General features: G+C 57.2%; 5 protein-coding genes and 1 long non-coding RNA gene across 9 annotated transcripts in view; 4 read left to right on the forward strand and 2 right to left on the reverse strand.

Annotated features, from left to right (window-relative positions):
- Positions 1 to 3,714: 3,714 nt before the first annotated feature.
- On the forward strand, positions 3,715 to 16,974 carry CEP85 (centrosomal protein 85). 2 transcript variants are annotated; one of them, XM_074925928.1, is made up of 14 exons: positions 3,715 to 3,779; positions 5,304 to 5,375; positions 5,966 to 6,118; positions 8,288 to 9,009; positions 9,653 to 9,786; positions 10,614 to 10,731; positions 11,100 to 11,285; positions 11,639 to 11,791; positions 12,041 to 12,195; positions 12,663 to 12,783; positions 13,232 to 13,282; positions 13,367 to 13,474; positions 14,110 to 14,338; positions 14,647 to 16,974. In XM_074925928.1, exons 2-14 carry the CDS (start codon positions 5,321 to 5,323, stop codon positions 14,808 to 14,810), a joined length of 2,349 nt encoding a protein of 782 aa, XP_074782029.1. In that variant the 5' UTR covers positions 3,715 to 3,779; positions 5,304 to 5,320; the 3' UTR covers positions 14,811 to 16,974. The 2 variants fall into 2 exon arrangements, with proteins under 2 accessions (XP_074782029.1, XP_074782030.1); XM_074925929.1 differs by lacking the exons at positions 3,715 to 3,779; positions 5,304 to 5,375; positions 5,966 to 6,118 and adding an exon at positions 7,641 to 7,921.
- A 50-nt stretch (positions 16,975 to 17,024) lies between these two features.
- Positions 17,025 to 18,955, forward strand: SH3BGRL3 (SH3 domain binding glutamate rich protein like 3). The gene is given in 4 exon segments (XM_074925930.1): positions 17,025 to 17,125; positions 17,128 to 17,204; positions 17,505 to 17,672; positions 18,034 to 18,955. Coding segments are annotated over 4 exon segments (405 nt in total). The 5' UTR covers positions 17,025 to 17,031; the 3' UTR covers positions 18,100 to 18,955.
- Positions 18,956 to 19,013: 58 nt separating this feature from the next.
- LOC141970039 (uncharacterized) lies at positions 19,014 to 35,690 on the forward strand. 3 transcript variants are annotated; one of them, XR_012635136.1, is made up of 12 exons: positions 19,014 to 19,170; positions 20,513 to 20,702; positions 23,851 to 23,991; positions 25,233 to 25,489; positions 27,026 to 27,143; positions 28,058 to 28,475; positions 29,277 to 29,402; positions 30,101 to 30,258; positions 30,478 to 30,625; positions 31,206 to 31,339; positions 31,444 to 31,539; positions 35,347 to 35,690. It is a non-coding gene; the product is annotated as an uncharacterized LOC141970039 (long non-coding RNA). The 3 variants fall into 3 exon arrangements; XR_012635138.1 differs by having other exon boundaries at positions 28,058 to 28,143; XR_012635137.1 differs by lacking the exon at positions 31,206 to 31,339.
- Positions 19,600 to 30,505, reverse strand: UBXN11 (UBX domain protein 11). The gene is made up of 12 exons (XM_074926343.1): positions 30,463 to 30,505; positions 30,053 to 30,153; positions 29,261 to 29,315; positions 28,182 to 28,258; positions 27,562 to 27,676; positions 25,974 to 26,191; positions 25,583 to 25,660; positions 24,055 to 24,175; positions 22,791 to 22,894; positions 22,482 to 22,549; positions 21,557 to 21,703; positions 19,600 to 20,738 (listed from the first exon to the last, which is right to left on the reverse strand). Exons 1-12 carry the CDS (start codon positions 30,467 to 30,469, stop codon positions 20,573 to 20,575), a joined length of 1,257 nt encoding a protein of 418 aa, XP_074782444.1. The 5' UTR covers positions 30,470 to 30,505; the 3' UTR covers positions 19,600 to 20,572.
- A 1,884-nt stretch (positions 35,691 to 37,574) lies between the features above and the next one.
- On the reverse strand, positions 37,575 to 46,028 carry CRYBG2 (crystallin beta-gamma domain containing 2). The gene is made up of 19 exons (XM_074926261.1): positions 44,022 to 46,028; positions 43,308 to 43,355; positions 43,100 to 43,218; positions 42,670 to 42,826; positions 42,425 to 42,564; positions 42,211 to 42,337; positions 41,475 to 41,510; positions 41,268 to 41,395; positions 40,918 to 41,044; positions 40,466 to 40,608; positions 40,257 to 40,383; positions 40,106 to 40,138; positions 39,878 to 39,990; positions 39,549 to 39,681; positions 39,246 to 39,385; positions 39,039 to 39,162; positions 38,337 to 38,495; positions 37,810 to 37,969; positions 37,575 to 37,663 (listed from the first exon to the last, which is right to left on the reverse strand). Exons 1-19 carry the CDS (start codon positions 46,026 to 46,028, stop codon positions 37,575 to 37,577), a joined length of 4,110 nt encoding a protein of 1,369 aa, XP_074782362.1.
- A 16,325-nt stretch (positions 46,029 to 62,353) lies between these two features.
- LIN28A (lin-28 homolog A) overlaps positions 62,354 to 66,808 on the forward strand; it is a 12,375-nt gene continuing 7,920 nt past the window's right edge. The window contains exons 1-2 of the mRNA XM_074926233.1: positions 62,354 to 62,384; positions 63,245 to 63,423. Coding sequence (XP_074782334.1) covers positions 62,354 to 62,384; positions 63,245 to 63,423 — 210 coding nt within the window. The remainder of the gene's footprint in view (positions 62,385 to 63,244; positions 63,424 to 66,808) is intronic.

A 66,808-nucleotide genomic window follows, 5' to 3' on the forward strand; every position in this document is an offset into this window, starting at 1 on the left:
AAATTTTAAAAGGGAAAATAGAAATCAGGGTTGTGGAAAAACAGTTGATTGAAATTTTGAGCTTAGCCCTCATAAATACTCCAGTTAAAACAGAGATCCCTGAGGAGGTTCGGGACCAAGTATATCCAATGGTATAAGCCTCAAAAGCACCGGGAAAAGCGAAGACCACCTCCCCTATAATAATCAGACCTAGACAGGGGACAAAGCCTATAAGAACTAAACAATATCCCCTTAAAATAAAGGACAGCTGAGGGAAATAGAAAAATTGGTCCTAGGGACCAGAGCCTGGGGTCTGGATGGGCCTGTACACGACATTAAACCTGGTGATTATGTATATATCAGATCTTTTTCAGATTCACCTCTGGAACCAAAGTGGGAGGGTCTGTTTCAGGTGTTACTAACGTCCCATATGGCAATCAAGGAACAGACATCGTGGATACACACCATACCAGGGTGAAGAAGGCCCCTAAACCACAGTGGGAATTGCCACCCATGGGACCTTTGAAGCCTCACATCCAAAAATGATGTGGGTTCTTATGACTCTGCTGAACTATAACTTAATAAGTGCTTAGGAACAGCATAATATAGCAAAGGAATTTTCAAAGGTGAAAGAAAAGGGCGAAACTGAGTCAAGAAATGTAGAGTTTGTTCTTCTCCTTAGTAACTTTATTTAGTGTAGCTTGGCAGACAGAGGATTAGTTTAGTATGATTAAAAAGTACCAGTTAGCCTTGAGGCATGAAGTAAAGCGATAACAAGAACAACCTGGAGCAACCATCTGGCAGAGACCAGTGTGAGTTGGGGCCCCACCAACTGGGCATTCCCAGTGAAAGGTGGAAAGTACCAAGTGAGGGAGACTGCAGGCCTTCCTCCAGAAGACCCCCGAAGACAACCGCCAGGAGGGAATACGCAGGCTCAAAGACACATAAACATTTCAGAACTGCTGACACAGACTTTTGAACTAAACCCCGCCTTAGTTATGCATATGTATGTATTGTGTAACCCTATGAATATGTATATCTACACTGTATAAATTTCTGGTAAAATGTGCTGTGGGTGTGCAAGCTTTGCAGAGAAATCCCCTTGCACCCCAGTGCTGGAATAAACATACCTACCTTATAACTCTTCAGGAGTTGTAGCGTTTGTCTCCACGCAGCAGCTGTATCCCATCCTCTGTGTCTGAGGTGTGTGGTTCCCAGGAGTGACAAGACTGGCCAAACAGCTCCTCCAGAATCTCCACAGGACAGCACTTGAATGTGCCACTGCTCACAGCTCCTTCTAAAAAAAGGGTCTTCATAACTGTAATAGATTAAAATCCCATGAAAGTGTAAGAACTGTCATCAGTCACCAGCTCTGCAGAAGTTTAAAGTAACAGCGATATAGTTTTGATGGAAGATTGTGCATTGTGTGTTTACTTTGGGGCTTGTTTGTTTATTTGTTTTAAATCATTCTTATCAGCTCTTTCGTTCTTCAAATTATTTCCTGGGGAGAACAGTAAGAGAATTGCACACCCAGCAAGTTCTTGCACATGCAGAAGACACCAGAACAGCTCATTGTCTGAGCTAGGCCGGAGTGAGAAGTGTCTGACAAAAGTCAATTATCTTGGGCCCTATCAAGAGGACCCCAGGTGAGACCCTTTGAGCTCTCCTAGACTGCAGTGGGCCTGTGACCAGCATCTCCCCTTCTGCTGCTGTGTTTACTGGCAACATTCTTACATGCCCATGCTTTGCTCTGGGCTTCTGTCCAGCTACAAATCCAGACTACTATGACAGAAGCTCCAAGTTAGTTTCTCAAATTTGGAAAACATCCCTTCTGTAATTGTCAGTGATGCTTGAAACTACTCCCATTGCCTTATAAACCAAACCCTTTCTCGTGGTTACTGAAGAAGGCTGTGGGTTCTGATGCTTTTACACTTGAGTTTCATGGCTATCTAAATAATTTAGATATGGGGTAAGCAGCAGCAATCAGAGAATTCACTCTGAGAACAAACCATTTCCTCTGAACCAAGAAACTAATGGGACCACAGGTTACAGCATCTTCTGCAGCCAGAAGCAGCCCCTGTGGCTGCAGCATGGAGCAGCTGGAGGGTACTGGGGCGGGGGGGGGGAGCAGTACCCAAGACACCCCCCCCCATCCCCACAGGCCCCCCCATGTCCCCCCTCTCCTCTTCTGGGAGCTCTGGGGTACACACGAGACCACCCGTTACCACGGGGACCCCTGGGGGGGGGGATATCTAGTGTATTGTCCTCCCATCACCAAAAAAGAACTTACTGACAGCAATGTGATGTAGATAAGCAGACACTCCTGTATTAACAGCCGGGTGCGTAGGGGAGTCGTCTCACCAACAGCACACACCTCTTGTGTAGCACGCTGATTATATAGGATACAGTCAGACATAGTAATTGAGTTCTCTTACATAAACATAATTCCCATAACTCATTTTCTTATTCTCACCTCTTTCCTGTCATACACACTTCGAGTCCTGAAACAAGCCAGGGGTCTGCTTTTGCCACCACCACGGACTACTGACCTGAAAGAAAGACCCTTTAATGCCCTTGGCACAAGGATTTTGGGTCACATTACGATTTTAACATGCTTCAAGGCCCTTTCACTATGTAACTTTTAGAACACCTGGTCTACAGGGCAATAAATCGTCCTTATGGAACAATCTAATGATGATACCTTGTTATGAGTCTTATTCTTTGAATAGAAATCTGGTTAATGATTATTAGTAGTCTACGGTGGCCTTAGCCTGGGACTTTAAAAATGACTTTGTAGCAGCAGAAGTGGTTGCATGGTTACTCTAAATCATTCCTTATTTAAATCCAAATCACCAAAAATCATTAAAATCAGCTCAAAGAACTTACCAATAACACCCTCAGCACCTGTCTGCGCTCCTGCCTGAGCCATGAGGGGGGGATTGGAGACCTGGGGGACGGGGGGGTGTTATTGGGGTTCTGTGGGAGTTGTGAGGGTTATTGGGCTCCCAGGAGTGTTATTTGGGTCCCAGAGGGGGTGTAATGGAGTCGTGGAGGGGTTTGGGAAGGTTATTGGGGTCCACAGGGGTGTCTTGAGGGAGATGTTTGTCTCCGGGGGGGGTGTGTGTGTGTTAGGATTGGGAACATCCTGGGGATATTGGGGTCTTGGGCGGGGGTAATGGGGCTGCTGGTAGGGTTCTGGGGAGGCTATTGGAATCTTGGGGGAAATTGGAGAACTGGGGGGGCCAACAGGATCTGGGGGGTCGGCACTAACGAGGTTCAGGCCCCCTCGGGCAGCGCTGATCTTTCCAGCCGAGCGGGCAGAGGGTGTGAGGGGGCCGAGCTGGGGGGGCCGCCCGGCCTTGCCCCTCTGCCTGGGCTGGCTGGGGGACCCTGAGGGGCTGCGGGACCCTGGGTATGGGCGGGGGGCGCAACAGTGAGTCTAAGCCCGGCTGAGGAGCGGCCTCCGCCCCCTCCCGGTCCGCCCCGCCGCCGCGACACTGCGCATGCGCGGGGAGAAGGCCTGTGCCGCTCTGCCAGGCCCCGCCCTACGGGTGGCGGCTGTGGACAGTTCTCCTCCGCCGGACGTCGCCTCTCCCACCGCGAAGCTACGGGGCGGAGACCAGCGTTCCGGAGAGCCAATGAGCGAGAGGCGGGGGCGGGGACGACTCGTTCGATAGGCTGCGGGGCAGGGAAGGGGCGGGCAGGACCCGGCCCCTTTTCCTCTGCGGGCTGCCCCCCCTCTACCCGCGGCTGTAACGGTCGTGGCGCGCGGGGCAGCGCGAGCGCCGCGGCGGAGCCAGGTGAGGGGGTGGGGCCCGCCCCGGAGCCGTCCCGCCGCCGGGCCTCACCGGGCCTCACCGGGCGGGCCTCACCGGGCGGGCCCCGGCGCGGGGCAGCACCCGTCCTGCGCTCCTCCTCGGTGCAACCATCCCCCCTTCTCCGTCCCGGGCAGCTCAGCGGCCCCTCGCCCCCTCGGGGGACCGGCCTCTCGGGGTCAGGCTGCGCCCTCCAGGCAGTTGGTCCTTCCCGCCTTCCCCTCTCTCTTTCCTTCACCTAAATCACTCTTCTCCTCCATCCCCTTCCGGGGAGTGAAGGGCTCCACATCACTCCACGTACCCGCCAAACTCTCCCCTTCCATGGGGTGAAGTGCTGCTCGCCCTCTTCGTGACCCACCGCTCTCCTTCCTCTTTCTCCTTCGTTTTTCCTTATTTTGCACATGTCCCTTCCCACCCCCTTTGCTGCCCTGTGCCCGCTGGTGGAAGGGTGCAGGCTTCTAGGATGGTGTGGGTGCTCTCGGGGGGGGGGGGGTGTTTTTGTGAGAGGTTGGTGCTGGGTGAGGTGGAAATGCTTTGGTTGCTTTGTCTCTTTTATTTCAAGAGCCTATGCTTGAATTTCCCTGTTAAAACTGCCTGACTGTAGTGCTGGAGACTGGGATTTAAACCCAGGAATTTCTGAAATGTACCTAAATTAAACATAATCAGCACTATCTTTAGCTATAAGTGTTTTATCTCTTTGCTGAGTGAAATGCTGCTTCTGGTTCATTATCCTATTGTACTCCTATGTTGTAAAATCTGCATATGTGTGTTTTCTAGGAATTAATGGTTTCTATAAGCTCTCTGAGTCAGTTAAGTACATTTTTGTGAGAGCTGGCAATTGAGGATTTACTATTTGACTGGTGGAGTGGAGTGGGGCCTTGAATTTCCACAGTGAAGCTCGAGAACTGTAAATTATACTTGCATCATCAGAGGCAGGAAAGGAAATTCACTGTCTGAAGTACTTAGATAAGCAGATAAATTAAACCAAAGCTCTGGATAGATAATGATTGCCATTTATGGAACAGCAGCGCAAAGTTCTGAATGACTACATTTCTGCATGTAGTTGCTCAGTGACCTCTACAGAGGGCAGAAATGAACTGGTTTAAAGTTGAGATTTTTAAAGGGAAATTTTTAGTCTCTACAGCCATAAAGCCAGTGTGTAGGTACCATGGTGACTGATGCTCTATAAATAACACCGATGGGGATAACACATGCCCCAGCTGAAAGGCACTGATGAACTGCTGCATACCTGCAGAATGTTCCAAACAGGAACTCTCCGCATTTCTCAGGCATGAAGAAAACCTACAATAACTGCAAAGGGTTTTTTTAAGCATTGCCTCTGTTGCTGCAGGGACGAAACAGATATTCTTGGGAGGAGATGCTAATTATGAAATACTGTGTTACTCTGAATGAAGAGTAACTGGTGTGTATGTACCCTTCGCTCGGTTAGTGGGAATGGGGTTTGGTTTATGCTGATTTAAAAGAGGATTTTTATTTATTGCCTTATAGTTCACTACACAGATAAGATGGCTGCTCTTGAGAAACATCCAGACCTGAGGCTCCAGCAGAACAGTCCATCAGGTAAGGACAGTCCTTTCTTTAAAGCCCTGCTGCTGTCGGATCTTGTTTCAGTTTCTCTGAGGAGCCAGGTGGCCCTGAGAAGAGTTCTTTACTAAAAGCTTTTTATTAAAAAACCAATATCTTATCCCTGCAAAATAAAACAATTCCATGGATATGCAAAGATAGAGAGCCATTTGATAACAAACCTATCTCTGGATAACTGGTAAATCTGGAAGAGTTCTTAACAGTTAATGCAAAAATGTATCTTTAACTTAAGCAGTTTGCTGCGTACTAATGCTGTAAAAGTCTGAGTACCAGAGCATCATCTGGGTGTAATATCACCAGACTTATCAGTGGGAATATCACTTACTGCTTTTGCATCCTGACTTCCATAACAAGATTGATTTTCAGTCTCCTGTTGATAGCATTTGGCTTCCTGGTGCTTGCTGCCATTTTCTTTTGCAAAAGAGATTTCTTTAGCAACAATATGGGGAGTCAAGCAAGTTTGGGTTTGGGTAGCGGGGGTAATTAGATATGGCTTAACTGTGTGTACTAAAAGGCTTTTCAGTCTGTTGGTTAAAACATAAATATCCTTGGCTTTCTCTCTCTAGATCCCAGCACCAGTCAGAAAAGCAATTTCTCGGAGACTGACTGGAAAACACCGATGTTGTCTGTGAAGTTCCAGAGCCGTGTCAGTCGCTGTTCCAGTGTGGCCGACAGCAGAGATGGGGGCATTGGGACCTCCTGCTCAGGCAGCACAGAAGGTGATGTTCAGCACAGAATCACACAGTGACAGCCAAAGAGTTTAAGTTTTCTTATAAGACCAACAAGCATTAAATAACCTGGGGAGAGCAGAATGCGTAATGATGTTTGGAGACTATTTCAAAACTAGTGTGTCAGTACACAGATACGCTGCCTGAAATATAAACAAGGGATTGAGGGACTTGCTGTTTCTCTAAGCTAGTTTGATTATCTTCTAATAAGCATTTTTAACTGACTAAAAGAGCCACCTTGCTGATTTGCTGGTTCATATTGACCAACATGTGATTTATGAGCAAGTCTGTTGTGTGATTTTATTTTTTTTTTAAGAAATAATTTATGGGTGCCTCTAGAGACTTCAGATCAGTGTGTCTTTGTGTTGTAAGTCTCTTCGGTATTAGAGCTGTGTGCTTCTCGCTGCAGAATCCTGCAGCCTTGCCCTCGGCTGAGGCGTGTTCTGGGAAATTGCCTGTCCCAGTATTTTCATCTTCATCCATGAAAGTAACATAAACCACTAGTGATTCACCAATTCTTTCAGCAGCAAGGAAGTTTGTGTTGTTTTTTAGAACAAAGCACTTCACGTGTTCTCACAAGCTACCCTGAGCCTTTTGAATGAGCTATAGATCTTATTTAATAACATGTGACTTGAAATGAAGGCTTCTGAAAAAATGTGGCTTGTGAAAATATTGCTCAAAGTATTACTAGAGCGTGTGTTTAGGTGTCCCATCTAGGATAATAAAATCCTCAGCTGCATGCTGAGGGCAGGGGAGATAACGATGGCTCTTTGGGAAATTGCCTTTCTGAATGTTTGTAATGTTGTAGACTTGTTTGTAAGAGCTGACAGCTGGCTGAAGCACGCTGACTTTCAGGTCAGTACATTAGTCAGAAATGTTGTGATGACCCTTAGCACACTCAAGGAACTGATTGCAGCATCGGCACGTGGCGTGCTGGTCAGAGAACTCGAGTTCCTGTTAGTGATCCTGGGGTGTAAATTTAGGGGCTGTAAAAGGAAACTGTACTGTCTCTTCTGTTTGCCAGGGTGAATGTGCTTGTGACTGCTTGGTAGCACAGTGTTCTCTGGAGTTCCTAGGCACAGCCAAGTAATGTCTAAGAGATTTTCTCCCCCTCCTGCTTGTTTTTGAGAAGAGGGTCTTGTGCTTTTATTATGAAAATTTTCCTACGTTTTGATGATTATTTTTTTTTTTTCAGAATCTGGTTTCGGTCATATTCAAATTGTAACCTTTTATTCCTTTTTGTAGCAGTGCTTTGAGGTTACAAAGGGGTGGAAGGGTGACCTTGCAGTCCTGATGTTGGATTAAAGAAACACCATGTGGGGATGGGCCTTTAGCCAAAGCCATGAAGAAAACAAGTTTGTGTATCTGGGAGAAACGTGGAATTGCAGCGACACACAACGTATCGGGACAAGGAGTGGGAACAGGCACTTTGCTGTTTGCCTTTCCCAGCTCTTGCTGTTGCTGTATTGAAATCTGAGAGTTGCTAAGAATAACCCTGTATTTCCATGTAGCCAGGTTTGGTGCAGGACGGGCTCACGCTGGGGTGCATGTGCTGAACTCTGTCTCATTTCCTGTGGTGATAAGGCGAGAGCCATTACTCTAGCCTCTAGAAAAAGCTCTTTTGCTGCAGTGTCCTGGAGGAGTTCGAAGGTCAACTGCTTGGTGATCTAGTGTTCAGCTATGTTTGAAGCTCATCATGGGCTTAGTGAAGGCTCCACTTAGCTTTGGTTACGGTTCAGAGTCGCTGAGCTGTGGGACGGGCAGAACAGAATCAAGGTCTCAGTGTTCAGCTGAGTAAGTTTCAGCCTTTTTATTCAATTTAAAGATCTTGATTTTTAAACCAATAGTAAGATAACCTTATTGATTTCAGATTATACTAGAATAGCTTGAAAACAGGGGATTAAAAGCGTGTACTGAATTAAACCTGGATTCTCCCTGTGGTTTACAGTGGTAGGAAAATGTCAGCAGGCTCCTGAAACTTGTAGTGAGGGGGAACATAGGTGTGTGCCTTAGTTTTGGTGCTGCTGATAGGAGGACATGTTTGGGGAGAAAGGAATCGGGTTTTTAAATTCTTCTGTGTAGTTCAGCAGAGGAGTGGCTTGTTCATGTCAGGATATTTTCAGGATTGTAATTAGAGCATCACTCTTCTTCTTTCCCTAGACTTTTGCAATTCCAGTAACGGTTCCTCATTCCAGCCCATCAAAACCCAAGTGACCATCCCAACAGCCCATGTTATGCCTTCTACACTGGGTGCCTCACCCTCCAAGCTGTGCTGTGCAGGAGACCAGAGCTGTTTGCAGAGTACTGCAAAAACTGCTGTGCCAGGATCTGCTTCTGAACAGGCAGGGCTCATGAGAAACGGGGATTTTAACGCCGGGAAGTCTACTCAGGTGCCATCCAGAGATCTCTTGCGTCTCTACGGGACTTCAGGGGAAAATTGTTTTGAGCAATCCTGGCATCCTGTTTCTGATCACATGAAAACAGAAGACACTTGGAAGTTTGATACCCCTGCCATTGAACGCACCCTTAACCAGTCTCTCTTTGTGGATAGTTCGTGCACTGACCCTCTCCACAGGTTCCAGAAGTTCAATCCAAACTCAGCTGCTGAGACAGGAAAGGACCATTATAAGGTGCTGCCAGAGAGTAAGCAAGCGGCGGGGGCTAACGGAGCCTGTGAGCCCCAGGAGGGAACGTGGCCGAGCGGGAGCAGACTGATGCCAACAGGACTCCAGGCCAACAATTTTTTTTCAAAGCCTCTAACTCCTCCATCTAGAGGCTGGATGCAAGAAACCTGCACCCTCCATCCGCACGAGAGGATCTGCGAGCTCAGTGCTTGGAAACAACAGCTGGAGAAAGTGCAATTGCAAATAGAGCAAATGCAGGTAGGGAGCTGCTCGTGTATGAGTCTGAAACCCTTCCTGTCTCCTTAGTCATGACTCGTTATCCCAGACTTTTGAAGAAAGGGGGAAAATGGCTCATGCTTCTCCCCGTCTTATGCCAAAAGTCTCTTAATGATCTGTTTTTACAACATGTGGTGTCACAGGTATCATTTGATGTGCTGCTTATGCAGAGCAGCCCTGGATTATGTTACAGCGCTGCACAGCGGGTCAGATCAAGAGGTGAAATATCCTGTCTGCTAGAAACTGCAATGAAAAAGCACTTCAAGGACTTAAGTTTTTAGAATAATTGTATTCTGTATCCAGAGTTAGGAAACAAGACTTTTTCTGCAAAGTTGCGTGAAACTAACTGCGCTTTATTAGGTGGAAACAGTTTGTTTATCACCTCCCACCAGCTGTACCTTAATGGAGACAAATTGTTTCCAGTGAGCTAGCACAGTGATCTAAAATTATTTGTTAATCTCCAGTTGTGCTTGGGCAAAGTTACTTGTTCTTGGACATTGATGGAGACTGAAATAGCTGTGTCCTGGCATGCAGATGAGCACACAGTGTGCAAAATAGCTGTAGCAGTGTTGCAATTAACCTCTGTGGAGCACAAACCTCTCCCTCCTCATTTTGTCTCTTTCAGTTACAAAATGGAGGCGCCTGCCACCATCCCTCCATGTATTCTCCTTCGCTGCCTACACCTGATCCAGCTCAGTGGATCAATATCCTGAACTCCAATGAAAACCAACTCAAGGAGAAAGAGCTCCTCATTGACAGGTGAGAGTTTGAGACTGACGTGTGGTTTAAGGACTCCAGTGCATTTCCTTTTGGAAAGGGAGGGTTTTGAAAGTAGCAAGAAAAGCTTGTATCTTGGAGTCCTTTTTACCAGATTGAGCTTTTTTTGTTGCAAAGAACACCGTAATGACCTCTGAGAATAGCCTATTTTTTAAGAACTCCTCCCCTTTTGGAATTCAGATGATAATTCTGAAAGGTTCAAATAAAACGGTTTTGGTTACAGTTCTCTGTTTTATAAGGGATAAGGATTTCTGTTCACATCACAATTATCTGGAATGTCAAAACTGCTGCTTTTTTGCTTGAGGACTTTCTGGGGGCCTTTTGAGACTATTATTTTAAATATGTTCTTTGTGAGTTTACGCTGGCAAATGACACTTCTCATACCTAACACCAGGGATTCATAAGCTTTTTGAAAAAGTAAATCCTAATGAAAACTACCTTCAGCATTTGGCCTGTAAATACTCTTTCTGCTTGCTCATTTTGAGTCCTCTATGTGTTCATTTTACTCATAATCTCTGCAGACAAGCTGGATCCTCAGGAGCACGCAAGGCTTGTGTTTTATCTGTAATCATTGCTGGGGGGGGAGACTTCGAAGGGAGAGGAGGGAAGAAAGGTTGATATCAATTGTAAAGAAATTGAATTCTTTCACATTATTTCTCTGTAGGTCAGTTCTGAGTTGGAGAGTTGTCTTTCTGTTCTGCTTGTCACTGTATGGAGCATTAGAGTTGTGGTGGCACTGTTGTATTGCTCTTTACTGTGTTTAATGTATGTTTGAGAACAGTGTGTACCTGTTGGTATTTTTTTTACAGACAAAGACAACACATATCGCAGTTGGAGCAGAAGGTCCGGGAAAGTGAACTGCAGGTTCACAGTGCCCTGCTTGGCTGCCCAGCACCCTATGGAGATGTCTACATGTTGAGATTGCAGGTAATTGGGTGCAACAGGGTGTCAGTAAGAAATATGTTGAATCCAACAGACCTACCACTTCTCATAAGTCAGTTCCTGAGTAGGAGGGTTATGCAGAGTAAAATTTTTCTTTGTTTGGGGTCCCAGTTACCTGTCATCTCTGAGATATTTTGTGACTCTTGAGAATTCAAGCCCAGAAGTACTATGGTTTGTTTAGAAGCTGTGCTAGTGATGCAAACACTGACAGCACTAACAAGGGCTATTTCAGATACTGCAGTATATGAGAGGGGCTGAATGACGTTTGGGAATTAGGAGGGCGGAGAATACAGCTCTGAGAGCGCCGCTGCTTGGCGTAACTAGGCGAATTCATAGGCTGTCTCTGTTTGCAGGAGCTGCAGAGGGAGAACACGTTTCTTCGAGCACAGTTCACAGAGAAGACTGAATCCCTCAGTAAGGAAAAGATTGAACTGGAGAGAAAACTGGCTGCTACAGAGGTGGATGCAAAGCTGATTCGGGAGTCGCTGAAGGAAACTATGCAGAAACATGCAGAGGAGTTAAAGAAACAGGAAGAAAGGGTATGATCCCGTTGCTCTAGAGCTGGGGAAGTGTTTTTTCTTTGAGAAGCTAAGTCAGTGTAGTGCCTAGGTGAAAGTTTTCTGTGGCAATGTGTTATTGTAGGTATTTTCTGATCTTGTAGAATTCTTTGGCTTATAAGCAAAAGCCTTTCCTCCTGCAGTTAAAAATATTTCAGTATCTCTTCTTTCAACCACAGGAGAAGCCAGTCTTTAAGTGAGCAGAAACATTGCTGAGTTAAGGTGATCTTGTATTTTGACGTTGAGTGCTGTACAAAAAGATGAATGAGTGGACTTAGAAAAGACTGAAGAATGGACAAGAAATTATATAAACTAAACTTTTATATAAACCACAGGTAAAGGGAAGAGACAAGCACATTAATAATCTTAAAAAGAAATGCCAGAAGGAAACTGAACAAAACAGGGAGAGACAACAGAGAATCGAGACCCTGGAACGATACCTGGCTGACTTACCAACTCTCGAGGACCACCAGAAACAGAGTCAGAAGGTAAATTTGAGTTGTGAAGATAGCTCTTCAGATCCTTGCTCAGGTGGCTTTTCTACAGCTGCAGACAATCCCCTGTGCAGCTGCTCAAGTAAAGTTGTGGTCTGGCCATTTTGGAGGAGGGATGTTCAGAGCTGTAGCTGAGAACTGCCACATAGGTAGTAAAAAATCAGCATTGCAAATGTTGCAATATGGTGTGTGTGGTGAAACTCCTGGGAAGTCTGTAGGGTGTTATGGTGGTCTTTGTTGCAGCTGAAGGAATCTGAACTGAAGAGTACAGCTATGCAGGAAACAGTGCTGGCACTGGAAACAGAGCTTGGAGATGTCCGGGCTGCTTTCAGGGAGCAAGAAATGCAGCTAGAAACCCAAAAACACAAGGAGCTGGAGCTTCTTTCCACTGTACGCAGGTAAAAATAGGGAGGATTAGAATAAGCTTCATCTTAGTGCCTGAGAACAGCCACGGTCCCACCTGTCAAGCAGGTTACCATAGATTTGTGATGATTATGTCAGTCCTCACCCAAACACCGTGTTCAGGTTCTGCGTGCCAGCAGTGGAGGGTGGGAGCAGAACCACGTGGCTGAAAGGAGAGGGGGGAAGCCCTGTTTTGTCACCTGGGTTTGTGTCCTTGGGTTACTGCTCCCAACTGTAACTCCTGGCAGAGTGGACCCATGTAATTTGCAATCATTTTACCTCTGCACATGTGCCAATATCATGGGCACAGCTGTGTCCAGGGGGAAGGGGGACTCCTTGCAAGCTGGGATGCAAATGTCAACACCGACACCTGGTAGGAAAATCATTTGCCTTGTCAGATTCTTTAGTGAGGGGAACACCCTAAACAAAGCTGGTTTTTCCCGTGGTGTTATGCTAATTTCAGCTTGCAGGACAAGGTGCAGCAGTGTGTAAAGAATGCTGAGAGAGGACCCCCTGCCCAGGATGGGGAGAGACACAAAATAGAAAATGACTCTCTGAAGAAAGAATGCGACTGCCTCAGGAAGGTAACAGCCTGTCCCAACTGGGGATCACACATTTTTCCTTCCATCGAGTCACACCAGGCACTGAAATGAAATCAGGGACTTTTGCAGTCACAATTGCACTGAAGCAGCAGTTGCTGGAATTCCAAACTGAGGGGTTTTCAAAGCTGTTCTTGGTGTGATAACCATGCGGTTGTACAGTAACACTGCAGAGAAGTTGCAGAATGCAGAAGAGGGGAGAGGAAAACCACAAGAATGCAACTTCTCCAGTCTGTTTTTAGCTGATAGCACTAATGGTGCCTTTTATCAGGTGGTTTTCATGAGGGAATCTAAGTCTACTACTACCAGAGACAGTGATTAAAGCTGTAAGTGGAGAAGAAAGGAGAGAGGATGCTCCCCTACTGAAGGGGAAATCCTGGTGGTATTATTGAGTCTGTGTGGTCAGTTCTGATGCCTCTGCTTTTGATTCCAGATTGTGGACAAGCAGCAGAAGAAGATGGAGCAATTGTCCTTGCAAGTAAAGGTAAGAGGTAACTGCAGAGGGACCTAGAATTGAGAATCTGCTGTGAGATGAGGTAGACTTATATTTTCCCATGGTCTCTTCCAGAACCTGGAAGAGCAGGTGGGCCAGGAAGAGGGGACAAGCCAAGCTCTGAAAGAGGAGGCGATGAGAAGAGAAAACGCACTGCAGCAGCTCCGGACTGCTGTGAAAGAGGTCAGAGCAGGAGTGTTTAGAGTGCCCGAGCACAGCAATTGAATGAACAACGGATTGTCTTTCAGCAAGGCCCTTAATTTGCAGTCACAGCACAACCTCTCCTGCTTCCTGGTAGTCAGTTGCCCTGACAGTGCTCTGAAAGGAGTGCTTTGGTCAGAGCAGGAGGAGAAAGGCAATTTCTGCCTCGAACTTCAGCTGGGGCTGTGGACTGTGGTGGAGGATGCTGAGCTTGCCAGCTGAGGGCAGCAAGCCTGAGTCCAAACTCGACTGCAGCCCTGGCTGAAGGGCAGGGCTGAACCCCACTCCAGCCTAAAGGAAACCAAGCACGCTGGCAGCCCTGGAGGGAAGGGTTGCCCACTGTTGGGGTGGGTGGCTGGTGCACAACTTCCTGAAAGCTTATTTGCTGCATCGTGCCTCAGCAGGGGCAGTGCAGTGTCATGAGGTGCTTCTTTCTGAGCCAGGAAAGCTGGATGCTCACACCCTGAAGGACTGAGTGAGTCTGGTGAGGAGGGTTTGATGTAAACCAGCTCCTCCTGCCTTTGGTACTCCCATCACTCTCTAGCAGTTGCATTGTCGCTTTAAGTGTGCTAGTTCTGTACCAAGTGACCACTAACCTGCTGTGCCCCTTGGTTCAGCTTTCAGTGCAGAACCAGGATCTCATCGAGAAGAACCTGACCCTTCAGGAACGACTCCGGCAGGCAGAGCTAACGACCCAGCCACTGCCTGCTGAGACAGCCCGCCTCGCCCAGGAACTGCACAGCGAGCTGGCCAGTTGTCTGCAGGATTTGCAATCTGTCTACAGCATCGTCACTCAGAGGGCTCAGGGCAAGGATCCCAACCTCTCTCTGCTCCTGGGCATTTGCTGTAAGTATGTGGAGCAATGGCAGAGCAAACCCTTCAGTTCCTGTGCTGTGGTAGAATTAAACAACCCGCATATATTACATAATATATATTATATATTATACATATATAATATATATATTATCTTGTCTTTCTGGGATTCTCAGCCTTCTTTCTGTGGTTAGCTAGCTCTAAAGGTGTACGTTGTAATAACTAAATGTTAAGTAGTACCTCTTCTGCAAATGTGCGTTGGTTTTTCTGGCTCACTTGCAAACATGTGTGATCCTCAGTCAGAATTCCATGTGAGGTCACTCCCTTCTCTGCCTCCACAGCTGTGCAGTATTCTGCTAAGGAGAAGGACGACTTGCTGAGCCCTGATGCACTTGCCAAGAAACTGGTGGAGGTGAAACAGCTTCACAAAGAGGTAGAGGACTTAAGGACGGCAATATCTGACAGATATGCTCAGGACATGGGAGACAACTGCATCACCCAGTAAAGAGCATACCCCAAAGTAAGACAGGAAATGAAGACTTGAAACCCTCAGGAGTCTAAAGCTCCTACAACCCAAAACCTATTCAGCACTTTACCATCCCTTTGCTCGGGTACAAGAGGTGTGACTTATCCAATCTGTGAGAAATCAGGGGGTTTGTTGCCAGAAGTGTTTAGCTGCTGGCTGGCTAACTGGAATCGTTCAGGGCTTCGGTGTCGGACTTTGCAGTAGTTTTGATCTTGTGGAATGCATTTGTGCTGTGTTTGCTGGAGCTGGTGTGGTCTCTGACGCTGGGAGATGAATTCTAAATTGCCTTACGGGCATGTCGAATGCTGAACATGCAAATGTGACAGTTAAAATCATCACTAAAAAGAAATGTATGCCCTGGTCTTTCTGATAAATTCTCGGCGCAGATCCTGCGTGACCAGTAAGACCAGAGGATTATCAGGGTGCTCAAGGGCTCTTTGTGGACTTCACGGGCAAGCAGGTGTGCCAGTTACACCACTGCTAATTACACCAGGGTGCTACAGGCTCCTCGGATCCTCTGCACACAGGTCTGGCTTGGTGCTTAGTGGCTGTCCATGGAGCAGGACCCGCTTTCCTCGGGTAAATGTGACCGGAGTCTTTCAGTAACCAGCAGCAGTTGAGGAATAACTCAATGCTAAAAGACTCTGAAAGCGCTCCCCCTGGGCACTGTTACCCCAGAAGCCTTAAGCCTTTTATCCCCCCAAAATAGCACTGTGCGCATGAGTGTGACTCAGGCTGCAGAGGAAGTGAATTGATGCTGAAGTGCCTTAATGTGCTGGAGAAACCTTCTGTCCCCACGCTGCTTCGTGCCTAATGCATCTGCTGGCAGCGTGAGGAGCTGCTGTTTCTTGTAGCAGCCTTTAGAGCCATCGCAAACAATCCTGGGGAGCTTGGGACATCTGTAGCCTCTGTGCCTGGGACCCCGCCATGGGCCAGCAGGGAGACTCGCCTTGGCTTGCTGCTTGGGCGGGAGGAAGGAAGCTGCTCTGGCTCTAACATGGCAGCGTGGTGGAGCTGGATTGGAGAGCTCTTCTGATTCCAGCAAGGCAGTGTCTGCTTGGGCTTTGGTGTAGCCCTGCCCCTCGTTCTCTGGGAGCTCCCTGCTCCTCTGTTAAATAACAAGATTTCTAAATAAATCAGAATGGGATGCGGTTCACTTTCACAATTCTCCTTAACCTTAGGGGGCAACTTTACAATACAGATTGCTTGTGATAACGCTGTGGTGCTGAGGGTGGAATTTTTCTGGTTTTCAGCATGATATACTAAGTTACATAACGAGAGGAAATACTGCTGAAACTTGCGCTGTTTGGTTGCTCTTGGTTCATGTTGGGGCTGTGGCCCTAGGTTTGGAAGAAATGCTTTTGTTATTGCTTTGTGTTACAATTTAAGACCAAATCTGTTGTTTTTAGTGCTTGGCCACCACAGGTGATAACTGGTTAGTTTGCTGTCCCAAGCTCCCCCCTGCACAGCACTGGGAGAACGTGGCAGTGTCTGCAGGGTGGCCAGCTTCTGCCCTGTTCTCTCTGTCACATCTGGTCCGTTCCCAGGTTGTTGAGGCTGTGTATTGAGTTTAAATGTGGGCCAAGACTGTTTCTTGGAGTCATTTGTCCTGGGTGCTGGGAGCTTTTCAAATGCTGGGATGCAGAGCGGCACCACCTCTGGAAGTCGCTCCCTCCTGTGGGTTTGCAGGGTGCTGGTTGGCACCCTTCCCTTTCCCCGCATCTCTTTGGGGTGTAAAATCTAGTTCCCAGGTGCTGTGTGGGGACACGATTGCCCCAGAGCTGTCTGCGAAGTGAGATCACAGTGGGAACCACCTCAGCTGGTGCCTGGAGCCTCACGCCTGGCTCAGCAGCTGGGCTGCCCAGGTCGCATCTTCCTCTTGGCGGGGGGGAAGATGTCCCCACATCCTCCTGCAAAACTGGACCTGTTGGGCTACGATGGTGACCCCATCTGCCCTGCGTGACTGCTGCTCCCCACGCAGGAGAAATCTTGGGACTTTTCTTTACAGAACAACCCAGATCTGGGCGGCCGGACCCCCTTCCCGTCCCCTCCCCGTCGCGTCGGGCGCAGTGTATTTAGACCGGCCTTTGTCTCACCCACTTGTTTGTACTGAGTATTTTTAAAATAAAGCTGCTCTGCTCCACCCGTGCAACGTTCTCCCTGGCCCGGGGAGGGGGGGGCCGAGCCCCGCCGAGGCCGCATGCCCGGGCCCGCCGGCCCCATTGGTCCCCGCAGTCACATGCCGGGCGGCGGCGGGGCCGCCCGTTCCCTCCCTCCGAGCCTCCCTCCGCCGGTCCGAGCGCAGGGAGCGGCCGCGATCGCAGCATGAGCACCCTCAAGGTCTACAGCACCTCGGTGACCGGCTCCCGGGAGGTGAGCGGCGGCAGGGTGGGGGCTCCGGTGGGGCAGGGCTGGGTGCCCTGGGGCCCCTCTCCCCTGGGGCGGGCGTCTCTTCCTTGGCGAGCTCTGAAGCCCCCCGTCACCCCATCCCAAGTGTCCCATCCCCTTCTTTTCCCCATCTCCACGAAGTGCTGGGTGTCCCCTGCTCCCCACGCAGGGCCGAGCTCTGTGGCCGGGTGGAATCTGGCCCGTGGGTGCTGTGCTGAGCGTGGCTGACAAGCTTCAGGCTCCTCTCCAGCTCCCCGTAACCTGCCTTTCCCGCCCGGGTTCCAGATCAAATCCCAACAGAGTGAAGTAACCAGAATCCTCGATGGGAAAAACATCAAATACGAGCTGGTGGATATCTCCCAGGACAATGCTCTCCGGGAGGAGATGAGGGCGAAGGCAGGCAACCCCAAAGCCATCCCGCCCCAGATCGTCAACGGAGACCACTACTGTGGGGTGAGGCTCGTGCTCTGCGCGGGGGGAGAAGCACCGGGGAGGTGGTTGGGTGGTGGGCAGTAACCCCCGTCCCCTTGTTTTTGCTACAAATAGCGTCAAGATGTTTTTCCAGAGGCATTTCTCGTGGACAAAGCGCTGCCGGGCTTAATGGGTGCTTGGAGCACATTGGCTTGTGAAAAATGGGACCTAGGCAGAGGGATTCTGGGTGACCCCGGGGCAGGGGCTGTCCCCGCTTTGCCCTGTCACTCTCCACGTGACTGTCACCCATGTTGTGAACCGGTTTGTGCCCAGGGGACCCCGAGCGTCAGGAGCGTACCTCTCCCTCTTGCCTTGTGAGCGACTGTGTGGCTTTTCCCTGCAGGATTATGAGCTCTTTGTGGAAGCAGTGGAGCAGAACACCCTGCAGGAGTTCCTGAAGCTGGCCTGAGCCACGGCTCCCCTCCCGTCCTGGACTCTACCTGCAATTCCTGAGCACCCTCATCTCCGACCACCTTCACTTCCAGGTTGTCAGCGCTGTCCTGGCACCGCGACCTGTATCCCAGCACAGGGAAAACCCATGACCAAAACTACTCATTGCAGCTGCCTACGATTCCCTCCTGCCTACCCCTGATATCATCTCAGAGGGATCCAAAGAAAGTCTGACGCTCGCTGCGCATGGCCTTTGAACAAAGCTGGGCCTGGCTCACCCGCAGCTTCCAGTGCCTCTGTAAACAGTAAAGCCTCTGGGGCTGTGCGAAGTGCAGCCGCCCGTCAGCCCTCTCCGCTGCAGGGAGAGCAGGAGGGAAGGGCTTAGGGTTGCTTTTTACTTCCCACTTCTCCCAGTTGCTGTTAAAATTGTAAATCCTGCTGTCTCACTTCCTTTTTCTCTTCTTTTTTCATCTCAACTGCAGAGATTATGGCAACTAAGTCATATTTTTGTTTGTTTGTTTTTAATTTAATGCAAAAAATACTGCACAGGGCTGGGGTCTGACCACCCACCATGCAGAAGGCTGGGGGCAAAGCCCACTGTGGCTCGGGGGGGATGGATGGGCCTGGGAGCAGGACCCAGGCTGCTCCATCTGCCCTCGGCCGTGATGCGCTGCCAGGGCTCCCTCGTGAGTCTTAACAGCTCAGGGCTGCTCCAGAACAGCTGATGCTCTAGCTGTCTTATCTTTCCTCTTTGAGTTGGCTTTATTTTATTTTTTTGCAACCTGGACCAAGTGCATTTTGTTTTCCTGCCAAAAAAGCAAGTTTATAACCAGTGTTGTCTTCCGAGATGCTATTAAATGTTACTGTACCTTTCACATTGGTACTCGTGGGTTTCCTTTAAATTTGATTTTATTTTGACTACAGGTTAAACATCACCCTAACGATTCTGAGTCATTTCCAGCTCAGAGAAGCTGAGTCAGTTGTACTCGCTGCTGCAGCCTGACACAAAGATCTTAACACCTTAGATTGCTGCTGCTAATCAAAGGCTCACAGGACTTGTCTGAATATCCTACAGCCACGGTAGTGACAGGTACCTCTCTCCAGCATTCCTCTACTCTGCCTGGTAACAACGGCTGCCTGGGGGAGGGACAGCTTCAGCCAGACACATGAGGGGAAAACAAACCCTGTGCACAAAGATTACCTGGTCAGTTACAGACCAGGATATAGAGGGGCAGTGGAAAAGGGTGCCCTGTACACTCCTGAATCTGCTATAGGTGGAAAAAGGCGGAAATTAACTTAAAGATGTGGAGGTTGAGTGGCTGGTGATGGGGAGCCTGTAGAAGTGGCTGGTTTGCACAAGTGGTGCTTCTGATATTTGGGCTGTGCAGGGTCCAGCTCTGGTTGGAGGGGTTAGGTGCAGGGTCTCTGGTTAGAGAGCCCTAGGGGGCTAGGGAGAGCTCTGGGCATCCTGCTGACTTCCATAGCAGCTGTGCTGTTGAAATCTTAATGGGAGTGGAAACTGCAACTTAAATAAGTGGGTTTATTGGGAGCCTTTAATGAGGGCTGGGTGGCAGCGTGTGCGGGGCCTCTGCTCAAGGGGAACCTGCCAGAAGGCACTGCCTCGCGCGAGTGGGAGTGTTGTCAGCTGGGAGTCAAGTGGGAGCTTGTCACAGCTGAAACAGGAAGAATGTGCTGGGAAAGGGGCCTGCGAAGCACAGCCCCAGCGCGTGGGAGAGGGAGGAAGATGCTTTTACTCAGGGTTCAGCTGAGAAGCGGCGAAGGGATTATGCTCTTCTCCAATGACACGGTGTCCTGTTGCAGCATCTAGGTCCTGGCTGCAGCAGGCTGGGGAGGGAGGAGGAGGAGGAGGGAGGGAGGGAGGCAGCTCTGCGTGGCTGCAAGCCTGGGCCCCGCTGGAGCTGGGGGCTGTCCAAGGGAAGGAGTTGTTCACGTACAGGAAACCCGGTAGCAGGATCTCCTGGCTGAGATGGGTCTGGCTCAGTTCCAGCTTTGCAATGGCTCAGGGCCTTTTGGTTTAGCTTCACCAGGGACCATATAGCTGAGCCTGTTTCTCTCATGGTGTAAGTCCAGCTGAAATCTCCAGGGAGCAGCTGTGTGTGGAAAGCAGAGCAACTCTGTCTCCTGCTGCTGTAGAGAATCCCTGATCCCAGCTGACCAACTGCCCCGGTACTAGTGTAAAGCTGGCAGCCTTCCCTGGGCAGGGATCAGCCTGTGTAACCTCCTGCAGAGATGAGAAACCTGGCCTCAGTTTGAGCCGACAGAAACGCCCCTGTGTTAGAGCCCAGCTATCTCGGGGAAAAGCATCCACCCGCGAGGCAGGAGAGGCTGAACTGCTGCCTCCGAGCTCTTTGTCCCAGGTAATGGCGCAGTGAAACTACATCTGGAAGGACAGCTCTCTCCTCTCTTCCCAGCCAGGTTACAGCGCAGCTGACGGTGCGGAGCTTGGGGCAAGCAGCTCTTGTGTGGAGCTGTTAAGCTGTTTGCAGCCCCTGTCCCTGTCGTTGGGAGGGGTCTCTTCTCCGCAGCAGCAAGGAGGCATTGGGGATCAGGCCGCATTCCTGCAGGCTCCTGGAGTTGTCTGCGTACACCCTCTGGGGAAAGGTACTGATGATCTCATACCAGTCGGAGTCTCCACCCCTAGGAAAGAACAGCACAATCTTTCCTACGCGCAGGATCCCCCAAGGTTTTGCTGAGATGCTCTGGCTGATCCAGCTGCGGTTATGTAAGAGCAGAGGGATAGACTGTTTCACAAGCACAGGCCCAGCAGAGCAAAGGGCTTCCTGCCCAAACTGCACCCAGCCAGGCACAGAGTGGCTGTTCCAGGCCACACAGCTGCAGTGGGGAAGGAGGCTCCTGCATCCTAAGAGCAGTGAGCTGAGCATGGGATCCGGCCAACACTAGAGCTACAGCCCACAACAGGAGCAGGGAGAGCAAAAGGGTCCCCTCAGCCATCTGGAGCTGTCCCCAGAGGGATGTGTCAGCCCTTGGGCAGCATTAAATGACTCAGGATATAGAGGTGGCTAAGCAAAGGGTGGTGGTGATGATCCATCAGCTGAAGGCTGTGGCTCTGCTTCCAGGCTGCGCCAACACCCTGGGAACAGTGGCAACAGCCAGCTGAGCGCTGCTGAGCAGCTGGAAGGAGGCAAAGGCAGCCATGGGTCAGATGGCAATTTTGCGAGGATGAAAGAGGCTTATCTCTGCTGCTGCGTCAGCTCTTTGGCAAAGGTGGTATTAAATGCTCTGAGCTCAGCGTGACCCTGGCGGTGCTGCCCAGAGAGCATCTCTGGTGCTGGAGCCAAAGCAGCAGCTCCTGGGGCTGTAAGGCCCAGCCCTGCCCAGCTCATGCTGATCAGCTGAAGTGCAGCTCCAAGGCCTTCAGTGGCAGCCAGAAACCTTCCCCTGGGGCTCTGTGGAGCTGGGCGGGGAGCAAGGAGGGGAGGAAGGCCCAGGCCTACCTGGTGTGGGCAAGGTGTTGGCGCAGGTCCCCTATGGTCTCCGTGAACAGCATCTTTATGACATACGTCTGCTCCCCGCTCTCAGATTTGATGCGGAGGGTGCAGACATCAGGGGCAGAAGGTTTGGCCTCTTCAGCTGTCTTCACCCTGGAGGTTGGAAAAACCTTGTCAGCTTAGGAGCGAGCACTCTGCCTGTGGCAGAGCCTGTGAGCTCTGCTCAAGGGGCAGAGCCTTGGGGCTGCCAGGGTGATCCCAACAGGGAGAGGTGCTTCACATTTGGGAATGTCCTTGGCGTGAACAAAGCCTGATCTGGCTGCGGGTGAGCAGACCGACCCACAGACAACTGCTCCTTTGCTTTCATTGCTTCAAGGTGCCTTGGAAAGAGGGTTGCTGACCTTTTTTAGCTTTTTCATTTTAGATCAGGGCTGTCTGGCAAGTACTTCGCCCTACATTTTTGATTAAAAATAATCTGCTTGGGATTTTTTTTCATTAGTTATTTGGGTCTTGGCTTGCCAGAAGACTGAGTGGAAAAAGTGGTGTTAGTGTGACCTCCCACTTGGGCATCAGTTTCCTGGAGGAATTCTCCCATTTAACATGACCACAAACAGCTTTTTAGATGGCTTCAAACTTTTAGGCCTTGGCTTGCTGTTGGGGAGAAGTATCTCACAGCAATAAGTAATACTTCAAACAATAGAAGTCTTTTGTTAGAGATAGAAAAGATGGCAAGTTCACCATGAACAATTCAGTGGTCTTCTTAAAAGACCACACTTGGCCTTTTATTTCATTATTCTATTTCTCATTATTTCTAAGGTGTAAGATAAAAGGCAAACCATTTACTTCCTCAGCTGAAACACCTGAAGTAAACCCTCGTGATGAACAAGGAGGAAGATGAGAGCCTGGCAGGGTGGAGGGACTGTGCCTGTACCTCTGCAGGGCAGACAGCCCGGGTGTCTCCACCAGGATCTCTTTGCTGCTCCGCACCCCATCAGAGCCCTGAAACCAAACCAGGAGAGCATCAGCACTGCCTGCTCCTCACAGAGGGCAACCAGGGCTGGGAAAGCCCGGGAGCGGGTGCCAATGTGCTACGTGGGCTCTGGTGGAGCCTCTCTGGGAGGAGGAGGAGGTTATGCAGAGCTGAGAGGCCCAAGGAGCGGGTGCTGGTGCTGTGCGGGGTGCTGAGCCCAGGGAATCGCTGCTGGCCACCTTCTGTGGGTGTTTGGGGGTCCACTCGTACCTGCTGCACTGCTCTGGCTGAGCCTCGGACACTGATTGCTTCTCCTCTGTGTGTCAAGGGCTTGGAAAGCTTGTTGAGAAACTGCTCCAGGGAGAGTTTGGGACCTGCCAGAGCAGAGGGGAGATGTGTCCATGTGTGGCCTTTCTGACAAACAATCTATGCCCAGAATAGGCTGATTTGGTGAAGTGAGTGAGAGAGCACAGCAGCCGACAGGGAGAGCTCTAACCTCCCCTTGCTAGGCTGAGGCTAGCTCCCGGCCTCCCCCCTTGAAGCTTGTCCCACTTTCTGGCCCACAGTGTTTAATTGTTGACATCAACAGTGAGCAGCTGTGCAGCCTGTTCAGCACACAGCTGGGGTGCACAACTGGTAAAACCTGGTTAGCTCTGCTGCCAACAGGCAAAACAAACAATGACAATTTTTACAGACTTGGAAAATATTTCATCTTGTGAGGGTGTATTTGTAGGTTGTATTGTAGGGTGTGTTTTTCTGTTGCGCTAGGCAATCTTTTTTTTTTTTTTATCTCTTGGATAAAGGAAACATTTCACACAGCTTCTGTTTGTGAATGGCCTTGAGATGAACGAGTGAATAGTACAGTTTTCTGTAAATAGGAAGATGTTGCTGATGGGCAGTGCACGTATTCGGGTTATTTAGTTATGCATGCACAAACCCACTGTTTTCTGTCTGTGTGACTGAGGGCATTTGATTTTCCAACCCTGACAGGTATTGCTTACACACACTGCTAGAAGCAAAAGGAGGAATCTGTGGCCTGACCTCATGTCCCATATTCTCTTATGAAAGCCTGAAGATGAATCGTCCCATATTTGGTAGAGTTAAGATTGGTCTGGCCTGAAGATTTCCACCTTTATGGAATGAGCTTGTAGGAGAACTGAAGGTTGTTTGCAAGCTACTCCCTCCCCACATCCACAGAGTTCCCTCCGCACCCTTTGATGCTGATAATGGTGAAGTTAGAGCTTGGCCTTTGAAAGGTGCAGGGTAAATATGGGTTTGGAAACCCACTGATCTTCTGGTCTTTTATTACTTGTCCTGCCTCATTCTTTAGGAGGATTTAATGATGAGAGGACATCATGCTGCCTGGCTCCTGAAGCAACACCAGGGCTACAAGTGCAGGGCTCTGATGCAGAAGTGTTGCCTTCCTCTCTGAGACCCTACACATTCCCTCCCCACCAGCTGGACTGCCCTGGTAAGGTTTTGATTCTCCTTTTTGGGTGCTAGCTGCATTTCTGAGACAGATTTAAGAATTTACCTGGGATCTTGGTGGTTTCCTGTACCTCAGTTGATTTAGAATGGCCAACCACTTGGCCGTGGCCAGGAAAACTCCCTGGAAGGTCTCTCTCCTGAAACACCAGGTCCCTCCTGTCAGTGACCTGTTGAATTAAGGCCAGGCCAGCTGCCATAAATGAATGTCAGATTTGCTTACCTTGTGCAAGGTTTTTCTCACTGTGTCAGAGCACGATAAACCACACCAGTGACAGCCAAGAACTGTAAACCCCAAATGAAACCAAGTGAGCTGCTTCCTTGGAAGCTCCTCCAGCTGTCCAGACTCAGTGAGATGCATTTTCAGCTCCTATAGGCTCTCAAACAAACCAAATCCTGGTGGATCCCTCAACTGCCCGGGCTGGCCCACCCAAACCAGTAGCTGCCATCTCAACAAGCACTGGGCAGCTGCTCCTCTTCACAAGGTGTAAGAAACATGCTTGGACCTGACCTTTCCTCTTTCCTGCTTCCATGCTTGAAAACACTCTCCGGGTGGAAAGTGATGTGAAAGGTTAGGGGGTGGAGAGGGATTTGGTGGCAAGAAGTTGTGGTGGGGGCTGTCAGGGGCAGGCAGTGGAGAGAGCTGTATAAATCAGGGCAGACTTTCTGCCTGGCTTCCACTTACATTCCTTTTACACCAGCTGTCCGTACCTCAGGTGGATGTGCTGTGTCTGTATTTACCTCGGGTTACTGTACCATCCTGTGGCTTCCAGACGTGGACACACATGGGTGATAGGGAACCACAGCCCCGGGAGCCTTGCACAATCCTTCCTCTTCCATCTGACTTTGACCACCACACCTAGCAGCTCACTCTGGCAGCCCTGACCTCGTGCTTGCCCCGGCAGTCGTGCCCTGCTTTCTTCGTGGCAGTGGGTGGGTGCACCCCTCCAGTTGTGCCTGCTTAGGTTTCAGATGCACTTGAAGACCTAGATTAGAGTCCTCTGAGGCTCTCTGCCGGCTTTCTGCCTGAAAATGTGGCCTTGGCTTTTTGCCATTTCTGAGAAATCAAAAAAATGGGGCCCAAAAGAACCTCAGGTGGCCAAATCCATTTAAACTGTGGCAAAATAAACTCTCCTGACACCCTCCTTGAGAGATACTTGTTCAGTCTGGTTTTAAAAGCTTTTCCAGGGGAACTATTTGAGAACTTTTTTTCTCGTTATTACACAGCACTTCAGCTGCTGCACATACTACTTCTTCTCTACAAAGCCTGCCATGCTTTTAGAAGTCTTCTTTCAAGCCAAGAGTCACTGAGGCAGAGAAAGAATTTAGTCCTGATGCTGAAACGCTCGTTTACATCCTGTAACGGCTCTAGCAGGTGTGCTCCCTGCCACCCTTTCACCAAGACCCACATGCACAGAATTAAGCTGCATATATGCTGTGTTCAGAAACCTCAAACTTCATCTGCTGTGGGGAGCATCCAGCAGGTTGGTGAAAGAAACCTGAACAATTTTCTTGGGAAGTAAGAGAGCAATTTCTTCTTTCTAAAAACCTGATGAATAGGGTTTTGCACTGCTTACCTGCAAAGGGACACCGTCTGGGTAGCGCAGCTGCAACTCTGAAGGGAAATAGCCATCCACAATATCCTGCAGGCATTGCTGAAACAAAATGAGAGCTTGTGGTCATACCTCAGACTTTCTATTTATCTCATGAGGGATATATCCTTTCTGGGCTGTTCCTATTTGTGTTATTGCCTGCAGAAAGTCTGCGTAAAAGATCCAGAATCTCCATCTCTAAAAATTTCTACACAGAGTAGTCTTTAAAGGCAGCATGGGAATGCAGGTGAGAAGCAGGAGTTGTCAGTAGTTACCCCTATCTAGGACTGGGATGAGCTCACATGCCCTTTCCTGAGGCTTGGTGAATGGCAGCAGGGTGGCTCTCAGTCCAGCTCCTCCACAGACCTTTCCATACCTGTGCAGGTGGCTCCTCGTAGGGCCGAAAGGGTCCGTTGCCCATCACCATCCCGTTTTGATACAGCATAAGAGGGAGGGGTTCTGGCTGTCTCAGCCGAGCACCCCCAGGCGTGTGCTCGATTTGAGAAATGCCTTCTCCAGCCAGCACATTCAAATCCTTCACCTTTTCCAAGATTAAATCAAAATCAATCTGCCGTTTGGAAACAACTGTTTCACCTGTGGAGAGGGGTCAGAGTTACAGGGGGAAGGGGATGCCAGCTGAGCAGCTTTCACCTCTGTGTGAATTTGAGCTGCATTTGAGTCCCAACATTTTGGGGCTGTCTGTGCTGCCTCTCCATGCTTCACCTTTCACGCTTTTGCAGCGCTGCCAGATTTACATGGGTGTGTGCAAAACCACAAGGGCAGGGCAGCAGAGAAACCACCCTCTTGCTACAAGCTAATACAACCCCCGAGCCAGCTACAGATGCAGCCAGCTCCTCAGAGACCACACTCAGCTCCTCGTCTTTGCTTGTAATTTCAGAAGTGTTGGCTTGTCCCTTAGTGTGGTGCTGTAAAATGCACAGAGTGAGGAATTCAACTAGTTTGATTAATTAGATCGGATAAATGGATCAGGACAGAGTTGCTGAAGAAATGCCAGTGTAAAGACAGCTGGCTGCCTGCTCCTTGCCACCAGCAGGTTGTTTGCTCTTGCTGGGACACTGCTGGGGATGTTTATCTGGGTGGGTGGAAGGGTGAAACAATAAATGAGTTGTGATGGGACAGAAAAATTAAATCAGAAGAGGAAATGAAAGAAGAGATGTGGGCAGAGGTAAAGTCTTCGGTGTTTTCTGTTCCTCCTTTTTACGATTTGATAAAGGAGGGCAGGGAAAATTTCGCTTAAAAAGGGTAAATGAACTGAAAACAAAAATTGTTTTTATTGTTTCTCCCATCCTCTCCCCTCCTGCATCTGAGGGAGAGAAGGATTAGTTAGCTAATATTTGCATGGTGGTTAGGAAGCAGCATTGACTACAGCCCAAATATTACTCTTTCTCTCTGCTACCACTTCCTCAGAAGCCATTGCCAAATATGCTTGGACCCCATACAGCACAATCGGGTCTCAATTCAACCACTCACGTGGTGGCTGGGAGGAAAAGCAAACAAAGCTCTCTGATGCAGCCAGACAACATGGGTAAGTTACTACAGCTACTATATACACAAAGTGTCTGTTTTCCGCCCATTTTACGTCAGTGTTATCAGAGCAATCAAGCCTCAAACGTTGAGGGTCCATGAGCTCTTTGGGAAGCAGCTGCTGTGAGGGTATCCTTCCAAATGGCTGAGCCATCGGGTTCTCCCCTCTTCCCCTGAACAGGGTTTATAAAATATAGATATATAAAATACCAACGTTCTGCCTGGCTTAGCTCCTGTTAAATGGCTCCACATCTCTGCCCCTGAGATGGACTGATGTGAAGACCTCAGCCCAGGATCACCAATTCTGAAAACGCAAATTCCGGGTCTTTGATGCTTACCTTTTCTGGGAAGTATCATGCCTTCTCTAAGCCTGCAGCAGGAGCTAGGATAGCTGCTTCAGCAGAGTGCTGGTGCTTTACCTGGCTTCCAGAGACTCCTTGCTGGTAGCTGCTCTTCATCCCTGAGTGATTCTAAATCTTCCAACTGTTCATGTCTCTCTCCAACCCAAATCAGACCGTAGTCATTTAGAAACTGCTGTAAGAGGAAAGTACAAGTCAGTGTTGTAGACCAGAGCTTCAGAAAAGTAGAAATGGAAGCCTGAGAGTGGCCAGCTGTGACTGTGAGAAGCAGAAGGGGAGGTGAAAGAAGGTTTGTCTTGGGGCTCTCTGACCCTGGCAGACAAACTCACTGGCATGGTAGTAGTAGCAGCTTTACTAGGCAGTAGTAGCTCTAGGTAAAAGGGAAAATTAAAGTATCTCTAGTGACCTGGTAATCTCCCAAGACTGTAGTAGCTGCAAAGAATACTTCTACAGTCCTAGAAATCAAAATTAAGAGGCTTGCAGGAGGCACAAATGTGCATTAAAAAAGCTCTTACTGCCCTGTAGCTCACATCCAACCTCTTTTTTATCTTTTCAGAGGGGAGAGGTGAAGAATCATGATGATCAAAGCAGCAGCTTAAAAAAGACCAAGCAGCCTGAGACTGCAACAATCTCAAACCAAAGGTGCAGATGGCTTAGGGCAGGTGAAGCAGGTGTCTCACCTCCATCTCCCAGACCTGGGTCTGCAGCTGAAGGCACCTAATTTCCAGTTCCTCTGCTGTGGGTGGGTCAGGAGCATCTGAAAGGAAAGACTTGTTTTTTCTATGTACAGCCTTAAAGAAGAGCTATAGGTAACCCATGTCACACAGCACAGGTGCCCCAGCAGTACTTGCCTGCACCCAAAGTGAACTCAAGCCCACACGACACAGGAGCTCTGCATGCTGGTCCCTGAAATTCAACCTGCAGCACCTTGATAGAGATGCTGACAGAATAAAAGATAGTTGTGAATGATTCTGGTGAGTTTTATGCTGTGGGAAGCTGATGTGAGCAGTACTGTTCATAATTATACAATGAAAATTGCTTGGCTTAGTCTTAAGGGACCTATTAAAAAAATGAGCAGGTGTCCACTAAAGCTGGATCAAGAAATCTAGGCTGTGTGGCTAGAACCGTGCATGATGAGGCCCAAAACACATGTTTGTGGTTTGACAGGCATATTCTTGTTCTCTGCTCAGGAAATTGAGAATTTACCACAGCTTTGTGCTAACAAGGTAGTTCAGCCATGGTAGGAAACGTGTCTGGGCTCCGCTGGAGAGCTGCTGGATTCCAAGGAACTGAGTCGGGGGAAGGACCTTCAGTGACTCACTCAAAGCTGGGTTCAGTTTAGTTAGGCTGCCTTACAGGACAAGTGAGCCTGGACCCGTAAGGCTGTTTGAGACTCCAAGTAGATTTTTGGGTTCACTTAGCTGTGAGTGGCTGTTTTTCCAGTCTGTTTGAAGTCTGCAGACCATCCCCAGGTATCTGTGTGGTTGGTCTATGCTCGTGGAAACTTAGTAACCATAGAAAATAGGTCAGGAAATAATGTTTTGCCCTGCGCCAAAGAGCCCAGCAACAGATTCAAGAATAAAGTACAGATCTGCCTTGGCAAAGAGTGTCTCGTGTTAGTAACTGATACCACTCCCTGCAGAGGCTCTTGGGCTTTAGGGCGAGGGTGGCTCAGCGAGGAGGTCTCCAAGGCTGCTCTGTGGCTGTGCCAGGAGCTCTGGAGCTCTCCCACAGGTGCCAAGAGTAAAACAATTTTTACCTTCTCCTTTCTGAAGGGTCTTCATCTTCTCTTCGAGTTCAGCAATCCTCCTGTCCTTCAGGACCAGAACAAATAATGACTTTGTTTAGTTCCTTGGCCTTCAGGACCTTGAGGCACAGTTTGCACAATCAGTCCTGGCAAGGTGAGTCAGTGGTGCGTGTATTCTCACCAGCTCAGAGACAAAATAAGGGTCGCAAAGGCTGTATCACCTCACAAATACCTTAATTAGACTCAAATGAGGGGTGGGATATAAATACACTGCTCTAAGAATAGGTGAGGGCCACACTGACCCATCTCCCTTCTCCTCGACCTGCACAAGAGCTGTAGGCAAACCCCCCAAGCTCCGACCTGGAGTAAGTGGCTGATGTAGAAATGAAACCAGCATCTCTGCAGCCACCTCTTTAAAAGAAAGAAAAAGGGTATCTATTCTAAGCTGTAGTAATGCAGAGAGGTCTGCTGCAGGATGACTCTGCTGTATGAGCAGCTGTTGGTTCAGAAAACAAAAGGAATTAAAAAAAAAAAAAAAAAGTGTGAAGCCAAACAGCTAATGATATCAGTGAAAGGGTGCTGTGAGTCTTTACTTTTAAGAAGGCACAGCAGGGTCTGTCCACTCTCCCACCCCAAGGACTGATACCATTGCTCTTTGGCTTTGCACAGGCTTGTTTGTGTAATTAACAGGCTACAGATGGACTTGGTTTAGCCCAAACTAGGTTTGAGCGGGTGTAATGCTACTGTGGCTTCAACCATCAAAGCAGGGCACAGAACAGGTTTAGTAAAGGGCAGGATTTTTACCTTCAGTTGGATTTCTTGTGCTTGTTTCTCTATTTTTTGTTCCAACAGAGTGATTTTATGCATCATAGAGGACACAAGTTCCATGTCACTGCGAGCTGCTCCTGAAACCACAAATAGGTGTTACCGCTCTAAAATGGTGATCGGTGGTGGAGGTTCATCTGTGACATAAAGGACCCCATGGAAGAATTCCTGTCCGACTACAGCAAGTAGGACCAGAGTAACTTTTGGGGGTACCGGGTGGAAATCCCTGGGCTCCTGACTGGTAGGGAGGTGGCTGTGTAACCAACAGCACGCAGTGTATGTAAGAGGGGGACCACAGGAATTAGCCCTGGCTTGGGGCATTGAGTCCACCAGACTGTCACTGAGAAACTGTGATGGCCCAGAATCCCCTAATGACTGAGGAACTTTACCCTGCATATTTTCAGTGTTGTCCCCCTTGAGCGGGAGCAGAGACTCTCCTTGCACTGGATTCTTTGTCCTAGGAGACTGTGCCTCTTCTCAGAAGATGACAGACTAAGAGCATGGAAGAAAGAAAACAGGTCAGCGTTTCGGATACAACTTCTCCAAAAGCAGGTAAAGAAATACTGGGGTTATGCTGAGGGAAAGAGAAGGCAGGAGAAAGCAGAGTGGCCCAGTCCATTCCCTCCCAACTCAGACTAATGAGTTTATGTGGGCACTAGTTATGAGCCAGGGTGCAAGGGAAGGTACATGATCATCCTGTGCTGCACAGCAAGGCAGAAAGTGGTAATACTGAGCTATTTTAACAGATTAACAGAAGCAGTGGAAAGGGAGTTTTTGCTCTAAGATCTAGTAGGAAGGTTATAACCTAAAATGGAACCCTAAAACCAGATGAGGCTCTAACGTGCTGTAGGGCTTGCTGAGGATGTGGAAACCTTTTTACTTATCTGATTTTTGGACATATGTGGGAGAAAGAGCTACGATTATTGCAAAACATGTAGGATGGTAAAAAACACCTTACCAGTGGAGGCAATGAACTCAGACAGCTTTGCTCTTTTAGTAAAAATAACAGGGGATAATATGTAAAAATAAAATACAGGTTCATTAACCCTGGATTTGCTTGATGGGCAGTTTTTGTTAAATGTAACTGAAAAGGCTGTCCAAAAAAGCCCCGATGGTACATTTTTCTCACCAGCCCGTCTTCCCATCCTTGCTTTCTGGGCAGAGTGGGTGTTCGTGTACCCACAGCTAAGTGCCTTGTAGTAACAGTTAAAATCCTTGAGCCACGATCTGGGGGAGCTGCCGGAGAGCAAAGGGGGTGAAGCCCAGGTGAGTGAGGCGCAGTGGTGCCTGCTGCGTCTGGGCAGGAGCGGCTGAAAGAGCCGACGCTTGCGATGCTATTGCAGCTGCAGAAAGCAACTCTTCTCTTAAAGCTGAGGAAACGTAAACGCGATACAAACCAGTGCGGGACGTGACTGACCGATATCGCTGGTATCTGCTGGGGAGTGATGCCGGCCGGGAGGCAGCAGGTAAGAAATTTGGGGTTTTATTTGAGCTGGTGTTGTTTCTGAACCTGTCACCGGCTTGTGCAGCCCTGTGGGTCCCCAAAAGTCCGGAAGCGATCAGCGTTTTGAGGGATCATTGTAAAATGGGGCTCAAAATAACTCCGGGGGGGGGGGGGGGGGGGAGGGGCTAAGGAGGGCCCGACGTGGGCGGGAGCGCTGGGGGCACCCTGGTGTGTGCTGGGGGAGGGGGCACCGTGTGTCGGGGGGACCCTCACGGCGTGTGGGGGCTCCCAAGCCGCCGGGGCGGGTGTTCTTCCCCCCGCGCCGGCGCAGCACTCACCCCGCGCTCAGCGCGCCACCGCCATCTTGTTGACAGACGGTTGCCGCGGCGACAAAGGGCTGCTGCGATTGGCTCAGCCTTGGTCACGTGGAGGGTGAGGCAGCCCGGGGACTACACATCCCAGCATGCACCGCGCCCCCCGGCCGGGGACCCCGGCGATGGCGGGACGGCGCCGGGGGGACGCGGCCTGGGGCCGGGGCCCTGAGGCCCCCACGGGATCCGCCGTTGTTCTCTGCGGCTCTCCCGGTGCCACCGGGGCCCAGCGCGGCCCTGCCAGCCCGTCCGGCCCCTCGGCGGGCTACCCCGCGGCCACCGGGTCCTTCGCTGTGGCTGATCCGGCCTGTGGCGGGGCCTTCCCGGCCTGCGGGGCCTTCCGGGCCTGCGCTGCCGGCCGCTCCCCGAACCGGCGCCTGGAGGAGGGATAAGCCGGGGGAAGCCCCCGCTCTTCGTCACTTGAGGAGGGAGGCCCGGGCTGCCGGCAGGCGCCATTCTGCGCGGCCCCCAGCCAGGCCAAACCGCTCCCTGCCCGTTCCCTGCCCCGCACACCGGCCGCAAAATGGCGCTTCTCTGACCTCAGTTCACTTCAGAGTGCTTCAAACTCTTCCTGGTGCTGGGGTGGGACCTAGGGCAGGAGCAGCACAGGCTGCCACGCTTCCTTTCCTCAGCTGCCCTCTGCACGCCCTAAGCTTCAGCTCATAGACAGCCTGACCTGAGGCACCATGCACTGTGCGCCTGCTCCTGATTTCCTCACCTGCTTCGCCTCTGTTTTCGAGCAATGCTTTCCCTCACCAAGGGACTACCACACGCTCGTTTTGCCTCACCGGTGCTCTGAACACCCAGCGTTTGCCACCATCCAGAGCTCCTTCCCTGCAGGTCCCATGTCCCACCCGCCACTGCCATGCTGCTCCACCCTCCGGAGAGCTCAGCCTCATCAGTTGGAGAGGAGCAGAATACGCTGATTTTTAGCACCTTTTGTGGGGTGTTTTCTGTCCCCAAGAGACTTTTATTTTGACACTTCTATGAAGTGCAAATTCACAAGATTTGGTGAAGCTTTGCTGCAGAGAAACCTTCAGCTCCGCGTGGAGGCTGGTGACAGGCTTGCTGCGCTGTGATGCACTTCCCCAATATAAAATAAGACAACAGGTGTGTGCGCTCGGCACATTTCAGTAGCTTTATTTACTTCAGACTGTCTAGAAATAACCAGATCCCTTTTGTTTGCTGCTGCACTTGACTGGGTGAGGGAGCTCAGGTCTGCTGTGAGGAGATGGATATTGGGGGGCTGGAAGGAAGCATCTCCCTGATCTATTACCCAGATCAGACTGTCCCAGATGTGTAACAAATTCTGAGGGACAGCTTGGACTCAGCTTCTGCAGTGAGTTGCTGAGAAGGAGGTTTGTTACACGGTGCAACACAGAGCCCTTGTTGAAAAGTTGTCTGTGATTTGCAAACTCTCCCAGTGAACCAGGGTGGGGTTTTAACCCAGAACTATTAGTTCTTCAGGGGTGTGGGACAAGGGACAGGGAGCCCCTGGAGAGAAGCAAAGCTCAGTCTGGGGGGGTTCATACTGCAGGTGGTATTTTGTGATGTGGGAAGAGGCAGGGCAAGGGGCTCGCTGCCTTTGCTGGAGGTGCTGGCTGGGACACCCTGCTCAGGGCTGGCTGTGCAGCTGTGCTGGGGAACAGGAGGAGCAGCATCAGCATCGTCTGCGACTTCCCCAGATCGTCCTGGATTCAAAACAACCCTTTGGGGCGGCGGGGCTGGTGCAGGGGAGAAAGATGTGATTGGTGGGACAGGGCCACCACTGCGCTTAAAGCCTCCAGCTGCCGTCGCTGCAAGCAGATGGGGAAGTGTCACAGCACACTGTGAGCCCAGCCCTGACCATGCAGCCCCTCCAGCGTGCCCACCTGCTCCTCCTGCTCACCCTGCTTGTCCTCTGCATGGTAAGAGAAACGCCATGGCTGTGGGGCCCTGTGGAGGCGGGGGGGTCCAGCCAGCTCTGTCCCATGGGTGTGACGGCGGTCAGGGGTCTGTATGCTTCAACTGGTGGGAGAATTTCTGCTGAAGTTCAGCTGGAAACCTGAGCGTTTGACTTTCTGTGACTTTAACCCTGGCTGTCTTAGGAGCTTTGCGCTGTGGTCTGTAAGGTCTAAATACTTCCATGTGTTGCTTTTTTAAAAGCATTTTTTAACTTAAGAGCATCACTCCTATCCATAACCTTCACACTTAGCTCTCCACCCCATCTCGCAGCCTCTCCTCTCTGTGCTGGCCCTGGCCCCTGCCTGTGCCCGGTGTGGGGACACTGGGGATGGGGGGATGCTGGGGGGGCACTCAGCTGTGTGGTTTCCTTTCCCCTCTCCCCGCTGGAGGTTGTTTTTCTTCCTGCTGGGAGGCTCCAAGGGGGCGAGTGCTGTGCTGGTGGCTGTTGACTCTCTCCTTGGTGGGGACCGTTGTGTGGGAGGCAGAAAGGTGCCGGCACTTTCAGGAAGGGCGATGCTCTTTGGAGCAACTCTGGTTGATTATTTTTTATTTTTTTTGGTAAAGGGGACCAGATTTGACAGTGCTTATTTCACTCATGAACTCCATGCAGCTGCAACCTGCTGCTGGCTCCACAGGGTGTATTTACATTTCAGGAGTCCCGCTCTGTGGCCTGGCAAACCAGTCAAAAACCCTCGTAGTTCAAGAATGCCTGCGGGGGGGCAGAGCTGGGCGTTGGGGACCCATCCCTGGCCCTGGCCCAGCTCCGGAAGGACCTGAGGAGTGGGGTGAACCAGTGTGGGAGCTGGTTCATGGAGGGAAATGGCATTGCTCTTCCAGCAGCCCAACGCAGTGCTTGTCACTGTCCTGCTTACACCAGGAGTCCCAGGAAAGGACCAAAATCTTAGAGAGAGGGGTCCTGCTCAGCCAGGACAGGAGAGATTCACACCAACACCTTAATTTGGAAGGTGCTGATCTTTAGAGACGGAAGGAAACTGCCCTGAAATCGCCATCCCAGCTGGGTTACATTTCACACACTGACTGCAACGTCCCTGTTTGTGACAACCCGTAGCGCCAGGGGGATGGGGCCCCTCCTCCTCCTCCCCCTTGCTTCCCGTACGGGTGTTTCCTAGCTCTGCTCCTGCACCCCACATCCTCTGTCACAGGCCCCGTGGGCTACCATGGCCCAGCCACTTCCTCACAGCAATCTGAGGGCCACAGACCCCCCCTCCGGCTTCTCCTTCCCCTCCTCTCCCCAATTTCTAAAAGCCCCTGGCTAGAAACAGAGTAAAGATGAGAGGGAGAGCTCGCTCCGCTCCCTGCCTTGGGAAAGTGATTTCTGTGTGTGGCGTGGGGGAGAGGAGGCCACGTGTTCCCCTGGGAAGGGGCAGCATGGGCACTGGGGTACCCTGGCTCCTTTCTGCCTCCCAGGTGAGGACTTTAGGGTGGGTTTCCACCCCGTGTTGCTGTCTGCTCTGGTTTGGAGTGACTCCTGACTCTCTCGTTTTCTTTTCCAGCCCCTCGGCCGGGCAAAGGAGGGGGAGGGGGTCACGGCTACCTCCCACACCACTGCAAGCCAGGTCGTAAGCAGCCTGAGCCCTCCCTGTGGCAGCCCACTCCTCTCCCTCGCCTTGGGGCTGGCTTTGGCTTTCTTCCTGCGGCTGCGCTGACCTCCTACGCCCCCTCCCCAGGAAGACACCCCCAGGATGGCATCCCCGGCCTTGGCACCTCCTTGGACCTTTGCAGCACAGAGGAGCAGCCAGTACCCTACCCTGCCTCCCCTGCTCCCCTCAGCCTCAAAATAACCCCCCTAAACTACCCCAGCTCGGGAACAGGCCTGCTGTGAGATTCTGAGAAATAAAGCTGGTGTAGAAGCCTTGGGCTCATCTCCCCTGTGGGGCTGGGGCAGTAACAGGGATGGTGGGTGACACCAGGGGGGCTGGGGGGTCTTGGAGGGGCTGTTTGCTGCCAGACTTGAGCCCTGTGGGTGAGACTGGGGTGGGACAACAGCTTGACTCTTTCTGCAGCTCCGAGAGGGACCCGTGGCCCCAGTCCAGGCCCCAAGGGCTCCATAAGGGCGAGTGAGGGCATGAGGTGCTTCCTGTCAGGCGCAGCGCTGGCTCAGGAATGGTGGTTTCCCGCCGCCCTGAGAGGGGTTTTCCGCCTCAGCAGCGTCCTGACCCACGGAGCTGGGCTGAACCTGTGTGCTTCGATGTCCCCGGTACAGCCCAGACAGTACAGGGTGGCAGCATCCTCCCAGCATGTCTCCTGCACCCTCACTCCCAGTCCTCTGGTAGCTTCCTCCACCCTCCCGCCAGCATTTCTCATGGGATGGGGTTGTGCTGCCGGCCCTGGCACTCAGTGTCCGTGTGTTTGCCAGCTCTGCAGGCCTGGCGTTGCCCTGCCTGTTGCCCTGCCTGTTGCCCTGCCTGTTGCCCTGCCTGTTGCCCTGCCTGTTGCCCTGCCTGTCCCCGCTGCCCACGTGGTTTGGGCTCAGGCCAGCAAGAGTCTGCTCGCCCGCTGGCCTGGCAGAGGAGCACGCTGGAGCCGGGCGTCCCCGCGCAGCACGCTCCGCTCTCCTGTCGCGTGGTTACGTGTCCGTCTGCCCAAACAGGTCTTAGGGCAACTGGGGACACGTTTCAGCATCATAATGGGACATTTGATCATGGCTGTTGCTGAAAGCCAGAGCACTCACCAGCCAGCTGGAGAGGCCTGATGTAAGGACCTCGGTGCACCTGAGGAAACCTCCCGGGGAGGCAGCGCACTGCCCGTTGCTGCCGGAACAGCCCGGTTTTGCTGCGGGGTTGATCTCGCTGCCCGAGTGCAGGGATTCTCCCCAAACTGGGCCCAGCCCGCTCAGCAAACCGGGCTCTTGCTGGCAGCCGTCTCCTCTCCCCAGCAGTGAGGACAGAAGCGCTTGGTGTCTCCGCGTGTGTGGATTTCTCACCCCGTGTCCCTTCTGGCTCTGAATCATGGCCCTGGGGAGCTCCTGCCCTCACCCCGGTGGAGGAGATCTCTGTCCTGGGGACCTCGGACACACGTGGCCTCAGCCACGATGCAGCTCTGCCACGTGGACACGGGCTGCTGCTGAATCAGAGCTCACCCTGGGGTGATGCAACTGGAACCCCCCCGAGCTGGGGCTGCTGGGGTCCAGGACCCCCCCCCGCGCTCCCCGGGACACAGCTCGGCCTGCGCCTCCCTTCCTGAAACCTCGGGCCCTGGTGCTGCTCGTGGCCTGTGGACACTAGAGGGCACCGGGTTCCCATGGTGGGAGCAGGATTGGGGCCTGTGCTGCAGCACTTGGAGGGGAGCAAGGTGCTGGGGTGGGGGGCAGCTCCCCAGCGTCGGGGCTGCCAGGCTGTGGCCAGTGCAAGGACAAGGACAAAGACAGCGACCACCCGGGCAGAGCTGGCCCGGGCGAGGGGGCCGTATCTTACACACGTACATAAATACAGTTCAGAGGGGGAAGTCGGGGCTCTGCCGCTCTCCGGAGGGTCCCACACCGGTTGTGTCCGTGGGATCCTTCATGACCCACGTACGGGGGTCCCCGGGAGGGAGGTGGATGGTTCCCCCTCATGATGGAGGGGATGGTGGGCATCCTTCACCCCAGCAGCCGGGCCAGAGGGGTGTTTGGGGTGCGGCGTGCGTGGGGTAGGACACCTCCTGCCCCGGTGCAGGGACATTGGCAGAGTGTCCCCGTCCTGCCCCGTGGCACTTCTGGGCACGAGGGCCACACGCCGCCCCCTCATAGCACCTCTATGTCCCAGAGTTGTGTGGGTCTTTCCTCAGTCATGTCCCAAACGATGGCGTGGTCCCGGTCGTAGGATCGGCCACCTGAGGGGCGAGGAGAGGGTTTCAGGGGGGGCAGACCAGCCTTCTGATGGCAGTGAAGGGGTGGGTGCCCCATCTCACAGCCAAACACCCTGTTTTGGGGGGTTTCTGGGAAAGCAGGCACCCCTGTGTCAGTGCCGAGGCCTCACCCTTTATATCCAGGATCATGTCCTCGAACATCTGGCTGTGGATCCGTCCCTGAGAATCGACGCTCCAGGTCTGACGTGGCATCCGAGTCTCGGACCACAGCACGGCCTTCGCGCCCTTCCCAGCTGGCCCGATGATCTGCAGGCTCATGTTGGGGGCCACCTGCAAGGAGTGGTGGTGCCCAGGTCAGCCTGCTCCTCTCCGTTGCCTCTGCCCGATGCAAAGGCTTGGAGCTCAGGGGGGTTTCCCTGTAAATGCAGCTGGTTCTGGGATGGGATGTGGGATGAGCAGGAAAACCCCTCAGCGAAAGGTGGGGATGATTAGGGTGACAAAAACTCCTCAGGGAAGGCAGAGATGCCTTCATGTGTCCAGGAGAGGCCTGGGAAGGAGAGGATCAACTGATCGTTGGGGACAAGGCTGAGGTCAGATGCTGGAAAAGGCTGTTAGAAACCCTAAAAGATCACTGTGGGGTGGGGAGTCCTGCCAGGGGCTCCCTGGTCCCCTCTGGCTCTCACACATGAGCTCTGACCTGGTTTTTGATCAGCCCATCCACGTAGTACCAGACAGAGCTGCTCTGCTCACTCAGGCTGGAGACCACCACCCTCCCCGCTTTCATGTCCTCCACGTCGTCGGGGACCAAGAGGTAGAGCTCCAGCTCCCTGCTCCTGATGCGGAAATAAATCCGTCTCTGGGAAGAGAGAAACATTTTTTGCACCAGAAAACCCTGCTGCCAGCACCTCTGGCCGCACACGCCACGGCTGGCTGAGGAAGGACCTCACCCGGCTTTGGGAAGGGAGGACCCTGGTCCCCTGGGGCTGCTGCCCGGGGGATCCTCCCTGTCCCCTGCCTCTCCCCAGGGTGATGGCTGTGGCCCTGGCCTGTCTCGTAGCTGGGCACGACTCTCCCCGCCGGGATGTTTTGCAAGACGCTTGCCCACAGGGAGCATTTCGCCACCAAGGCGGCCACTCCCAGGGCGGGGGCCAGGGATCTGGGGGTGTCACAGCTGGGCTGGTGGCACCTTTCACGGGCCAGGAGCTGTCAGCAGCGTGTGCTGCTCTCCAGGCCGTGCCCTGCTGTCCCCCCCAGCTCACCCTGAGCCGCCGCCGCACCCTCCTCCCGGCCATCGGGACCGGCAGCTCTTTAGCTCCATGTGAGCCACCTGCCTCGGGGTTTTGGGGTTCACCCCAACGGGTGCCAGCACCCCATCCCCCTCCCGCAGGGCCGTGCTCACCTGACGGATGGGGTAGAGGGATCCCACGTGCTGCAGCCCGCTGTATGTCAGCCAGTTGGTGATTTCAGTGCAATCCAGCAGCCACTGACGCCCTCGGAAGTCACCGTGTTCGCACAGCACCCAGCTGTGGGGGCAGGATGGGACAGGATGGGACAAGGTGTCACCCACCGGCCAAGGCAGGGAACAGCAGGGCTGGGGCTCACTTACATCCCGCCTTTGACGCGCACCGACAGCACATGGTTGTTGAAACCCTCTGCCTGGAGACTCCGCACTTCGTTGTTCAGCTCGATCTCCTTCCCCTCAAAACACTCCAGCCCGTGCAGGAAGATGGAGGGTTCTGAGAAAAACTGGGATGGGGGAAGAGATGAGGCGTGAGGGGGGCAACCAGGAGGGGCGAGCACCCATGGGTGCAGAAGGGCTCCAAGGCTGGAGAGCCAGCTGCAGGAGGCGAAAAAGGTTCTGAGGGGGGGTTGTGCCCAGGTGGGAGGGGAAGGGAAGGCTGGTACTCACCACCGGGACCTTCTTCAAGGAGCGGATGGCAGTGGAGGAGGAGAGGCAGCCCATGGCACTGAGCGTGGGGTACTCGCCCTCGGACAGCACGTGCTGCTCCCCCGCAAAGGCCTGTCCGTCGAACAGGATCCAGCTGCCAGGAAGAAGCGTGCCCAGGCTGATGTGGTCGTTCTGGTGGGCATCCATCCCTCCTGCATCCCCCCCAGAGCACCCTGCATCCTGCCCAACCTCCCGGGGGAACCCGCACAGGGGTCTGCAGGGCTGCTGGCCAGGGTGATGTCCCTGTTCCCATCCCCAGCCGGAGGCAGCGAGGCCCCGGGACACCCCACCTGCCCCCACGGACTCTGCAGGAGCGTGGGACGAAGGCGGCGGGCAGGGTGTCCTGGTCCTCCTCAAAGGCAACGTGGTCCCCCAAGAAGTCAGGCTCTGAGAAGAGCAGGATCTGGGGAGGGGAGAGCAGAGAGGCTCAGTGGGGGGGAACAAAGCAGCGCCACCACCCAGCAAAGGGCCGAGGCCCCCAGGGGGGCACATCCCCCTCCCCATCCACCGCTCCTGACCTTGGAGACGAAATGGAGGTTGTGTTCCCCGACCTGGAAGCAGACAGAGTGGGGCTGGTTGGTGTCTTGCCCCGGCCCGGCCTCCACCAGCCCCGTGCACAGTGGCACCGGCAGGTCCCGTGGCCAAGGGGGGGGTGTCCAGTGCTCTCACCTGCAGGATGGGCTGCGCCGAGGCGATGCGGCAATCCGTGGCACCCCAGTCTTCACAGTTGCGGTACACCCCCTTCTCCAGGATGTACTGCTCACCCGAAAAGTTGGCGCCCTCATAGGCCACCCACCTGCCGGGAAAATGTGGGTGCTGGCTCAGCAACCCCCCATCCGTCCCCCCTGGCCCCCCCTCTCCCCCATCACCGCACTCACACGCCGCTCAGCACGTGGATGGACTGGGTGATGGTGCCGTAGCCGGCCAGCTGCGTGTCGGGGAGCGCCTCGCTCAGCTCAACGCTCGGACCCTCCTCGAAGTCCATGGCCTCAAAGAGGACCAGAGCCGGGTCGGAGAAGTCCTGCAGGGAGAAGGAGCACCCCCCCCCCGAGCCCCTCGGTCTGTCAGGGGGAAGAACTGCAGGCCAGATGCTCTCCACACACACAGCCGGGGTCCTGCCAGGCCTTAGGGACCCCAGGGAGGGTGGGAGCAGCTCTGGGCACCTACACATCTGCCTGTGATGAGTTTGGGGAGTCTCAGGCCATGTCCAGCTGCCTGCCGCAGGCAGGGAGGGCTCCTTTTTGGGGGATGAGGATGGGACCGGGGGGGGCTGACTCTCCCTGCCCACACTGGGTCCATCCCCAAGCGATGCCGCCACCCCTGCCCTCACCGTCCGTATCAGCCGTAAGGACACCAGCTCCTTGTTGTAGCCGCCCCACTGCCTCCAGTCCTGGTACTCCCCTTCCTCCAGCAGATACTGGTGGCCACGGAAGCCCTCCTTCTCATAGCCAACCCAGCTGCGACACAAGCAGACATGGGCAGTGAGTTCTCTGGCGGATTTCCATGTGCCAGGACACGGGGACACCATCCACGTTGCTCCAGTGCCACCCTGTCCCCCAAGCTGCCTCCAGCCATCCCACAGCCCGGGGCAGCTCCTCCCAACCCTTTCCTGGGGGTGACTGTCACCTTCCCAGCCTGCTCCAGCCGGGATGCCAGCCCTGCCTGCCCCCTGCCACTCACCAGCCACCCAGGACGTGCAGGGAGCCCACGGTGGGCAGCGCTGGCCCAGGCAGGCGCTTCAGGTCGTAGATGTCTCGGCTGATGGTGAAGCTGCGGCCCTGGAAACCTGCGGCCTCGTAGATCAGCACCTGGGGACACGGCAGGGTGAGCGTGGTCCCACGGCTGTCCCGGCCCCACGGCCTCCCCGGGGGCTCACCCGGCGCTCACCTGCGGCTCGCCGGGTCTCTCCACGACTGGGCAACCCTGGAAGGAGAAGGAGTCCCAGTGAGGCTGCGATGGCGGGAGGGGACAGCGTGGGGACATCTGATTCCCCCCTTTAAAGCCTGAGCTGGTTCTTGGGTCATTTTCATTCAAGAACAAGCTCTTCTAGACTTTGTTTTATTGCTTTCACAGAATCACACAGAATGACTGAATCATTCAGGTTGGAAAAGCCCCTTGGGATCAGCGAGTCCAACCATCAGCCCGACTCTAGAAAGTTCTCCCCTACCCCACATCCCCCCACAGCTCATCCAAATGACCCTTAAACCCCCCCAGGGATGGGGACTCCCCCCTCCCTGGGCAGCCTGTTCCACTCTCGGACCACTCTTGCTGGGAAACATTTTCTCCTCCTGCCCAGCCTGACCCTCCCCTGTGGCAGTTTCCAGCCGTTCCCTCTTGTCCTGTCCCTGATCCCCTGGGAGCAGAGCCCAGCCCCAGCCTCTCTGCAATGTCCTGTCAGGAGCTGCAGAGAGGGATGAGGGCTCCCCTCAGCCTCCTCCTCCTCAAACTACCCAGTTTCCTTCACCACTAACCCACAGGAGCACTTTCCAGAGCCGCGCTGGGCACATTTCCACACCGAGCTCCCAGTGCTGGGAACTGGGAGGTGCCAGGAGATGCTCTGGCCTGTCACACCCAGGGCTGGATACGGCCCTGGCACCCCAGTGACCGCGCAACCGGCACTCACCAGCCTGATGGGGTGCATGGAGCAGATGGATGGGTCCTTTGCTCCCCAAGCCTTTAAATTGGGGTACCCGCCCGGCTCCAAAACGTAGGGGTCATCGTCGAAGAAAGGCTTGGAGTAAACCAGCCACCTGAGGAAGAGGATGAAAGCATCACACCCCACTCCAGCCTGTGCTGGAGCCCACCCAGCACCCACCCGGCCCCACGGTCCCACTCACAGGCCCGAGTGGACGATGATGGAGGCGGCGGTGAGCGCCTGGCCCCGTGTGCGGGTGTCCTCGGCCGAGTCAGTGAACTTCAGCCTCTCGCCTTCACCGTTCTCCTCCGCAAACAGGCTGATCTCGGGGGTGCGGTAATCCTGGCGCGGGGCAGAGCAGCGTCACGGGGGTCCGGCACCTCCCACTTGGAGGGTGCTGGGAGATGTAGGGGAGAGCGGGAGGCTCAGAGGGGTCCCTGCGCTCACCCGCACCACCCTCTTGAAGGAGCCGATGCGGAAGGGGTGGCTGCCGCGGGGCTGCCCCTGCTGCCCGTACGCCGTCCAGGGGTCGTCGATCTCCACGTCCCCCTCGGCCAGCACGCACTTGCGCCCGTGAAACCGCGGCTTCTCGTACATCACCCACCTGGGAGCAGGGTGGGACAAAAGGAGGAAGGGAGAGGGAAAATCCTACTTTTACCCGCAGCTGTCAAGAGCCTCTGGGCAGAGTGCGGTGGGTGGGGACGTCCTGCCACCGCCACGATGCTGGATCGCAGCCGCAGTAATTAGCACCGGCAGGACGGTCACTCCTGAACCCCAGGCTGGGATCTGGCCGCCAGCCCCGGCACGGGGAGCGCACGAGCCCCGGCCAAGCCCTCCCCGAGCGTCCTCGCCATGTGTCCTTGCTGCCGTCCCCTACCCGCCTCGGATGACCCGGATGGAGATGGTGTGCGAGAGCTCCCAGGACGTGGCGTCGGGGACATCACCCCAGATCTCTCGTTTCTGACCTGCGAAGCCGGCCTCGGAGAAGAGGATGATCTGGAAGGGGGTGACAGATCCTGTCTGGAGGTGCTACCACGCTGCACCACACCCCACACCGTGCCCCGGCCCCGCTCCGCTCCCTGTACCTTGCCAGGTCTCGTGTTGATTTTCTCGAAGCCCTCCTTGTCCTCCTGCTGTGAAGACCCGAGGGGACAGGCGAGTGAGGAGCGCGGAGGGACGTCACCTGCACCAGCCATCTCCCCGCAGCCCAAGGAATCCGCAGCCGCAGCCTCGCGTCTTGTGTCTGCCAAACCCTCCCACCGCCCCGAGCAGCCACACCTCGAGCATTCCTGCACTGCTGGGGATCGGCCGCCCCGCCTGCCCCGGGACCCTCCTGTCACCCGCCCCGGGACCCTCCCACCCTCCGTGGTGGCACCCTCCCATCACTTGACCTGGTGCCCTCCTGTCACCCGCCCTGGTGCCCTCCTGTCACCCATCCCAGTACCCTCCCATCACCCACACTGGTATCCTTCCATCACCCACACCAGTACACACCATCACCCGCCCTGGTGCCCTCCTGTCACCCATCCCAGTACCCTCCCATCACCCACACTGGTACCCTCCCATCACCCACACTGGTACCCTTCCATCACCCATGCTAATACCATCCATCACCCATCCCAGTACCCTCCCATCACCCACCCCAGTACCCTCCCATCACACCAGGGACTTTCACCCTCTGATAGGAAGCACAAGCCACATCCTGGGAAAGACGTTCCAGGGCTCAGACCCCACCACCTCCCCGCATGCCCAGGAGGGTCGAGCATCTCCCCGGGCATCCTGTTGTGGGATTCACTCACCAGGACTTCAGCGGGGCACAGGCTCATGGTACTGTCTGGCTCTTCAGTGACAAGAGGGACACAGCCAGGACTCAGGTCTTCCAGCACGGCCATCTCAGGGCCAGGGTGGTCCCCAGGACCTTGCCTGTTGTCCCCGGGGGTCGGCAAGCCCGTCCCTCTGCCATCCCTACCAGGCAGCTCCATCAGGGGGGTGCTGGGGGACACGAAGCGGCTGTAGAGCACGCTGTTGTCCAGGCGTGAGTAGGGCTTCCCCTCATCAGCTGCAACTGCCCGGTGCTCCAAGAAGTGGGAGAGCAGCGCCATGCCCTTGAGGACGTTCCCTCGGAAGGGCACGCTCCGCTTGGCCAAGCCCCCGGCCACCGACTTGGCCTTTTCCTCTGCTCCCGCCTGCCTCAGTGTCCCCAGGAGTGAGTCCCCCTCTGCCCAGCCATCGTCAGCCACGCTGTCCCCGGGCATCCCATGGAGGGTCCCCGCTGACGCCCGCTCCTCGGGGGTCAGGTAGGGGTTCTCAATCTCCGCCTCCTCCTCAGGGCTCTCCTCCCGCCGCCCCACTGGGCCCCGCGCCAGCAGCTCGCGCAGGGCATCGGGCAGGGAGATGGGGGCCCGGGGGGCCACACGGTCCTCCTGGATGGGGGGCAGAGCAGTGCAGCGGCCCAGCGATGACGGCCGGGGCTGGCGCGGGGCCTTGGGTGCCTTCCGCATCTCCGAGGGCTCCATGTTGCGTAGCGTGTCCACGAAGATCTCCATGTCCACCAGCAGCTCGGGGTCCTCCTCGGTCGCATCTGGGGGGCTCTCGGCTGGGGGGTCAGGGGCTGGGGGCTCAGAGGGGGGCTCTGGGCTTCTCTCAGGCTCTTGGGCTGTGCCTTGGGGCTCCTCCATCATCTCACCCCCCTCCAACTCAAGCTCAGCCTTTGGAGATGCTGGTGCTTCAGATGAAGGCTCTGGACCATCTCTTGCCTCTGAGAAGGGGTTTTCAGGGGTGCTGCCAGCTCCGGGGGGGCTCTCTGTCCTCGGTGGCGTGGCTGAAATGGTGCTGTCCCCGTCTGCCACGCTTCCCTCTCCCGCGCCAGCCAGATCATCCTGGCCACAGGCGTCCACGGAGGGACACGGCAGGAAGCTGGTTATACTGGTTTGTGGATCCCCGGGGTTGTCACCATCCCTCGGGGTTGCATTCACCGACGCAGCTTCAGCTTGTGGCGAGTGTTTCTGGCCGGGGGATGCCTCAGCCAGGAGCCCAGCGGGCTCTGCGGTGCCTGGGGAGCTCTCACTGCCCACTGCCGCCCCAGTGAAGCCGCTGCCGCCCTGTCCACGGCTCTCACGCTGTCGCAGGGTCATCATGGCACCCACAGCATCATGCCTCCCATTTTGGGGTTCTCTTTGCTCCGCCAGCCCTGGCTCAGGCCTGGCCACGTCCCTGCCCGTCCGCAGCACGGTGACATGCCTGGCCCTGGGCAGGGCAGGGACACAGCTGGGCTCAGCCACGCACCGGGCACCGGGACCTTCACCGGGACCCCCCACGGGGCTCTCGGTGGGTCGGGTGGGGAGGAGGGTGCCGTGCACGTAGCTCTCCCTGTGCACAGGCATCTCCTGGGGGGCACCCACTGGTGGGGGGATGCCATCACCGCCACTGCCGGCCCCCGCCTTCCCCCTCTCATCCTGCCGCCGGGGTTTCTGCGTGGGGGAATACACCTGCGAGAAGATGGGGCCGTGCGTGGTGAAGTCCTTGAGGAGGTTGATGGAGGACGAGCGTTCCCGCTGTGTCAGGGTGGTGGGGCCGGACGCCGTCTTCTCCACGATCTCCCTCTCCCAGGCCTGCAGCAGCAGGGACACGCGGGAGGGGCTCCCCTCCCGGCCCCGCGTGCTCCCTGTGCTCTCCAGCTGCCGTGACACCAGCGAGACCTTCTGGAAGCGGGACCTGCCCTCGGGCCCTGGAGCCCCCTCCTTCATGCTCAGCTCCACGCTGGAGACGAAACCCCTGGCCTTGGAGTGCCGAAATGGCGAATCCATGCCGGGGGGCCGGCGGGGGGGCTGCCACGGCCCCGTAACACCCCACGCTGCTGGGCTCGGCCCCCGCGGCTGCTGCGCTGGGGCTGGTGGAGCTGCAGGGAGAGAAGAAGACCCTGGGAGAGCTGAGCAGAAACCACCCTGTGGGCATGAGCCCTGAACCCTGAGCCAGACGCTAAAACCCCCTAGACCTTCCTCTGATCCTGCAGAACATTTTGGGGGGGAGGGGGGTGTCCTGTGAGCACAGGAGGAGGCTTTGGGGCTCTCTGCAATTCTCAGGGTGCTCGTGTCATCTATCCTGGTGTGTGCAGGGTGGGGGGGGGCCTCTGCCTGCCCATCCCAACGCTTCTGCATCCAGCAGAGATGGGGGGCAGCTCCCTCATTCCTCCAAGGGGGTCTCCGGCAGAGCCCGGCCGGCCGGCACAGCACCGGTGAGGGTGCAGGATCTGGCCGTGCCGTGCCCCGAGCCGTGCCATGCCCCACGTTGCAGGATGAGTCAGGCGGGCAGCAGGGCTGAGCCGAGTCAGCAAATGCAGCAAACAAACAAGCTCAAAAAGCAACAGGGAAGCTGCTCCACGGGGGAAAAGGGCCTGGATGGGACAGTGACCCGGGCTGGGGCAGCCGTGGGGTTCACAGGGGGAGGTGGGGACCTGAGCAGCATCTTCCCTTGACCCTTCCCTACTGCTGCTTGGCCAAGGTGGGGTGGCTCCGTCCACCCCAGCAGCCCCATCAGCACCAGAAAACGAGCTGCACTAATCACCCGGGGCTTGCACCCTGATCCAAAACCCTCAGCTCCTGCACCCTGGTGCTGGGTGCCGCAGAGTGGGCATCGCTGTGGTCCCCGGGGCGCAGGGCAAGGGACAGGGACACCCCCACTCCGCCGTGGCTGACGGGGATGCCAGCGGAGGTGTCGCTGTGCCGTGGCTGCGGCCCTGCCCCAGAAGGGTTTTATTGCTGGGTTTGGGTTTGGGAAGCAGCTGACGCAGCAGGTGCCGGGAGGGAGCCAGAAGTGTGCCGGCATCTTGGCATCTCCCAGTTAAGGAGTTGTTCGGTGTCACCACCCGGCTATGGGGACACTGGAAGAGACAGGGCTTTGAGCTCAGCCCAACGACAGGCTGAGCTTAGGGTTTCCCAGTCAGGGATGGCGACACCTCCCTGCACAGCCCCCAGGGCTGATTTCCCTGGGGGACACCTTGGGAGAGGGCCTCATCCTGCACCCACTGGAGCTCTGTCAGCTGCAGGTTGGGCTTTATGGGGGATTGGGGAGGCCGAGGGCAGGAAGAGAAGCACCAAGCGCAGGCAGCTGCCTGCCCCTTCTGCCAGCCCGCCACGCGCCCTCCACGTCTCGCTCTCCCTGGCCTGGCAGGTCTTTCCGGTACAGATAGGAAGAGTTGGTGTCATTTTCCAGGAGGCGATGAGACCTTGTCTGGGACAGCCAGCGCCGCTCGAGGCTGGGACCAGCCTGGGTGGGGCCGCACATCTGCATGGGCAAAGCCACAGCTGCATTGGCAAAGCCACAGCTGGGTGCCCAGGGTCACAGCTGGGTGCCCAGGGTCACAGATGGGTGCCCGGGGTCATAGCTGGGTTCCTGAGGTCACATCTGGGTGCCCAGGGTCACAGATGGGTGCCCAGGGTCACGTCTGGGTACCCGGGGACAGAGCACCCATCAGTGGAAGAGCGGTGGGTGCGCTCAGCAGTGCGGAGGAAAAGCTGCTTAAATGTGCTGGGGACAAAACGGGTGTCAGAGCAGAAGGTCAAGAGCAGGACGGGGCTGGAGGGACCCGCAGTGCCCCAGCGGCTCTGTGGTGGCACACAGGGACCCCTGTGCCAGGGAAGCTCCTGCCAAAGGTGACGGTGCCAGGGCAGGGTGGTTTGTGCAGGGACGTGGCCCCTCTCTGCTCTGCAATATTGTCCCGCTGGAGCTGGAGCCGGAGCTGCCTGGGTGCACCCTGGACTTGCTTCAGCGTGGGTTTCTCAAGCGCTGGCTGTGCCCGGCCTCGCCATGCCCGTGGCCCCGGGGTGGCACCGGGACAGGGACGCCGGCTCCGTGCAGCACTGGAGTGCTGGGGGGAGGCGGGAGCTGCTGACTCAGCATCACGGCTGCCTCCTGCCTGGAGCCGAATTTCCAAAGATCTCCAGGTTTGTCTTTCCCATCCCATCCCTGCAGCTGGATCTGGCACCCTGTGCCACCCTGGGCTGCCCGGTGCCCCACCTGCCCTGGGAAGGGAGCTCACCCCGGAGCCCTGCTCTGCCCCAGCACTCTATTTTTTTCTAAAATATTTCCTACTGCAATGCTGAGTCAAGGACAGAAGGACGTGAGGAGACAAGGGCACAAGGACACAAGGATAAGGCCCTGCAGCTCCTGCGGCCATCCCTGCCTGCGCTGGGGAATTGCCACACCAGGATACCCGGCACGGCTAATTAATCCCCCAGCTCAGCTAATTAATCCCCTCGGCCAAGCCAAGCCAACCCACCCAGTTTATTTGCTGCCTCCCATCATCCCAAAGGGTCTCCCAGCACCCAAGTAAAAGGCACAAGGTGCCATTTAATATTCAGAAAAAACAGAGGGGCCACGGGCAGTGGCTGCGGCTGCCTTTAAGCTGGTGACCACGGATTAAGCCGAGCCTCCAGCCACGTCGGGCTGAGCCCCATCGCCGCGGGGTGCGAGCGGACCTGCCGCCTTCAGGAAAATCAGGGATTTGGTTTGGGTGGCTGCTGCGCTGCTGGGGTTCATGAGGAGGGCACGGGAACTGCCGTCTCCCATCGCTGCCCCTGCCTCCCCCCGCCATGCCAAGCCGTGCCACAGGCGTGCCCTGGGGGGGGAGGAGGGGGACAGGGGTGATGGGGCAGCCCCACTGTCCCCCCAACCCAGGCCATGAGGCTACCAGAGGTGGAGGAGCCCCAGCTCGGTCCAGTGGCTCTGGGGATGCACTTTGATGGCAGAAACGGGGTTACGACCCCAGCGGCCCCCCCAGACTTGGGGACTGAAGGTGAGAGGGGCAGAGATGGGCTCAGCCCCCACCTCCCAGCCCTGTTCCCTCCTCCCTGGCCAGTGACGATCCTGGGGGAGCAGGGACCCATCCCAGCACCTGCCAAGCTGGGACATGGATCCAAGCACTGGGCAGCCCCTGTGGGGTGGCAGCCAGGACGGGAGCACCGGTGTCCTCCGGCTCCCATCACCGCGAATCCTCCCTCCCTGCCAGCCCCCGCACAAGTCCTGTGCCTGGGGGCCCCCCACCCAGCACCCCCATGTACCTGGTGGCCAAGGGTCCCACCGTGCTGGCCGGGTGGCGAGCGGGGTGCCGTGCCGTGCCGTGCCGAGCGGGACTGGGGGTGCTGCTCCCTGCACGCCACGGCTGGGCGGACCGGCAGAGTCACCCGCCGAGCACCCAGCCCTCGCCGAGCACCCAGCCCTGAGCACCCAGCCCTGGCGCAGCGGAGGTTTGGCATTCCTCAGGTGCTGACAGCCGGGGAGCCGGTCAGGCTGGTTCCCCGGCACCCAACTCCTCCATTTCCTCCGACTCAGCAGCGCCAGGAGGGAGCCTGGCCGGCCTGGGGGGGGCTCTGGGCCCCCCAGACCCCTGCCCAGTTGCCCCCTCCCTGCCACCCATCTCGGTGAGGGCGATGGTAGCCTCAGAGGGGATCGCAGTGACCCGTTTTGTCACTGCACCTCCAGCCGGCCGCCGTGGGGCTGGAGAGGTTCCCCACACACCGCGGTGAAGGGCTGGGGGTCCCCGGGGCTGTGATTACACCCGGATTAATCAGCTACATGGGGGTCCCAAGTGGAGCCCCCAGCACATTCCCAGGAGGGTCCTAACGCTGGGAGGTCTCCCAGGTCTCGGAGGGGCTTAGAGATGGGTGGAGGGTCACAACAGCCTTTGGGCCGCTGCGGGAGACCTGACCCCGGGGTGCAGGGCCCCTCCTGGCAGGGCTCGGAGCGAGAGCACCCGCCCCGTATCCTCACCCTGCCCTCCTGCTCCTCCCCAGCACCCGCGGGTGCCCCGCCATGGTGCCAGCCTCGCCCCAGGGCCACCACTCCCGGCTGCCGGCCCAGCCCAGGAGCCTCCTCAGCCACCACCAGCCCGGTGCAAGTGGCTGCAATTTGACTCTGATTAGGGCGCTTGGGGCCACCCAGCTCTGGGTGCCACCACTCACCCGCTGGGGAAACTGAGGCAGAGCCCCGCTCCCTCTGCACCTCAGGCAGCAGGTCCAGGGTCCGGCCGGGGTCGGGGCGCTGGAGGCTCAGCCGTCCTCCCCCCGCTGCCGAGCCGGTTTTGCCGTCCCGGAGAAGCGCCGGGGGCTGGAGCGGGTTGGCCGGACTCTGCCCTGAGCCGGTGGGACGCGGTTGTGGAACCCCCCGGGAGGAGCAGCTCACCACTGAGAACTCCCGTGGGGACCGTGTCCCCGTCCCCGCCTGGAGAAGGGTCTGAAGCCCCCCGTGCTGGTTGGTGTTGGGGGGATCAGCCTGTTGACCCCCAGAGTTATGGCGGGGGGGGGGGCTCCAGGAAGCTCCAGACCTTTGGCCCACGGGCCATGGTGGCCGGTCACCGGTGACCAGTCAGCTAAGCCGTGCGGCCACTGGCACCAGAGGGAGTGCCTCCATCCTGTGTCCCGTTCCCTTTCCAAGGGACACCCGTGTTGGTGGCCTGGGGACCCCGGTGACATTCTCGCCCCTCCTTGGGGGGGCTGCACAGCGCTGGGGCTGGGCCCTGCCGAGGGCGGGTGAGCTGCAGATGCAGAATTTTTTTATTGAATAAAATCACAGAGGGATGCCACCCCCCGGCCCCAACCTCGGCTGCAGGTGAGGACAGCCGGGGCCGTCGCGTCCTTGGGGTGTCAGCGGGATGCTCGGGGTGCCGGCAGGATGGGAGGAGCACACCCAGAGGGGTCAGAGATGGAAATGACCACCCTGGTGTGGCACCCCCGGGCAGAGTCCCGGGGAGGGTTTGGTGGTGGCACCGAGCTGAGGAAAGCAGAGATGGGTAGAGCCGTGTCCCCACGAGTGCCATGGCGGTGACGCGCTGGGATCTTGGGGTGCATCTGCAATAGGGGGGGGCTGAGAAATTAAAGCTTTATCCGTGGAAAAGGGGTTTTGTTTTACCCCAGGTGCAGCCCCTGGGTGGCAATGCTGCAGGGTGGGGACATGGGCATGGCCTGGGATGTGGGGCTGGTGGGGGGACACATTCTCCCCGAGGGCTTTAGGGACAGGGGACTGCTCGGTGCTTTGGGGGGACCCTCCTCCATCCTTGTCCCCGAGGCTGGGGCAGCGCTGATAGAGCTGGGGGGTTGCAGTGGATGATGGTGGTGCCTCCTCCCGGCCCTGAGGGTCCGGGGCTGGAGGGGGCAGCCCCCACCCGTGCAGCCCCCCGAGCCGTCCCAGCTCAGACAGGCCCCTCCTGGGGACATTGCTGCTACCTGGGGACACTGTGGCAGGTCCCCACACCCACCCCTGCCCCCCCGGGCAGCCCCTTCCCCACATCCCCCAGCACAAAGCCTTGGAGCAGCACCATAGCCCAGCCAGGCCAGCTCCCTCCTTCCTCCTCCTCCTCCTCCTCCTCCTTCTGCACCAGCCCCCCAGCACCCGGGCTGGAGCACCCACCGGCTGGGGCGAGGTGGCCGTGGGGGACCAAGGGGCTGCGGGGTGGGCGCCAGCGCTGGTGCAGGCACCGGTGGAGCTGGAGGTGGATGCGCTGGGTGAAGCGGCCGCAGCACTGGTGGCACTGGAAAGGTTTCTCCCCCAAGTGCAGCCGCAGGTGGGTCTTCAGGTTGCTGCTGCTGCTGAAACGCTTGTGGCACGTCTGCGGGGGCGAGAGGATATGGGGGGGCCTCGGAGTGGGTGCTGCACCCCGGTTTGGGACATCCCCCCGCACCTTCCCGGCACCCAGCGGGTACTTACCAGGCACTGGTGGGGTTTCTCGCCGCTGTGCACCAGCCCGTGCTTCTGCAGGTGTGCCCGCTGCGTGAAGCTCTTCTTGCAGATGGGGCACTGGAAGGGCCGCTCCCCGCTGTGCACCCTCAGGTGGACCTGCCGGGGGGGGACACAGAGCTACTGAGGGGCACCTAGGCCCTCCCCTCCACTCCTGAGAGCATCCCGCAGCCCCCAGAGCACAGCTGGAGCACAAGGAGGTGGATCCGTGGCCCATCTGGGAGCACTTCACACCGATGGGCACTTTGCTGGGGGGAAACTGAGGCACAGGGAGAGGCCCACGACCTGCCAGCACAGGGGACTAGCCACCGTTGTCCCCTGTCCCCAGCACGGGCTGGCCCGAGGGATGCAGGAGGGGGGATGCTGGGCTGGGGGGGGGGGAACTGGACACTGGGGCACCCCGGGGTACCTTGAGGTTGGAGAGTTGCCCAAAGCTCTTTGCGCAGATGTTGCACTTGTACTTGCTCCCGCCAACGTCCTTCCCTCGCCGGTCCGGCTTGGTGCTGGCAGGTGGCTTGGCCACTCCGCAGCTGGGCACCTCTGGCTGTGGGGCAGAGCGGGGTGTCCCTCCCCATGGTGGCAGGCTCCCCGCTGCCCCACAGCCGGCGAAGGGGGAAGGCCCTTGGGGGAGAGGCAGAAATCCCACCGGTGGCTTCGGCAGCCCCGGAGAGCCCAGCCCGGGGGGCAGGAGGGTTCTGCCTGGCCACAGGCAGGGTGGCGGCTGTGGGGGGGCACAACCACAGCCCTGAGAAGGTGACACTGGGCCTCCCACGTCACCCAGGTGGGCAAGGGGCAGCACAGGGCATGGGGTGAGCAGGAGCGGGGGGCAGCGGGTGCCGCAGAGGCAGAGGCACGGCCAGGGCAGGAGGAGGGGGCACAGGCCGCCCAGGCAGACCCTCAGCTCCCTGGGCAGCAGGGGGGGCAGCCGGGCCCCCCCCAGCTCCGCTCGGCCAGAGGGCTCCTTCCTCCAGCCCTCCGCAGCTCCCGGCAGCTCTTCGGCCTCAGCTCTCGTCTCCTCCTCCTCTTTCTCCTCCACGGGGACACCCTCGGTGCAGAGCGGCCGCGCTGGTGAAGGGGCCATGTCCAGCCCCGCGGGGGTCCCGCAGCTGGTGGCCCTGGTGGCATCAGGGGCTGCGGGCAGAGCAGCAGATGGGGGGGGTCAGCAGGGAGCCCGGGGGCAAGGGGGGGAGATGAGGAGCTTGGGGACAAGGGGCTGTTTGGGGGGAGCCCAACACAGGCAGGAGCACCCGCTGCCGGATTTGTGGGGCCGGGGGTGCAGGCAGCTGCGAGGGGAGGGTCTGCTGTTGGGGGGGGGGCGGGGGGGGGGGGGGATGTCATGTCTGCCAAGCCTCAGCCCTGGCCAGGAGCCCTTTGTGGGGGGGCCGGCAGCTTGGCCCCAGCCCCTGGGGACGAGGGGCAAGAAAACAGCCCCATGGCAGGGAAGAGGCAGAGGAGGGCAGGGAGGAAGAGCAGGGGGAGGAAGGAGTGCAGGAGAGCCCGAGCAGAGAGGGGGGGTGACACGAGACCTTGGAGGGGGGAGCGACACCAGCTGGGATCTGGAGCAGGGTTATGGGGGCGAATCCCACAGACGCCAGCTCTTGCTGGGGGGGATTTTGGGTGCAAACCCCAACTCTGTGGCTTGGGGGTGGTTTTGAAAATGGACCGGGGGGGGGGGGGGGGGGGGGGGGTGGCCAAGGTCCCCCCAGCCTGCAGAGCAGACTCTTGGATTGTCATCATCCTGCCACCACCCCGCTGCTGTCGTGCCTCAGTTTCCCTATGCAGCAGCAGCAGCCAGGGAGAGCTGAGCCGGTCCGTGCGGAGCCCAGGGCTGCAGTGGGGGGGGGGGGGGTCATGGTGTCCCCACAGGTGCTAGAGGTGAGGGGAAGGTTGTGGGGTGACGGGGGAGCACAGCAGCGGGGTCAGTACTCACCCTCCCGTAGGGCTGCTCGTCAGATGTCCCCTGGTGTCCCCGAGCAGTGACCGGACCTGCGTGTCCCAGGGGATGAGCTTGTCCTTCCCCACGGACAGTCTGAGGGGACATCAGCCACTACTCAAAGGGGTATGGGGGTGGGGGCTCCGCCACCTCCTCACCCCAACCCGCACCCCCAAACCCGACGGGCTGAGCCCTCGCAGCAGGACGAGGCTGGGGAGCAGGGCAGGGGTTGTGGGGGACCCGGCCACATCTCGGTGTCCTGGGGACTGTGTCTCCCCCCCCCGGCCCCCAGATGATGCTGCGCCCCGTAAAATGACAAACAGCAGCAATGGGCCTCCCCGACCCGGAGCAGTGGGGCTGTGGGAAAGGGGAGCACGGGGAGGGATGCCCACGCGTGGGGACATCCCCGCGGGTCGCGGCAGCGTGGTGGCTCCTACCTGCTCCCCTCCGGTGCCGCGGCCGCCGCTGAGCCCCGGCCGCTGCCGCTACCGGGAGCGTGAACAGGAAACCTGCGGGTCCGGGGGCCTTTGCTAAATTTGGAGAGGTGAGGTGAAGCCTCTGCGTGGGGAGGAAGAGGAGGAGGTGGGACCAGGTTGGCCCTAATAGACACGGCCCCGTGGCCGGGGACTCGGCCTCCTCGCCAGGGCACAGCCCAGCACCGGGACCCACCACCGGTGACGCCGCGACAGGGTCCCCCCGCAGCAGAAAATCTCCAGGAAAGTAGAGGGAGGTCACCGTGTCCCCCCCATGCTGGGGGCACTGGGGGCTGTGCGGGATGGGGCTCCGAGCTGTGCTCAGTCGGGTTCTCCTGCCCTGGCCGGGGGTGACAGAGGTGCCATCGCCACCCACCGTGGGAACGATGGGACCTCGGCCACCCGCCAGCTGGTGTCACTGGCCCTGGCTCCACGGGGAGCCTGAAAGTGCCAAGAGCAGCCACAGCCTCAGCTGGGGCTGTCTGACAGCCTGTGAATGGCTCCCCTCAAACAGAGTGTTAACCCTGAAACCTACTGGTGGCTAGCACTGTCACCGCTTTGAAGAGAAGCGCTCGGTGAGCGCTCCCAGCTGTGACAGCAGCCCCCCGCTCCTGCGTGGGGTCCCTGACCCACGGGGGCTGCCCTGGCTGTGACAGTGGGGAGGGGACGAGTCCCACACCCACTCCGGTACCTCTCAAAAAGACCAGAAAAAGCTGATTTTTCCTTCTCTGCCGGGTTTAAGCAGAGCCTCTGCCCACCCCCACCCCCCCCACCCCCCTTCATGGTGGCTTGAGAAACCACCTGCAAAACACAACCAGGTGGGGAGCAGCAGGGGAAGGATTTTGGGGCAGAAACCTCCTTTTGCACCAATTTGCTTTGGGAGAAGAGGTTCCTGCGTGGGGCTCAGCCACAACACATGGGGCTGGATGGAGCCCCCCCAGCACCCGGAGTCCTCCTGGGGGTCTGTAGAGGGGTGCCCACTGTCCCCCTCTTCCCAGGGATGGGGAAACGGGGAGGTGACAGCGAGGAGGAGGAGGAGAGAAAGGAAAAATAAAAAGAGGTTGAGAGAGATTAAAATAGTGCTGGGGGGGGTGAGGCAGGGCTGGGACAGGGACATGTGTCCTGGGGCCCCAGAACATCCCAGTGCCCCGGGGGGGGTGATGGAGCTGGGGGGGCTGCAGAGCCTGGAGGGGATGGCAGGGTGCTGGAGGGGGGTGACAGGGTGCCCAAGGGAGTGGTGGGTGCCCGAGGGGCAGATGTCAGGATGCTGGAGAGTGCCCAAGGAAGGGGTGACAGCGTGCAGAAGGGGGGGTGTGCTGGGTGCCCAAAGAGGAGCTTGGGGGGTGCTGGGGGGGTGCTGGGTGCCCAAGGAGGAGATGGGGGGTGCTGGGGGGATAATTGGGTGCCCAAGGAGTGGATAAGGGGGTGCTGGGGGGGTTCTGGGTGCCCAAGGAAGGGGATGGGGGGGGTTGCTGGGCTGCCCAAGGAGGAGATGGGGGGTGCTGGGGGGGTGCTGGGTGCCCAAGGAGCGGATGGGGGGTGCTGGGGGGGTGCTGGATGCCCCAGGAGGGGATGGCAGGGTGCTGTGGGGAGGACTGGGTGCCCAGGGGTGCCAGGGAGCAGCTTTGCAGGTCTCTGGGTGTGTTACAAGCACCCAGGCGATGGTTAGCAGCCCACCAGCAGGGCAGGAGGGAGGAGGAAGGGGGGTGCGGGGGGATGGGGATGGGGAAGCTGAGACAGCGAGTGCTCGGGGACCGCAGCGAGATGTCACCGCTTCCTCCCTGACAACACTTCAAAAAGGCAGCGGGCACCACCATCACCCCGGCCTGCACCCCGAGCTCACAGCACCCACCCACTGATGCTCATCACCTGAGCATCTTCCCCTCCAAAATTTCACACCTTCCCTGCTGCCCGCGATGGCTCGAGATAAGCGTCTCCGGCAGCAGCAGCTCGCCAGCACGGGGCTGGAGCTGAGACCTGACGTGCTCGTGCTACGTGTGACCTGCACAGCCCCTGCCTATCCCCCCCCCCCCCCCCCCCCGCCTTCAGCGGGGAGAGAATCAACCCAGGGATGTTGCTGGCATCCCGGCAGCAGCAGCCAGCATCCATCTCTGGATCATCCGTGGAGACGGAATTCCCGGCAGCGTGGGGTGCCCAGGGCTTGGGACAAGGGTCCCCACCCCCCCACCCCCCCCGGTGCTCCCCCTCGGCCTGCGGTTGTTCTCGGTGTGGGGGTGGCCCTGGCAGCGGGTGCTTTTCGGAAACACCCCCCAGCCCTTCCCAGCCATTTTGCTTGAGTTGGGTTTTCCTGGAAGGGCCTGAAATCTTAAAATAACCCCGGGGTGTAGAAAACAAAGAGCTTTGGGTCCGATCACCCAGCTGGCACCTGGCGAGGAGAGCAGGGGCTTGCTGAGGTGCACCGAGTGCGTCGGGTCTCTGAAGCAGCACGTGGGGATGCTCCCTGGAGAGGCCTTTGCCCATGTGCCCTGGGCTCTTGGGGCACCTGCAGTGGCAGGGACAGAGCCACCCAGCCCCTGGGCTCCCCCGGGTGACACTGACCTGGGGTTTGTCCCTGTGAAGGCAGCCAGTACAGGGCATGTCCCTGCGGGTGGTCTCAAAGCACCTGAAAGCTCCTGAGCATGAGGCCCATTTTACAGGTAGGAAAACTGAGGCACAGCAGGAGAAGCGACATGAGAGGGGTCCATCTGGGCTGACCCAGACCCGCGCCACCCCCCCAGGCTGAATTCTGGGGGGGTTGAGCCCCTGTGCAAGGCACCCACGGGCACACAGTTCTGTATCACCTGCAGGCAGAGCCCCCCCACCAGCTGAACGCTGGGTGCCCCCCCTCGTTGTCCCCATGGGACAGGGACCTGGAGGGTGCCTGCAATGAGTTTCCAGGTCTCAGCACTGGGGAAGGGGCTGAGGGCAGGACGGGCTCAGCCGCAGCTGCTGGTGCTTGGTGGTGACGGACTGTGGATGTGCCAGCCGGCCCGGCCTCCCCAGGACTCTGGGGGGGTCTCTAGCACCCTAAGAAAGAGGAGAGCCCCCTTTGCCAGACCACTGGTGAGAGGAGGAAGACGCAGGGCAGGCCCATGCTTTGGGAGGTGAGATTGAGCTGTGGGAGGAGAAGCTCTGCCCCTTCTCCCCAACCCGGCCCCACATGTCGGCCCCCACCTCTGCTCCCCCCTGAGCCATTTTCTCTCCCGCTGCCCTGGTTTGCTGCCGGGGGGGAGCAAGGCTTGAACTGGGGTGGGGAGATCTAGGGGATCTTGGTCTGCTGGAGGCTGCTGCCTCGGAGGAATATCTCTTTCAGCTATTGATTTCCCTTTATCAGAGAGCAGGAATATGTATGGGGCTGAAATCCTGATCAATCCCCGCGCTGCGGCCGATCGATCCGCTGCCGCCCGGGGGCTTTTATCGAAGGGAGCTGGGGATGCAAAGAGGAGCTGCCAAATTTGGGCACGACCCATCACTCCAGACCAGGACTGTCTCTACCCATCGTTACCCCTCTCCTGCTTTATCCAAAGGGCAGCGAAGCCGTGGGGTCGCCTGGCACCGGGCAGCATCCCGGCACGTCACCCCACGTGTGAGCTCCTCATCCTTCCCTTTTGATGCCCTGGGGAGCCCCATTTCTGATGTGCACCAGCTTCCCCCCCGCCACTGTTGGGACCCCAGAGCCCCAAACTCAGGGGTGTGGGGCACCCACTGACACCCCAGAGCTGGGAAGCAGCCCCGAGGGGGCATTTTTGGGGTGTTGGGAAGGAGGTGCCTGGTCCTCCTTGGGACACGCCTGTGTCTCTGGTAGGTTGATGCACCCCCAGCCCCGTGTCCCTGGTGCTGGGACATACTGGAATATCCCTCAATCTTGGCTGGGCTCGTTAGAGGCACGGGGCAAACGGGGGGGTGCAGGGGCCGGCGAGGGGGAGGAGCAGCACCGTGGCCTCTGTTATTGATTGTTTCGTAGCCAAAGGTCAGCGGCGAGCGTGCAAGGATGGGGAGGAGGGCGGTGGGTGACTCTGGGACACAAGGGGCTCGCTGGGTGATGTGGGGAGCCAGGGCCAGCCTTGGGGAGTGCGGGGCACTGAGCCGGCGTGGAGACCCTGACGTGGGTTCCCATTGCACAGGCACGCACTGGCCACGGACCCCCATCGTGCCTCAGTTTCCCCACCAGCAGATGGGTTGGAGAGGCTGCGTGGAAGTCAGCAGCACCCTGGGCTGTGCGCGGGGGGGAAGGAGGCACCGGGGGCTGCAGGGGAGGGAGGGTCTGTGCCCACAGCAGGGGAGGGGGAGGTGGGCTCAGTGGGGGTTGGAGGAGGTTTGTGTGCGTCTGTGGGCAGTCAGGAGGGTCATGCCTGTGGGATGGGCAGGGAGAGGGCTCGACTTTCTCTGGTTTGGGGCTGGTCTGTGCCTCCTCACTGGGGGGTGGCGGTGCTGGGGGACGGTGCCAGAGCCACAGCCCCACTAACACGGTTCCCCAGACCCTTCAGCTCCCCAGGCCCAGCCCCGATGGGGTTTGCAGCACCGTGAGGACACCGTGTGGCCCCCCACGCCCAGGCTTTGCACATCCCCCGGGCCTCATCCTGCCAGGCTCAGGACGTGGCCAGAGCCGAGCAGCCCCCAGGCAGCACCGTGCTGCCCGTGCGGGGTCTGCGATGCCGGACCAGGGGCCGCACCACCGGCGCTGGGCTCTGGCAAAGCACTGCCTGCCCTCGCCCCGGCCGTGCCGCGAGGGGGAAGATTTACAGGCTGTCAGAGCTGGGGCCAGAGGTCAGCAGGGGTCAGAAAGTCCATTTCGAAGAGGTCACTGTCCACTTCTTTCAATCTAATGAAGCCATTATTTGTGAAAGCGGCCGCTTTGCCGGCTATTCCCTTGAAGCCGAGCAGGGCACAGCGACCGGCTCTGAAAGAACAGGAAGGAGTCCCCTTCCCTTTCGCATTTGCCATTCAACAGGCCCCAAAAACAAATACACCACACACAGAAATATGACGCGGGGCCGTCGCTGCTGCGGGGCTGTGTCACCGGAGCTGGCGGAGATGAGGTTGGGATGTAAAGGGACATTGGCTGGAAGTGCCGCGCTCAGGGATGTGGCTGCATCACTTGGGTGGGAAGTCACCAAGGATGAGCAGAAATCGTGGGAGGCTGAGAAACTGCTGCTGAGCTTAAATAGTTACAGGAAAGTGTCTCTGGGGGGTGCAGGTCCCTCCTGTCCATCAGGAAGGAAGGGGGAAGCTGATGCGCGGTGATGGATTATTGTCTGAAGGATTCAGTTTGGAGAAACCAAGGACTCATTCCTCACCACATCCTTCCCCTGCACCCCAGCGCCTCTGCCCACCTCCCACCCCACTCAGGGTGTCCTGCCGACCCCAGGATACTGTCCCCAAGCCGTGTGGCTGCTGGCACTGGGGTGTCCCCTCCACGGACAGAAGGGATGGAGCCGTTTCTCAGGGCTGCTCTGCAAACCTTGGCCCCAGCCCTGCCCAGTGCCGGGGGCTTGTTCAGGTGCCCCTTATCCCCCACGAGTGGGCTGGGGTCGCTCATGGGGTTTTTTTTTGCAGAAGCACAGCAGTGAAACACGCAGGCTGACCCCTCCCCAAATCCCAGGGGGAGGCGAGGCAGGAGACACGAGCCGAAAGGAATGGAGCCACACGGAAGGGTGTCCTGCAAGTCTGGGGGGGAACTTTCTCCCCTTCTTGCCTCTCACCCCAATAATCTGACAAACAAGAGGAGAACAAGAATAAATGCAACACGCAGGCCTGGCCCTCTCTGGCCAGGAGGGGGTACCAGATGCACCCCGGCTTCCACTGCCACCAGGACGGTCCCACAGCGGGTCCCTCAACAGGACGGCCGTGGGTACTGGCAGGGAGAGGGGGAGTGTGAACGTGAGCAAGTGTGAACATGCCCCGTGGTCTCTCCAGCCCGGTGGCCCCACCGCCAGCCCCATCCCCCTGGGAGGCATCTCTGCAGCCAGAGCCTGGTCACGGGTGGGAGTGGGGATCCCGGTCTGTGCCCAGGAAGCGCCCGGCCGGACTCTGCTCTCCTGCTGCCGCAGATGAGGGGCTGCTCCTTGGGTTTGGACTCAAGGCTGATGTTAAGAGACCAGTGGAGTTTCCTCCCCCGGCCCTGTCAATCCTAGTTAAAACTGGCGTAAAGATGAGGTGACACCCTATGAGCATCCTAAGAATTATTAACGCTGCTGTGGGCAGGTCATGGGCACCCCCTGCCCCACCCGTGCTCCCTGGTTCATCCGCACTGAGCGCACGGAGCCCTGACGGAGCATGAGGGGCAGCTGCCCTCCCCACGCCGCCTCGGGGGCAGCACTACCCCGCCCCGGCCGCATCCTGCCCTCGGGGTGGAAAAACCATCATCATCCTCCTCTTCCTCCTCTTCCTCCTGCACTGCCATCACCCCAGACACGTGGGTTGGAGTCCGGTGGGGCTTGCTGGGCTCTGCGGGGAAGGGGCACCGGGTGTGGGCAGCCTCCGTGGTGGGCGGGGGGGGTGTGTGCGGGGCAGGGGGAGGAGGAGGAAGAGGAGGAGGACGAGGAGGAGGAGGAAGGGCAGGAGGAGGGAGGCAGCCGCGCAGGACCCTGGACAGGGCCGGGCCCGTTCAGCACCATGGTCAGCGCCGGCGCCGCGGCGGCCCCGGGGGCGGAGGAGCCGGGGGGGGGGGGGGGGGGGGCGGCCTCCCCACGCGGGATTTTGGCGGTAGCCAGGGTGGGGGTGTGTGTGTGACACCCCCCCGGGTGACACCGCTGTCCCCGACGCGCCCAACCGCCGCTCAGTGCCCGCGCAACGATAGCACGCGGGGCGAGTCCCGCGTGGGGCGTGTGTGTGTGTGTGAGTGCAAACACCCCCCGCACCCCCCCCCACCTTCCGGCTCCCCCCGCGGAGGGGGCTGGGGGGGCACTGCCGGCTCTGCTCGAATTGGGGGGCGGTGGCGTGGGGGGGGGGGGGGGTCCCACCCCACGCACACCCCACAGCGCCCGGGAGGGGCGGCGGGCGGCGCTGTGCCCCCACGGGCCGGGGCGGCAGCGGGGCATTGTCCGCCCGCCGGAAATGGAGCCGCTGGTCACTCGCCCTTTGTCCCCGCCCGGCCCGGGGGGGGGACACACGACACAAGGAGAGGGACGGGCCCCTTCCCCCGCAGCGTCTCCCCGCCGCCGGCACCAGCGGGACACGGCGGGGGGGGGGGGGGGGGGGGGGCACGACCACGGGGGTTGCGTGTCCCCGGGGGTTGCCCGCCCCACGCGCGGGGCACGGGATGGGGCTGGGGGAGCGGGAAGATCCCGGTGTCGCGGCTCTCCCCGGTGCCGGTTCCCCGCCGTGTCCCGGAGAACGGGGCCGTGGCTCGCAGGTGGCTCCGCTCGTGGGGTTGGCCACGGGGTGGGGGGCCGTCGGGGGGGGGGAAACACGGAGAAACGCCGTGGAAACCCCCCCCACCCCACCCCCCCGGCCCTCGAGGGTCCCACCTCCTCTCCCGCCCCCCCGGGGGTCGCGTCTTCCCCTGACAGGTGGCCTCGCCCCTAAGTGGGGGGGTCACACACATCCCCCCCCCCCCCCTCCACCTTTCCAAATCCCTCCCGGAATGTGTCGCTATTACCGGGGGGGGTGTTAATTAGGATCACGTGGGGGCGGGATGGCGGAGCGGGGCCCGGCGCCCCCCGGCCCCGCGGGTGGGTCCTTGGGGGGGGGGGGGGGGGTGGGGGCGGCGGGGGCTGCTATTGTCTGCGAGAATTTGGGAGCCTTTGAAAAAACCCTCCCGCTCCCTCCCACCCCTATTGTTGGAGTGAAGATGGAGTCAAACCTCTCCCGGCTCCCTCCCGGCGGGGTCTAAGCTGGGGGGTTTTTTTTGTTGGTTTTTTTTTTTTTTCCTTTTTCCTTTTTTTTTTTTTTTTTTTTTTTTTTTTGGCTGGGCTGATACCCTCAAAGCTGGCCGAGGAGGAGGAGGGAGGAGGCGGTAACAGCCACAACTCGGAATTTGCAAGCGAGTGTCGGGATGGGGTCTGTTTCCAACCAGCAGTTTGCAGGTTAAGTTATATTATTGTCGCCGCCCGCCTCGGCTCCGCGATTATTAATAACGGCGGCAGAGCCCGGCCGGGGGGGGCACAGGGACACCCCCACCCCCCCTCACCACCCCGGCCCACCCAGCCCCGCTGCACCCCAGCAGCGCGGCCGGGCCCGCCGTGGGCTCGCTCCCCCGCTGCAGCTCTGCAGGGCTCGGGGGGTGGATTTTTTTTTTTTTTTTTTCAATCCCCCCCCCGCCCACCCCCCAGCCCGAGGATGAGCCCAGAAGTTTGGGGCCGGTGGCGGCTGCTGGGGTTATTTGGGAGCGGGGGGGGCCCCGTGCCGCGGGGGGATGCTGACGGCAGGGTAGAGACTTTCTCCAGCGTGGCTTGCTGGGGGCGGGGGGATTTCGGGTTGGTATTTTGGGGGAGTTTTTCCCTTTTTTGTGTTTTTTTTATTTTTAAAATTTTTTTTTGCTTTTTATGTTTGGGTTTTTTCAGCTGGGTTTTTTGGGTTTGGGTGGGTTGGTGGTTTTTTTTTCGTTTTTTAACGTTTAAGAGGGGAGAACGGATTTAGGGCGCCCACCCCGCTCACCGCCTGGGTCGTGCCGGCAGGAGCTGCCTTCATTCCCCCCCTGCTCCTGGGGTGATCCCCACACACACGTGGAGGCAGAGCTGACCACTATTTTGGCTTTTTTTGTGTGTTGTGGGGGTTTTTTTTGTTGTTTTTTGAGGGGGAGTTTTCACCTTTTCCGGCCTGGGCAAAGTGAGCAAGATTTGGGGGGCTCCTGCTGCCGGCTGAGTGTGGGGTGGCTGAGGCGGGGAGTGGGGAACCCGCGGGTCCCCCAACCCCAGGCTCAGCGGCTCGGTGGGTCTCTCCTCAGGTGCGAAGCCGGGCGAGGAGCCGGCCGGAGACTCCCCCAAGGCCGAAAACGAGCCCCAGCCGCTGCACGGCTCCGGCATCTGTAAGTGGTTCAACGTCCGCATGGGCTTCGGGTTCCTCTCCATGACCGCCAAGGGCGGCGCGACCCTGGACTCGCCCGTCGATGTCTTCGTGCACCAGGTAAGGGCTGGATCCCGCGCGGGGTCCTGGGGAAGGGAGGGGGTGCAGCCTCCTGGCACCGCGAGGATGCAAGGTACGATGGGGACCCCCTCTAAGCCGCCTCAGCGTGAGGTCATGGCTCCCCCCCCATCCCAACCCCGCGCCCTGGTCGGGGTCCCCCGGGCTCGTTTCCCCCGAGCGAGGCGGGGGGCGAAGGGCAGGCACGGCCGCTCGCCCTGCCGCAACCTGGGGCTCCTCTCCGGGGACCGGCCCTGTAAGCTGATCCCCGAACGATTTCATTTTCCCATCATGGATCCCTGGAGAGCCCCTCGGGGCCGGATCCAGGGGAGCAGGTGCCCGCGGGGCTGAGCGGGACATGTCGGAGCGGGAAGGCTGCTCACCCCGCGGAGGGACTCGGGGAAGAGCTGGTTTTCTCCCTGCACTGGGGTCCTGGGAGCCCTGAGCCAGGCAGGGATGCAGGATTGGGCTTTCCCCAGCTCTGGCTCATCCCCAGGGTGGGGGGATCTCTGCCCGGGCCCCTTGTTTTGGCACAAAGGCGTGCGGGTTCGCGGACGTGCCGCTATGGATTCTGTACGACAGTGACAGTCCCGTCTCCGGATCTGACCCACACGCACTTTGCTGAGTGAGGAAGCCCCACGCGTGTCAGTGATCCTGTGCTGAGGGAGGTCGTGGATTTGGGGCTGCAGCTGCTTGAACACCCCCCCTGACTCAGACGGTGGGGAAGGATTTGCTGGGGGACCCCATTTAGGAGTTGGGGAAATGGGTGCCCAAATCGGGGCCAGCGTTGGGAGGGAGATGTGAGGCTCAGCACGGGCTTGCGTGGAACAGGGTCTGTGTGACGAGCGTGGCCCTTGTCCCCTCAACCCGGGAGAGCAGCTGCCATCAGGGCTGGGGAGCAGAGCGAGCACGGGCGAAGGGGGCACGGGTCTCTGGAGCAAACACGAGTGGTTTTGTGGGTACGCTTGGGAGCAGCCGTGCAGGAATCGGCCTGGGGCAGCGTGATGGTGCTGGCTCTGGGGACCTTCTGGCCCAGGGGCTCCTGGGGGTCTCTCACCCCCCTCGAGGCTGTGGCTGCTCCAGGCAGCGCTACAGCCAGTTGGCAAGTGAATGAGCAGGGGAGAAGCAAATCCTTTCCCTGTTGGCTGCAGCGTGGTGGAAGCGCCTTGGTAGGAGCTACCGTTCCAAAATCAGCTGGATTTGGAGGTGAGGGCTCCAAATCAGCCCGGGAAAACCGAGATCCTGGTGCTCCCAAGAGAGCAAATGGGTTTTTGCATCTCAATGTAGCACAGCAGGACCCACTGAGGGAAGCCTCCCGCCCTCCCTCTCTTCTCCTGGGGGTTTATTGCCCCCAGACAGTCTGGTTTCCTGATTGCTCTTGCTCACATTCCTGCAGGAAAAGAGATTTAGCTGGGGTGTCTCTGCCAGGAGCATCCCACCGCCCAGGGAGAGGCGCAGCCTCCCGGTGTGCCCCATTTTCCAAGGCCTGGGGAGCCGTGAGGTCCCATGTGTAGGGTTTGCTGCGTTCAGCAAATACGGTGAACGCTGGGTAAGATCAGGTTACTTTGGGTAGCAGAGGGGCAGCGGGTGTGTGTGGGGGGTCCCCTGATGCAGCGAAGAGTGGGGTGCTCTCAGCGTGGGTCTTGGCACCACCAGAAGCGGGGCGGCTTTGGGCTGATGTAGTCTTTCCCCTCCAGGTCAGGCTTTGCCTCCTGCCCTGCTCGCTGGTGGCACAAAGTCGCTGCTCTCCCGCTGCAGAGCACCCCAGCACCGGCTCAGCTCCGGCCCCTCCTCACAGAGGGTCCAAACTCACTCTCCCACCCCACTCTTGCTGCTATTGGGTGGCCGGGGGGAAATGGGCCCTTCTGCTGATGTTCTCCCCATCCCAGCATCCAGGAGCTTCCCGAGAGCCGGTGCTGGTTCCGCTCCCCGGGGAGGGAGTCAGGCCTGGGAGGGCAAAAGCCAGCACTGGCCGCGGGGGGGGACACAACACCCAGGGCTCAGGGGGCCGGGCTCGGGATGCTGTGCCCAGCACCCATCACTCACAACACCATGGGGGTTAACACCCCAGAGCCCCCCATAACTCGCGCCTTCCCCTCTTCATTTACATATGTGAATGATGACCCACAGGAAGTAATTGTGGGAAAAAGAAGGGAATTGGCCTCTTTAGATCTATTAAATCACTTTATTACAGGAACCAGGTCTGAATGGCCCTTCTCTGCAGGGAGCGCGTCTCCATCTCCCTCTCCCTTTATCTGATCACAAAGAGATTAAAATCTCGGCAGGACAGGAGACTAACAGGGCTCCTCAGGGCTGCCTTTCCCTCGCATTGTGAGCTAAAAATGAGGCATTTGGGTTCAAATGCCTCCCCTGGACACTGGAGATGGATTCATTTGGGGGCTGTGAGGAGGCAGGGGGGATGAAGCACAGAAGAGCAGAGCAGGTTGTCCTGGGGAGGCAACGGGCTGAGCAGCGCCCGTGAAAGCGGTGGGGGTCTTGAGGTGGCAGAAATCAGGCTGGTGCTCCTGAAGACCCCAAAGCTGTGGTGGTCCCCTGGGGATGTGGCTCCCAGGCTCGCGCCGTGGCTCTGGGCATCACTTACAGGAGTGTGGGGCTGTGGAGAAGGCAACCTGGGAAAGGGAGAGGACAAAATCTGGGCACCCCGTGGTCCCAAGGCTTAGGGCTACCGGTTGGAGCAGGAGGAGCGGGAGCAGCTCCTGGGATTCGCAGCCCATCCCCAAACCTGGCCCTGCTGCCCTGGGGGAGAGCGGAGGGGAAGGAGCTGCCCGTCCGTGTCTCCAAGCCTTTCTCCAAGCCAACAGGTCTAAATCCTTGTTAAAGGCAATGTTAGTTGGGAGGGGTTTTTTTGGTTCCTTCTCCTGATTGTGGCAAGGAAAGCTGCGGGGCACCGCTGGGCCCCTGCCGCTGCTGTGGCATCTCGGTGACACGGTCCCGTGTGTCCTTGCGTAAGTCTGTGCCCATGGTTAGACCCGCTGGGGCTGGGATGTGGCACTCCTGTCCTGCCCGAGCGCCCAGGGCAGCCTGGGGCCACCCGGGCACATGCCAGCATAGGGGGAGGCTTTGGTCCCCCCACGGTCCCCTGGGTGCTGCTGTCCCTGGGAGCCATGGGGGGGTCGGTGTCGGTGCAGGGGCTCCATCCCCACTCAGCCAGGCAGGGGGTGGGTGGGAGGGGGATGACGGCTGCCCTTCACCTGTGGATTTTGGCTGAGCTGACCTGGGCTGTCACCCACCTGCGCTTGTGCCGTCCCCCTGCGCTTGGCTGGGGACGGGGACAGCCAAGACACGAATATGACGTGAGTTCTTTAAAAAAAAAAAAAAAAAAAAAAAAAAAAGCACGTGTTTGGAGATAACTCCATCCCTGACTGCG

The sequence above is a fragment of the Athene noctua genome, chromosome 24 (assembly GCF_965140245.1).
Source record: "Athene noctua chromosome 24, bAthNoc1.hap1.1, whole genome shotgun sequence".
Taxonomy (NCBI): Eukaryota; Metazoa; Chordata; class Aves; order Strigiformes; family Strigidae; genus Athene; species Athene noctua.

What these genes read in the sequence shown, in the direction of transcription:
- CEP85 (XM_074925928.1), top strand. Translation starts at nt 5,321, where the DNA reads ATGGCTGCTCTTGAGAAACATCCAGACCTGAGGCTCCAGCAGAACAGT. An exon ending in TAAAGAAACAGGAAGAAAGG is followed by an intron (nt 11,286 to 11,638) that starts GTATGATCCCGT and finishes TATAAACCACAG; the next exon opens with GTAAAGGGAAGAGACAAGCA. An exon ending in ACCAGAAACAGAGTCAGAAG is followed by an intron (nt 11,792 to 12,040) that starts GTAAATTTGAGT and finishes TCTTTGTTGCAG; the next exon opens with CTGAAGGAATCTGAACTGAA.
- UBXN11 (XM_074926343.1), bottom strand. An exon ending in ACGAGGAGCCACCTGCACAG is followed by an intron (nt 25,661 to 25,973) that starts GTATGGAAAGGT and finishes ATTTTGTTTCAG; the next exon opens with CAATGCCTGCAGGATATTGT. An exon ending in CAGACGGTGTCCCTTTGCAG is followed by an intron (nt 24,176 to 25,582) that starts GTAAGCAGTGCA and finishes TTAATTCAACAG; the next exon opens with GTCACTGACAGGAGGGACCT.
- CRYBG2 (XM_074926261.1), bottom strand. Translation starts at nt 46,028, where the DNA reads ATGGATTCGCCATTTCGGCACTCCAAGGCCAGGGGTTTCGTCTCCAGC. An exon ending in TGTGCCCCGCTGAAGTCCTG is followed by an intron (nt 43,356 to 44,021) that starts GTGAGTGAATCC and finishes GGGTCTTCACAG; the next exon opens with CAGGAGGACAAGGAGGGCTT. An exon ending in ACCTCCATTTCGTCTCCAAG is followed by an intron (nt 39,991 to 40,105) that starts GTCAGGAGCGGT and finishes TCCCCTCCCCAG; the next exon opens with ATCCTGCTCTTCTCAGAGCC.